The sequence below is a fragment of the Onychostruthus taczanowskii genome, unplaced genomic scaffold, assembly GCF_017590055.1.
Source record: "Onychostruthus taczanowskii isolate IOZ18803 unplaced genomic scaffold, ASM1759005v1 scaffold15, whole genome shotgun sequence".
Classification (NCBI taxonomy): domain Eukaryota; kingdom Metazoa; phylum Chordata; class Aves; order Passeriformes; family Passeridae; genus Onychostruthus; species Onychostruthus taczanowskii.
This window is the reverse complement of record NW_024498685.1, coordinates 888,565-960,653: the sequence shown is the minus strand read 5'-3', so window position 1 is coordinate 960,653 and position 72,089 is coordinate 888,565. Positions and strand designations below refer to the sequence as shown.

At 39.5% G+C, this 72,089-nt stretch overlaps 1 long non-coding RNA gene across 3 annotated transcripts; it reads left to right on the top strand.

Moving 5' to 3' along the window:
- The first annotated feature begins 50,127 nt into the window (after window positions 1–50,127).
- Window positions 50,128–63,314, top strand: LOC121332858. Of its 3 annotated transcripts, XR_005952209.1 has the most exons (5): window positions 50,128–50,293; window positions 57,926–58,009; window positions 60,881–60,987; window positions 61,599–61,794; window positions 63,089–63,314. It is a non-coding gene; the product is annotated as an uncharacterized LOC121332858 (long non-coding RNA). The 3 variants fall into 3 exon arrangements; XR_005952207.1 differs by lacking the exon at window positions 50,128–50,293 and having other exon boundaries at window positions 57,893–58,009; XR_005952208.1 differs by lacking the exon at window positions 50,128–50,293 and having other exon boundaries at window positions 57,893–58,009; window positions 61,594–61,794.
- The last annotated feature ends 8,775 nt before the right edge of the window (window positions 63,315–72,089 follow it).

Sequence of the window (72,089 nt, the reverse complement as noted above, 5' to 3'; positions counted from 1 at the left end):
GCAATTCATATTAAAGGTCACTAAGTTTTTGTTTAATAGAAACTTATCTTTATGTAACTGCTGAAGTAGGGAAAAAGCAGAGCAAAATCTCTCCAAATCTCTGATTCTTACATCCAGTGTTTATCAGTCTTGCTGATGTGTGACAAGTGGTTTGGTTTCTTGAACAAAAAGACCCCTTTGTAAATGAAACTGTTTCCACAAGAGCTAAAGATCCTTTTGTATTTTTGGTTGTGATTTTTTTTTCAAGTAAGGAAAAGTTGATTGAATTTGTCACATTATCTACATACTCTTTCTGGCACTGATAGAACATTGCTGAGCTATTAAAACATGTGTGACCAGAGCCCAGTCATGACTTGGCTGGCACTGACTTCAGTGGAGCAGCAGCACAAGCAGCTCTGCTGCTCTACCTGTGTTCTGTCCCTTGTCTGTTTGGGAATTTTGGCCACTGCATGGCATGAGGTGGAAGAAAAGCACTGGCGTGCTGAGGAACAGTGTGTGCAGGGGCAACGATTGTGCTGGGAATTGCTGAATCTGATATTGCCCCCAAAAGAAATAATAGTCAAGCTACAGCCTCAACTCATGTATGCAAAGAGGGTTTAGTTTTGGTGGTGGAGTGGTCAGAACCATTTATCCTGCAGCAGGTAAACAGTGTTTATGCTCTTGCCTCTGTTAACATAAAGAGATGCAGAAATGCTCCTGCTGCTGAAGGCTGGATAAATTATTATGCTGGCTGATGAGGAGGTTTGTACTCCAATTCCAGTGGTAAAATGGGAAAATCAGTTTAGCTTCATCTTAGACCTATTAACTTCCACCACAGTTGGACTGAATATCTTTCAGGGGCACTTAAGAATATTTGTGTTCTATAAAATGGCACAAGTAATGGATTTTCTGAAGGTATAATACATTGGTTTGAGGCTTTCAGTGCCTTATGACAGTCTTCTACATAAAGCATTCATAAAATAAAATCTGGTGTAATTCATTTCCCACATCTTACCAATAGCGTGAAACCACAGTCATTCAAAATGCAAAATATTTCTTATAGCACACACAATTCCCACTTTGTCCCATGATTTAGATCACCCTTCTTTCTAACTATAACAACTATCCATCACTCTGAATTATTTCTTGTTAATGATGTGTTTGTTTCTTTGATTTAAGGGTTTAATGTCAATATATGTTACAGTCACTGTTTATCTCAGGCTTCCTAATCACCAAAACAGCCACCACATTGTCTGATCAAGTAAATCCCATTTTGACCTTTTTTTCCCCTGAGGGAATGCATTTTCAATTAAATTGTTCTTTTAAAATGATGGACTATATTATTGTGGCTTATCATTCTCTCTAGCATAAAATAGTTTCTAGCAGTCCTCAGATAACCAGTTTGGCATCTCTTCTTCATTCAGCCTAAAGCAGAGTTTTCAGCACCAGTTTGTTCTTAATAATGTCACTGGACATGAGGCTAAAGGCAGAAAAGCTGGGCATTTGTCTGTGTAGTGTGCAAGTCTCCCAAAACAAAGATTCTGCAACTTGAAAATAGCTCTTCTGTTCATTTTATGGTCTCCCTGCACCTCCCAAATTCAGATCTGCTCTGGCACTGCAGGGCTGACCCTCTGAAAAATGTCACAGTTAACTGCTTTTTCACTGAGCTTGTCTGCAGGGAAAAACAGCGCTGCTGAAAATCTCCAGCCATTCAGCGATGTGTGTATGTGATCTGCATCCTCTGTTCTGGCACATAACTATGGAGCACACCAAGGGGAACTCTTTTTCATGTTAAGCAGAGAGGAAGGAGGTTGGTGGCGCTTCTGGGATCCTTAGTGAGCACTTGTAGCAATGTCTCCATATTCAGCATGGGAGTCAGCAGCTTTATAAGTGGGACCAGTACAGAGAGAATGTGTGGATTTTTTGGCATGTCTAAAGCTAATTTGACCTGAAACTTGCTTGGGTATTTGTAGCAGCCCATTCATCACAATCTGTAATGCTTACAAAGGTGACACATCAACATCTGGTGTACTGGTGGTGATACCCCCAGTTTTTGTGGTTAAATTGCTTTTAGTGCCTGTTTTGCTACCATAAAAATGATTTGGACAGGTCAGAGTGAAATGCAGTTGAGAACTACTTTCTCATATAACATGGAAAAAATTATCTCCCACAATTCACTTATGAAATTTGCTTTAAATGTACTTATTCCTGCATTAGCTGCATCCTGAAAACAGATGGAAAAAGCCAAGGTATGTGAAACTGTTACCATTTTGCCTATAGGTCTGCTCAGTCAGGATAGAAGCATAAAGAGAAACACAGGGCCCATGTTCCTTACAGTAGAGTGTCTAGACCTCAACTTCCTACCATAGCTGACCAGCATTCATTGGATAATCCATAATTCAGAAATCAAATTATTTGCGCATTTAATAGCTAGCAAAGCACTTGGTAATTTGTGTCTTGCTACATTTTATTTGCCCTATATAGGAATTACCTTAACAAGAGTGAGCTTGCAAGGCTTTTTTCCCACTCTCATAGACATCAGGGGATGGTGAGGCAGGTATAAAAGGGTATAACTGTGCAGCCCCCTGCTTAGAGTGGCCAGAGACTTCTCTTTGGCAGAGAGGCAAGAACATCTCTAGTTGTCATTTCCAGGCAGCAAACTCTTCTCCCTGTGCAGTTTTCCGCATTAAAAGCACACGGGTCAGTTATTCAGTGAGCATTTGTCTCTGAATACTAATATGAGAGGTGTCTTCACTCTTCTCTACTATTTTTCCCCATCTGCTTTTAAGTTTTTACTTTCATGAAAGTATTGTGCAGGAAAAACCCTCTGCACATTTCTGTCCTGTCTCCTCATCACTCACCACCTCTAGAGTTCTGCCCTGTACAGATCCCATCCTGACTCTGCCAAGTTATCTGCACTACAGCCCCTCACTGCTTCCCTGCCATGGTAATTTTTTATTCTTATGACCACCTCCACTTAATTTCAGCTGACCTGGGTTACATACCTTTGGTGGAAAATGTAACTTTTAAAAAATTACAAAATTGTTGTTCTGTCTTTGGCAAAGGCTCAGTAAATTATATCAGTTTTCCTCTGTCTCCAGTTCAAATTCAGCCTTCACTTACCATCCTCACCAAATAAAACAGATTTTCCTGGGTGTCTTCTCCCTAAAAGCCATAGAGAGGATTGTGAGCCTGTGGATCACCCAGGCAGATTGGAACACCATTCATAAATGGCATCTCCAAGGAGGTGCTGGGAGAAACCTGCATCCCTGGGGTCATTCAGAGCTGTTCTCCCAGCTTTTCCCCAAAATTTTGCAGTGTACCTCCTTTGGACTAGACTTTGGGGTCCCAGTGATCATGTCCTGTGTCTGCTCAGCTCCAGGAGAAGCGATAGTGCAGTACTTTCCATCTGTGCCCCTTTGTGTCCCCTCTTCCTTCACCCCTCTGGGAAGGGACCCATGTACTGAAGAGCTGTTCTGCTTCCTTGCTCCCTAGGAATGAATCCTAGCTGCCGTTGGCATCTGTGTGATACTACTCCCTGCAATGGTTACTGGTTGAAAAAACAAACAAACAAAAAAAATAGATATTGTAGGTAAGGGAAGGGTTGAATCCCTTTGGCCTCTATCCAGCCTGTGCTCATTTACAGTTCAGCCCATCTGCCAGGGTCATTCTGATTAAGCTTTCCAGAGACATCTCCATCTGGACTCAGTTTAGGCATGAGAACCATTGCTGAGTACTGTCTTCTGCATGGTAATCACAGTCTCCATGATAACATTCTTCAATTGATACAAGTGGGATCTTGATTTTTGTTTTGTGGTGGGTTTCTTTGGTGTGGGTATGTGTTTTGGCTGCTTGGTTATTAGGTTTGGTTGTTTTCACTTGAGGTTTTTTGTGGTTTTGTTTGGTTGGTTTTTGTTTGGGTTTGGGGATGTCGGGTTTTTATTTTCGGGGGCTTTTTGTTTGGGATTTTGTGGGAGTTGGTTGGGTTGTTTGCTTGTTTGGGTTTCGTTGGGATTTTTTTAGTTTGGTTTAAAGTTTTTTATTACACCTCAAATATTGATATTTATTGATTATAAGTAGACAAGTTCTTTGAAATTAGAACAGACCTAACAACTTTATGTCCATTGTCAGAGTTGCCCAGGGCAGCTCTTACTATATGGATGCTGTGGTTCATGCTCACCAGAGCTCTACAAGTCTGCCTGGATCTGTTCTTCTTACACTAAACGTGAATGTTTTGTGCACAGTCAGCAAAGCTAGTGTTATACCAGAAATTGAAGTCCTTTGTGACTATACTATATATACAAACTGTATTTATACTAACCAAAAAATCAGGAGACGCACTACTGTAATTTTGTTACAATAAGTAATAACAATCCTTTCTTGCCTTTATAGCATATTGTTCTATAAGGTACATGCAGGACATTGAGATGGAAACACTATACAGTTTTTATTTTTTCCTCTCTCTGTAAGTCTTTGTTATTAACTATCAAAATTTTAATAACTGATCTATAGGATAAGTTTCTACTTTTTTTACAGTTCTGTAAGAGATGTCAGTTATTAATTTGTTGATCTGGTAGGAATTGATATGTTTGTATTTCACAATTATTAGGACTTCTGTGGTGATGGTCAGGTCATTGCTTTCCAGTTATGAATTCCAAGGGTATTGGATTCACATTTCAGGTTCAGTTCTAATTTATTTTCTGGTATTTTGCAGAAGTTCAGGACTGGATTAAAAAATTTCTATGGTCGCTAATAACTCAGCTGTCTGAAGATAACAGCATTCATTGCCCACAATTTCACTTTCACAGGAATCCAAGATGGAATCTGAATTCCTGAGATTTCTGAAAGATCTCATAAAAGCTCCCTTGTTTGCCTAGCTTGGGAAAGATTTACTGATAATTTAATTCCCTTTGCTGAAACTTCATAGCTTACAGCTACTCTTTCCCGCAGAAGTTTCAGTAGCATTGCAGAACCAGAGATCACACACTGACAAGTGCACCTTGACTTGCTGCAGTTGCAGGCACTGCCATTGTGAGAAATGGTTACTCACTTTTCACAGTTTTAAAAGGTTTATTAAACCTTATCAAAAATACAGCAGGAGACTGAATAGAGAAAAAAGGTTACAGGGCCGGGAGCAAAGGATTTTCCCCGCCACATGCTCTCTATCATATAATGGAGGTTTTGCCTTTTAACTATTTAACCCCTCCCAAAGTTCTGTCCATCGACCCCTTCTTTGCTGTCCAGTGGTAAAGATCTCTTCCTCAAATCCTGATTGGATATCAGATATCGCCATAGTGACAAGCCTACCCTTCCAGATGTCCCAGCCCCAGCTGTCTCTTGATAACCATGCAAAGGGGTAAAACATAACTATAAATCTATAAAACTTTTCTTAACCTGTATACATTACATTTGTCTATTGATTGTGAGAGTCAATCATTGCATTACTCATCTATCACACCATGGTGAAGAAGTGACGAAGTGATGCCAGACAAGATGCCAGCCCTGCTTACACAAGACTGGCCCCCTTTTCTCCCTTCTATCCCTCTATTATACCGAGCATATTTTTCTACAAACCATCTTGCATCCTCCCTTCTTCCACGTCCAGTTCTTTTGTTAAAAATACTTTTATAAATCACTGGCATGCTCTTCCCCTCTGTTCCGTAATGGGTTTCATGCTTTCACAGGTGGTATCCCACCCCTGCCTAGTGCAGGGTGTCCTCCTGGCCACCGGGGTTGAGGTTCCCTTGAAGCAGCCCCGAGAGGGACCCGAGTGGGGGCTTCTCTTTCTGTTATTAGGTTACCAAGGTGCTCCTTTTGTGTTCATGGAAATGAGCCTGACCTAACACCTAGCACAGTTTAAAGGCTTTATTAATTGTTGTGACAGGTTGAGATGCCTCTTTGGAGGCATTGAATTGTGCAGTAGCTTCATAGCAATTAGCATGTTCCTCTGGACTACAGTATCTGAATTCACCTTAACTATTCTTTTTCTGTTGTAAACCAGTTTTACATTATTTGAGAAAGTGTTTCCTCAGCTGGGTGCTTGCTAGCTCAAAGCAGCGGGATTTGCCTGTAGTACTGCAAACTCTGTGGCATAATGTAGTCTTAGTCTTGATTTGCTGTTACAAGAGATTTTTTGTGGAAAAAAAAAAAAAAAACAAAAAAAAAAACACAAAAAAAAACCCAAAAACCCAAAAAACCCACCAAAAAACAAAACAAAAACAAACCCCCCCCCCAAAAAAACCCACAAAACCACCAAAAATAAAAAAAAAAAAACAAAAAAACCCAAACAAACAAACAAACAAAAAAAACCCCCAAAAAAACAAAAAAACAAACCACCCCAAAACAAAACAAAAACCCAAAAAACTTGCTGAAAGGTAAAATATGTAAATGTTGGTTTTGTCTGTTAAAATTTTAGATAATGAATCTTCCCTTCCTGGCTGAAGTGTTGCACCTTGCATTTACTCATATAATTAACAAGCATAACAGAAAAGTTCAGCAGTAATTAGGTAAGTAATGAAGCAGTTGTTCAGAAAGGGTTGCAATTAAAGCCAAACTAGATACTTTACTTGATTTCACAGCCTGCTTACCAATTTGTGGAGAAGAAGCCTGAAGGCAGAATTTCTCATCAACTGAGAATGGCATCAGCCATCTGGTAGAACCACAGTCCCTTTACTGGCAAAACCAGGGATTTTTCTGTCCATCTTCATTACTGGAACACTTTGTACTACCCCTCTGCATGTGGCATCTTTTACTTACTCAGCATTTCATGAGTCCTTTGGGTATTTTTTAAGGTACTTGTTTTTATTTCAGCAAAAGATATATTCTGCCTTGCAGTAAAACACTGTTATGCCATGTAGAGCCAGGTGACTTCTTGGAAATTTCTCTCTTGCTCTTCATCAGGGTTGTTGCTGTCCTATTATTTCAAAACAGTGACATCAAAAAATGTGGGCTTTTTGCATATGCTGAAGAGTTTTTGATGGTATTGATCCGTGGCATTTTGTCCTCTTCAGATTTTGGCAATGACCTGTAGTCAACTGAGACCAGACCTGAGCTTGTAGGTGAAGAATACTCCTTCAGTTTATGTGCTCAGGTGACACCAGACTGGCACCAGGACTTTCTGAAGATATGTGACTCATGGCTCTACCATCATTGTTAGGAAAGGCATTGACTTGCTTGTTCTTTTCTCCAGAGCTTCACAGCTATTGCTTACACTTCAAGTTTGCAATGAGTTTGTACATTATTCTGAAATAATTGGCTTTGCTGAGATCAGAAAAGTGCTAACAGATATGCAAGCCAAACCCATATTGTGACATTTTTAATTTTTTGAGTTGGCCATCTGAGAAAAGCAGTTTTACCTAATCATATCAGTAAATCTCTCAGCCTTAATTTTTTTTTTAAATTTCTTTTTACTTTAGAGGACGCTACCAGAGACTAAGTGCAAGAAATTTACCTAGTTGCTATGTGAAAGAGGACAAATTTTTTTGTGTCTTCTGGTTTATACCTTTTAAACTTTTAGCAGTAGGCATGTGAAATATGATTGAGGCTTTTTCCTTCTTGGCAAATACATAAAGTTTAAAATCAAAATGCAGAACAACTGGACTGGATAGCATCTCAGGAAAGTTTTCTACAGAATCTGACTTCCCACAATAAATTTCTTCAGTCTAATAGTGATTAGGTGCACCCTGCAGTCGTTAAAGCTTGAGGAACCCTCTTGTTTGTGCTGTATTTTTGGATAATTTCAGTTGTCTAGTCTCAGGTTTGAAAAGCTTACAAAAATGCTTTCTTGATGGGCTAAGTAAGACTTCAGTTGGCCTCAGTCAGCTCAATAGATTTGAAAAATCTCTTTTTGTTTAAGCTGTTTCTTACAACACCGCTCAGTTTCTGACAATCCAAGACTGATGTACAGAATATACAGGAAATAAATAATGAGAAATCCTGCAAGGGTACTTGAATTTGATACAAAAAAAATATTTTTCTGTGATATAGGATGGTTTGCCAAACTGCAGGCTGCAGACACAACATTTCCAAGTTTGAAAGATGGGTATCTACAAATCTGTATCTATCCTGCAGTAGAAATGCAGACTTCCCTTAGGTAATAAAACAGAAACAATTATTATATTGATTGCCGTCATCCTAGACTTAACAACATATAGCTACCAAAACCCAGTAGCTTCTGCAATGACTTCTACTGATGAAGGTATAATTGCCTTTCCATAATGAATAGTACAGCATTATCTTCATGCAGGAGGTTGCAAAGTGGGTAAGACAGCCCTCCTCCCCATGCTGACAGACTGACAGAATTCTTCCTCTAATTCTGACGGGGCAGATGTCTTTGCTACTGACCAGAAAAACAGCTCTGGTACTGTGAAGGTGGAGGAGCTAGTGTGGGTAGTGGTTGACTTGTTTTTCCCTTTCATTGAGAAGAGACACAAGCACACTCAGGATGGAACTAATCAGAGAATTTATTTTCTCATATTATCTCTGTGCAAAGTGGAGCTACAGCCCAGTGCATGAAGGAGCCTGACAACAGGGTGAGATGCCCATCAGATGCCAGGGCCACGGCTATATATATTTGGTCTCCTTAGACAAATCTCTTACTGTGCTGTTGTCCATATGTGGTGTTCTCAGCCAGTGTGAGCCTGCTTGGGCTAGGCCTTCAGGTCATGCTGCCCCTGAGGTTGGAAGTTCCTAGTCCCAGGTAGTGTTTGCTGTCCCAAGCAAGTCATGCAGCTGTTAGTGCCTTGCATTTCCTATGTGACTCTGCAGACTAATGCAATTCTTGCTCTTTACCCCCTAAATGGCCATTTTTAAGGTTTGTTGTGCTGCATTAATTGCTAATATCTTTCTGTCCTGTGGAGTAACTGCACTGCTGCTCTTATTTTCTACTGTGAATCATGCTGAAAGTATCTCCTTGGGAAGAAGTCAGTAGAAAGTCTCCTGCACAGACTTAGCTTCGCAGTGTCAAGAATCTGTCTTAATTTCTGCTAAAAAAAAAAAAAATTAAGTAAGTGTCATGAAGGGAAGCTACCAGTGTCTTAATTTCTGCTAAAAAAAAAAAAAAATTAAATAAGTGTCATGAAGGGAAGCTACCAATGAAGAAAGAAAACAAAAACTAAAATTTATTTCCGCACGTCTGTAAGCTGCTCTGTGAGCATGCAGAGGTTAGCCATGACTGCTGGCAACTTGACCCCAACTTTCCAGAGGGTCATCACTGTGGTTTGTAGTAGGTCATGTGACAAATTTCTCCCTTCGTCCAGACTTGCAGGACACTTTCCACATCTGTGGTCTCAAGCTGGTGAAAATGTGCTGGTAAGATCGTGGAGAGAGGTAATCTTCTCAGTGGGTAGCCCTCTATGCACAGAGACATCAAATGAGTCAGTAGAGTGCTAAAAATAACCAATGGTGATGTCTGAAGATCTTGGAAAGTAGGTCAATGATACTCACATGTAAGAATTATGGATGCTGCTGACAAGGATCAAGGGAAATCTTCACAGATACTGAAGTGCAAGGGACAGTGTGTAGCAGATCATAGTGGTTTATCCAATGATTCTTGTTTGTAGTAAAGGCGAGTCACATGTGGACTTAACCTTAAGCATGTTCTGAAGTATTTTGTTAAAAGAAGTCTGGCTTCTTTTCAACAGTGTGGGTTTTTCCTCTCTCCTCTTTTCCTGGAGCAGAAATAGGAAGAAATACAATCTCTTGGTAGATCTTCTTTATTTAGCACAGAGGAATGCAGAGCAATGAAGAGAAGCAAAATTTTTTGTTGAAGTGAGCCGTTCAGGTCATAGTCTCTACTACCTCCCTTGTGCTTAATTTTATTTTGCAGTGTGTTGTCTAGATTTGTATCTTGTGGAATAAGCATGGCCTTTTTGTGGGAAATGTATTAGCAGAGAAAAAGTAAAAACAGAAAAACTTTTTAAAGATATCTCACTTGGTTAATCTGCTTTCTGTCTAAAAGATGTTCAATTGAAAAGTAAATCAGTTTGGTGTTGTGATGTACAGATAATAATTTCTTGTGTCTGCTCTTGGTCTTCTTCATTGCCTGTGGCAAGAGGAGCCCAAATAGAAAAAGGCAATTTTTGGATGTTTTACTTGCCACTCATTTAACATGAGTTGATGGCTGTTTGGGTTATTAATTCTTTTGTATAAATAGATGAGAAATTGCATCTCATTGCAAGAAAGCTTAAAACCCCACATAAATGTAGTTTTCATTTGTAAAAGACAATCTAATGAAAGAAAGAAATAAAACTAAGAAAATATTAAGTAAACATCATGAAAAAAATCAGAACCAGGTGAAGATAATTGAATGACATGCAATATAAAAGTCATTTTGCATATAACATAACAATGTGGATAAATCTATGAGAAAGTCACAACAGAAGATAAATACATATACTCAGATTTTTCATATTTTTCTAAAAGAAACATGTTTTAATGAATAATTGAAAGCTAGTTCTTTAGGATTTGTCCACTAAGAGAGACAATACTTCAAAAACATTCAGTTGTTTATTTAATAACTGAAACAATTCAGGTTAAGAATCAGGAAAATTGTTCACATATAATGAAATATTTAAATAACTTAGGAGCAAAGGGCTCAGTCCTGTATTTGTTTAGCTTTAAAATATATATAATGCCATTGAGATCATCACCTTAAATAAAACCACTGAGGAGAACTCAAAATGAAAAGTAGCATAAGCTCATAAAAATAGAGTAAATAAACAGAAGAAAAAGCACACAAGCTTGTCAAATTGAGAAGGAAGAAAATCAACTTATAGTCAATGTGAATGAGCTAATGGATAAAGCAGAATTATTGTTTAGAAAAAAAGATTTACTAAAGAGTTTACTGCAATAATATGACATATCTGAACCCTCTGAATCATTGGTGGACACAGAACAAATATTTACTATAAATTACTGCTGTTCAAGAGAAATTATCTCCAGGTAAAACTGCTTCCAGAAACATGTGAGGTAGGAAGGAAAAAGTAATGTACAAATCCTGTTTAGACACTGTTGATATATATGTGCATATTTAAAATGAAAGTACCTGTGTACTCATAATCATACGCTCTTTTAGGGAGCATATAAAGTACCTGTGAAAATCTGTCTTTATTTTGCTTAGTTTTGTGATTGTTCTAAGCCAGCCATTGAGATGATTGAGTTTTACCTGAGATGTGAATATATATTTGATCTTAGAACCAAGCTGGATGAATAAGCATTTGTACATACTTGTGTAGGTCAATTTTAATCAAACATATCTGAGTTGCTTCAAGTGTTCTTTCTTTCATCAGTTCCTCAGTGTGACAGTGAAATCAAACTTACAGGATGGAGCTTGGGTTTGTGCACCTAGTATGTAGTGTGAGGTTAATTGTGGCTGCACAATACGCAATTTCATTTGATTTTATTTAGAGATTACATCTCTGAGGAGAATAGCAAGTTTGATATGAGAATTACATTCAAGGTCCGAGTTATATTATTTAAGTATCACTGTAGGTTTAAATTAGCATGTTGTCTCTTTTCTAGTATTTAGCTCAGGTTTTTTTACCAACTTGGAGTCCTTAGTTGTTATTTTAAGAAAAGAGGAAATTATGGAAAAAGAGAAGAGGAAATGAGCTCTGTCTGGTCATTCAACCCAAAAGCAGATTATGGCTCGTAAAGAATAGTATGTCTTTCACCCTTTTGTCGTTTATTTTTGCAGGGTGGGGGTGGTGTTTTTGTGTTTGTTTTTGTCAAATTTCATGGGTCCCAGTCTAGAAATTTCAAAGAGGCTGTGCATTTCACATCGTCCTAAACTGTGATGATAAATCAGTGCAAGGAGAAGCATGTCAACCACCAAGTTAATAGTTGCCAGAGATTTGAATGTATTTTATGTTGGAAGTGACAGGAATGCCACAGCTTAAAAGCCTTCTGTATGGCAAAGAGGCATTTCCTATGTGAAGTGATAATCAAATTCTAGTCCCAGATCATGGAGCAACCATCTCAAAAACAGGATTAAAATAAAACTTTTTTTTCTGTAAAAGAGACTAAATCCATGGCGTTAAATTCAACATACAAAGTTTATCCTTGTAAAATGAACAGTAACGACAATGAAAGCAATCTGTAGTATGCAATTAATCACTGAAGGGTTTTCCTCAAGCTTTGTGATAAAGCCTAATTGCCTAAAATTTCCACCGTTTTATGGAACCATAATGACTGAAAAGTGGATATAGGGGATTTAATGATATTCAGGACGGCAGAAAATTTTTTTTGAGGTTTAAAATGTTCAGTGAAAAACAACATGTAAAGCTTTATTTGTTGTTAAAAAGTGCATTCGGTTGGAGTTGTCTACTCTGTGCAGCCTTCCTATAACCCCTTAAGCCATACTGTTGGGATAATGCTGAAGTTCTTACAGAAGTGGGAACATATTTTAATAATAAAAATGTTATTTTATTGCTGAAAATATTTTTAAACATAATCTGTTACATTAATCAAAATAATTTGGTAATTTGGTATAGGAAAAGATTGGAATCTACTTTCCAGTGCTTGAGGCTAGACTAGATTAAATTTAGTCAAAACAAAAATAATTTATTTGTGTATATGAAAATGAATGTAAAAGCTTTCAATCAAACTAACTTTGAGTCTTGAATGTGGAAAGCAAAGTCAGACAAGAAGTAACACTAATTGCTGGGTGCTATGAGCAGAGTTGAGAACAAATGTGGTTCCAGAGCAGCTGCATTCATTTTGTTACCAGGATATTTTTAAAGTATTTTTAATTAGCATGACCAGGGTATGGGGACCTGTAGCAAATATTAATGACCTTGGAAGGGTGAGGGCCAGCACCTCATGGCCATGGTGACAAGGCTTAGCAGGGTGTCTGGGCAGGTGCTGAGGCATCCATGGGTGAGGTGAGAGATGCCTGGGCAGGCAGAGCTCTGGGCTGGGCAGGGGAGTTTCCACAGCACAGGCACAGCCTTAGGCAAGGACCAAGGCATAGGATGAAAGCCCATCCTGAGGTTTCTTTCAGTTTAGCTGTTTCCACTCAGTCTGATCCAAGACTACAGGTGCCTTGTACCAGGGATTGCCTAAGGGAAGTGGTGACAAGGTCTGTTGGTGGCCCAAGGGCCACTGTAGCCTATATGGGGATGTCTGAGTGTGGGGTCATCCAGAAACAAAAAAAGTGAAGAATTCATAAGAGATGTACTGAGAGCACCTCAATTAGCAGGTCAAGATCCCAACCCAGCTGTAAGGTTTTGTCAGGGACACCCCAATTAAGAAAACAAAGGTCAGTCAAAAAACAAGGCCAGTCTGCAGCCATGAAGAGATATAATGGGAAGATTTAAAACACTTGGGATAAGGCACCCCTCTAAGGAGAAGGAGCAGTGAGGAAATAATATTGATTCGCAGAGGTGAGACACAGAGAAGAGAGGGAGAATCACAATTGCTATTCCTGAAGGGGACATATATCCAAAAATAACTTGTGAAGAGCCCTGAAGAGGTGATGAGGATTTGATAACTGTACACCTTGTCCTCCTACACAGCAAGTAATCATGGCCAGATACCTTGAAGACATGTGATGCCGTGCTCAAATGCCAAACTTGGGCCTGTGCATCTTAGTCCTTGCAGATACAACAGTGTCAGTGGATGAAATCTGTTCTGCTTTGAAATACACTTGCCCTCTGCCTCCTCCAATACAGTGTGGAATTGAGATTTACTACATTGATACCCTTGTGTTGCAGCATTACTCATGTTCCTTCAGCTGTGTGAATGGAAAAGGTGATGTTTGCAGAGCTTTCAGACACGATGGGTGCTTTGTGTTTGTGCTGGGATTTAACTCCAGCCAGTAGCTGAGCCCCACACATCCACTTGCTCACTGGCCCCATTGTGGGATGAGAATCAGACGAGTGAGCAAAACAATGGGCCAAAATAAAGAGACTTTAATAGATAAAGCAAAGTAAAACAAGGAATTCATTCACCACTTCCCATGGGCAGGCAGATGTTCAGCTACCTCCAGTAAAGCAGGGCTACACTATCCAGGCAAAACCAGGACAGTTTGAAAACATATGAAAACTGCAGATTTAGAAAAATCTGCAATTAATTTTCACTCTGGCATGGCTAGGCCATAAAAGCAAAGAGAGGACAGCAGAAATTTCCACCTGTTTTAGTCACCCGAATTATATTACCTGTCTTCAATGGTAGTGGAAGTGATAATTGATAATTGAGAAGTTCATCTTCAAAACGTTTTGGACAGTGATAACAAAATTAATATTAGAAGCTAGTTCCAAGGTAGGCTTTTGGGGCTTTTTACTCCCAAGAAAATACATCAAAAACATCAATCCATCTGAGCTGGAAAATTATGCATAAAAGTAAGAAAACAAGCTAATACATTCTAGCAATCTAGAAGTTAAACTGCCTTACCTGAGTCTTGGTCCTGATTTGGAAACTGTGTATATTCTCCCATTCATGTAGTCCTAGGAAGCAAGCGTCTTATCCGTGGAGATACAAAAGAGTGTCCTTAACTGAGCTCTTCATATAATCTTCTGCGAAACAGCCAGCTTTTAATCAAACTTGCTTAGGAAGGAATATTTCTGACAAAACTCTGAAAGCTTTGAGCCTCATCTAAGCTCTGCAAATTTCAGGAACTGATCGCACTGTCCTAAGTCAATGGAATTTAAACAAACCCTGAATGTTGCTCAGGTGCCATAGGACAGCCCCATGCTCTGAACAAAGAAATATTTATCCCAATAGAGAGTAGCAAGTACTGTTTTTCTGCAAAGCAAGGAAAATGGAGACAAAGTCTTTGTAACATAAATCTTCACCCTTTGTGATTGTGGGATTCAGATTCTATATGGAGCATATTCCATAACCTCAGCAACTGCCACACAGATTATATAAATATTCTTCTTCAATTAATGGAAGGAGTACTGCAATAAAGGACACAAAGAAAGCCACGTATTCAAAAATGCTAAACCCAAAACCATGTACTTGTGTAGAAGGAAAATTTTGCCACACCCTTAGAGGGAAACTACTGAGATTCTCTAATTCTACTTTGATGCAGAATTTCCTTATCTTCTTGGCATACTTTACAGATGCAAGAACAAAATATGATGATGAAGTAAGTTAATTATCTTTAAATTGTAGTGTGCAGTGTCATGATGTTATGGTAGGAGTGTGATGCAGGGTTGTGTTTTATATCTGTTTGTCATCACATTAAATTGGCTGAGTTGGGAATTGCAGTAAGGGCATTAGCATTCACAACCATTACTGCCTTGAACACTGTCCAGCCTTTTCACCTCCCTCTCTCTCTCCCCACTCATTCAGGAATTCTGCTTTTGCTTTTTTGAATGCAAAATAGATTCTATCAGATTTCCTCCCCTCTCCTGACTGCCTTTGCTAGGAACTGCTGTAGAGAGGAAAACTGCCTTTAAGTTCTCCACCTTCTTTCAGACTTGTCATTATGAGCGACCAGTTGTTTTTTGCACCTTTGAGTTTTGTTCATTTTCTATATTGGTGAGCTGTAAAAGCCCTTACAAACAACAAAAGTTTGAGCACTTCAATTTTCACTTATTATTTGCATATGTTGGAGAATCTGGGCACTCAATCTTAAAAATTAATAATTTTACTTTCACAAATGCTAATAAGGATGAGAAAAGTCAGGGGTTTCAACACATCTAGAATTGGTCTAACAAAAAAAATTTGGGTTGGGAAATTTTTAAGTAACATGTTTCAACCTTTCTGAATATTTTTGTAATATATGTATCGAACTTGTTTTCCATTTCAAGCATGGATTTTATCCTCATTTTCCAGTGGTAGTGAAATAGAATGGATAGAAAACCCACCCTGAGGTTGGTAGATGTCTGAATTGGACTTACTAGAAGCTGAGTGAGCCTTGAGTTGCACAGAGACTAATGGAAGGAACCTTTTGGTTTCATCCAGCTCTACCTCCTGCCAATGGCATGATGAGCTGGGTCAGCTTGTCATGATATTGTCCTGTTGGTCCCTAAGCTCAAAGACATTGACTTTGCAGTTTCTCTGAGTAACTTAGCCAACAGGTGACCACATCTGATGGGGAAAAGTGTTTGTTAAAATCCAACTGGAATATCTCTTGTTACAACCTGTGTCTGTTGCCTGTAGCACTGTTTTGCCTCTTGTGTTTTGATGTGTATGTCCAGGCAGGTTTCTCTGCCTGCTCTGCAGACTACCATCAGTTTATTGAAAACAGCTATAAGATCTCTCCTCAGATCTTATAGATCAGATCTTATAGATAGATCTCTGTTTTCCTCCTCTTATGGCTGAACAAGCCCATTGTCTCACTTCTTACACTTGTGTGAGCCAGCACTCCAGTGCTCCAATGTTACCGGTCTTCTCCTGGTCTCATTCCAGTTTGACAATGTCTGTCTTCTACTGGAGATTCCAAAACAGGACATGGTACTCCACTTGTAGTCTAATGAGTGCCAAATAGAAGAGAAGGAGGATAAAATTATTTAAGATGCTGGGTCAAGTCTTGCTAATGCAGCTTGGTACCTGGTTATTGATCTCAATCTTGAGGGCTCATAGCTAAACCGCAATGGCCATATGTGCCAGAGAAGACAAAAAGATGGTCAGGGTGACTAAAACCTGTCAGTGCCACTGGGGACTGACAGTTGTGTACCATCCTACATAGACTTCAAAAGTTGGCCTGAGTAAACCTGATGATTTGCCATTGGTCCAGACCCACTGCTAGCTGCCAAAAATTAAGGTATCATTTCTAGGTGCTTCAAATAGGTGGATTGAATCACTCCTCCATAATGTTTTTATCTGTGTGCAGAGACCAGGGGAGAGAGACACAAAGTTAAGTTTTGCTTTTAGGCAGCTAAATTCAGATGAGCTGACAATTCACATAGGATCACACCATCAGATGGTACTTTTGCACCCTTGGATTAGAAAACAAATGTTTACACTGTTTCACTTCAATGCAGAAATTTCTTCCTCAGCTTCAAACCTCAAGGTCATATTTTCAGACTGACTCGTTGCAAATCATGGTTGTGTTTTGTCTGTGTTAGGGCATGGTAGAGTTTTTCTCATTCACTGATGTGGTTTCCTGTGCTTTGGATAGGCTTTTAGAAGTCTCAGCAGTTATTCTTCAGGGGTTTTCCAGCTGAATCTATGTGAAACATGGCTTGCTACTGTACCAAAAAATGCTCAGTTTTGAATGAGGTTTTGCAACTATTAAATACTGGTAATGGGAGTGTGCCTAGGATGCTGGAGGCTCTAATCAGGGCTATCCAGCATCTACCTAACTTGCTTTTGGATGTATGGTTTGAAAACCACTGGTGAAAGAAAAGCTTGCTGAAAAGCACAACTTGTTAAGCAAGGCTAGATGGCAGGGTTGAAGGAGAAGGAATTTAATCTTCTGGAGTACTTTGGCATTGTTTTTGTCCTGAAAGCAAATCCAGGAGACTCTGAGTTTAGCTGAAATTGAAGAATCAGGGCTAAGACAGTCTTACATCATGCACATGATCTGTAAAGTCAAAACAGTCTTAAGCTTGAAGTGATGCATCAGACTATGGAGAAAGAAAAGGACTCTTTCCACAGGTATCTCTTCAATGTTTTGCTTATAAACATCTTCACTGTTACCCTGGGCTTCAAAATCTCAGATTTCCTTAGCAGTTTTCTTTCTCAGCTGTTGACTTTACTACTGTAAAACTACTTCTCTGTTTTCATGAAGTGCTGAAAAGACAATTTAATTAGCAGATCAGGAATTGCTCTAGAAGCGCCAGCAAATGAGACTCTAACCATAACCACCTGTGACAGACAGCGATTGTACTTGATTCCATTAACAGCTATTATGAAGTTTGGGAAAGAAGGGAATGGTATGACAGATGGTTAACAACTTTGTGGAGGGTGTTGATGTGGATGAGTTTCTTCCTAAACTTTGTAGAGAAGGGGGGCCACTGTCACAAAATCACTCTGAGGCTGCAGGGTGCTGGCAGTCCTCACCAGTGTCCTGCTGCTGGTGAAGGACATTTCTGTTGTGCAAACACCATGAGTGGCTGGCACCAGCCCTGATCCCTCTGATTTCCAGAAGAGCACAGCTTTCCTTTCTGGAGAACCTGGGAATGGCATCACACCAGCCAGCACAGAGAGTTGTAAGACTTACTACACCCAAGTCTAGTTGCTTTCTAGCTCTCTTGAAATCACATTTAACAGAAGTAAAGATGAAAGCAAATGTAAATGAGAATTTGTTTACATAGCACAAATGTCAGTGATGCAATTACAATGAATTTAGAGACAGAACTAAGAAGAAAACTCTTCTTTTATCCACCCATACTTTAATGAACTTTAAGAGGAATTTCTCTGTGCAGGGGAAAAAAACGTTTAACCTAATTTGTTGCCTGGGATCATTTCTGGATATAATGTTTACACCTAATTTATTCTCTGTGGCTTCATTTAAATGTAGTTTAATCAAAATGCTGATTTCAATCTTTTCCCAAGGGTTTGTCTCACATCTGCCATCTCATTTTCAGAAATACTTAGTTTCATGTAGCCATGCCCAAAACCCATATCTTCTTCCTAGATGACAAACTGATTCTCCTAGTAGACTTTCTTCACCATAAAGAAACCCCAAATTTACTTTAAGCAAAATACTCTTGTTGGCTTGATACAGTTGTATTCACAGCTCAAGGTAAAAAACTTTTTTCATGCTGAAAATCACATTTGCATCAATGCTAAAGTTTGCCTCCAACTCTGCAAGCCTATTTCAGATAAACTGGTACAGACAGTTGTGTGTACATGCAGCACATTTAGTGCTTGTTTTTGACTGGTGTGGCTGTCAGCCATGTGGTGTGGCAATGCATTATTTCCCTGCCCTTGGGAGACCTATCATATGATTTAATAAATATTCAGATTTAAGTACAACATTCCAGCAAACACAGTGTTTCCCAGAGACCACCAGAAAGAGATTAATATAAAGAGTGATTTAGTTGTTTTGAGGTTGGTGGGTTTTTTGTGTGTGTTTTGTTTTTTTATTCTTTCCTCCTTTTTTTTTTTTTTAATTTTTTTTTTTTTTATTCCCCCTGATTACACAATTTTCATGGAAATAAACTCATTGTTAGTTTAGCATTAATCTGTTCCTGGTACTTACTGTTTATTTGCTTCAGAAACTCAGTCACAATATTTTATTTGCAAACTTAATTATCTCCATAGCAACTAATTGTGATTTATTAATAATAATACTAGTAGTAATTGAAACAGAAAGATAGGAGAAGCATACTATATACCAAACATGCTGATAAAATAATTTCCAAATAAAACATATTTCAAATTATTTTTAGGAAACAATGGGTGAACTTTAGGCAGCAACTGTATAGGGAGATGGGAGCTTTTCTAGACTCCTCCTGTACAACAAAATGTGTTTAGATATTTGTACAAAATCTGTGTTATGCAGCGACTGATCCAAAACTCATTGAAAATTTTGATTTCGGGAGTTTTGGGATTAAGCCCTTGTTTAAGTAATTTCTGAATATATTGTCAAGCAATCTTTCAGATTTTGCATCTTTCATGTGAGAACAATTAAATTGAAAATAAACTAATTAGAATTTAGTCTGCTGTTGCAGTGAGGATCAGGAAACGAAGGATTAAGATCAAGGATTGTGTTTCACTGTGGAATTTATTCAATAGTCCTAAACTCACCGAGGAACTGATTTCTTTCCCACATTGAATAATCAGCCTTTAGTAATTTAAAGAATTTACCCCTAGAGCCCACAAATCCAGGCTCACACATTTTCTTTAGAGAGGAAGAAGGCAGAGCTAACCAGGATTGGATTTTTACACGTAAATCCCAGGGATTACAGGAGCCCTTCCTGTCTCTGTGCTTTACACCACTCTCTCAAGTAAGCCTACAGAGTGGGGCAGAAAGCCTAGAAAACATTTCAACAGTCACCTTGAAATGTTTTTTCCTGCTTATGTCTTGGTTGTGGGCTAGAACACAAGTCTTCTGGGGCCCCTGTAGAGGAAAATATGGAGTTCCTGAGAACACAGACATGCCAGAAAGGCTATGATAAATCTGCCCCTGAGTTTGCAGGTCTTGTCTGCTCAAGAAGGCTGCTGCTCTGATGCAGCCCCTTCTCCCATGGGGCACTCAGCAGGCTTTTTTAGCAGCAATAGGGCAAAGCATGTGGGACTGCTGCTATGCAGTGCTCCCAATGTGAAAGGCTTGCTCTGCCTCACCTTGAGGAGTCACCACTGTGGCATCTGGCAGGGCCATGCTAGCACTGAGATCCCTGACACTTGTATGGGGTAAAAGATTTCAAACAAGCAAAAACGCCAAAGCCAAGCAAAATACCCCAAGCGGAATTAGTGACATTTGTAGCAGTGAATACCCATGCAAGTGACTGAGCAATAAGATCCTACAATAAATATTTACTCCATATAGAAATATATATCTATATCATATCCTCTTCTCACAGCTTGCCCCAAGAAGTCCCATGGATCTTTTGTGTTATGACAAGGTCAAAGACTCAACCAAGTGGCAGAACGTGGCTTCATTTCCAGGCTGCTATTTTAACACACTGGAGAGGGAACCTGTCCAGAGATTAGGTTGCCAGCCTTGAACTTGGAAAATTGGATTCAGTTTTCTCTTCTGCAGCTGATTACTTATAAGACCTGAGAGAAATATTTTTGTGTCAGATTCTTCAAGGTATAATGCCCATTTGTTTTCCATGGAAATTGGTTAAGGTTAGATCCTAAGTACCTTGACGTTCTCTGCACATGTCAGAATAGAATTAAATTCCTGGTCATGATGAACTAAGACGGTCCTCAGCTTCATCTTCCATGAATTTTAAGAAAGGAATATTTATTTTTCTTGTGTACCTTCTGTCTAGGAAAGAACTGAAATTGTTCCTTTGCCTTGTGCTGAATCAATCACAGGAAATAAATAATGGTGTCACACTGCCTCTTAAAGGACCTTTGGTACTTTATTTCATCTTACAGACATGAGCAGTTTTTGGGCAAGTGACAGATTGATACAGACTGGTCAGCATAGGATCCAGGCACCTAAAAGGACAGCACAGTCCAACAGTAGCAAATAAAACAAGTCAGTTCTCAGAGTTCATTTTTGTAAGAATTTTCAGCATCAAGCTAATAGAAGCTGCTAATAGCAGACAGGCAGTTGTTCTGATGAAGAAATCCTGATTTAACCATTTTCCTTCTATTAACCTTAATGCTCTTCGTGTTCAGAATTGATGGGACTCTGGCCTTCAAGGGGTGCTGTAGGACACTCAGTTACACCTTTTGTCTGCAAGACTGTGAATAGAGAGAGAAATGAGTAGACCACAGGACTCATCATGATGCGATAAAAATCTGTACAAAAAAGAAAAATGCATCTGTGCAGACTTTACCAGACTGCCTTAACATTGTACACGTTCAATATTCAGAATTAGTCTGTGAATAATTTATGCAAACATATTCCAGTGGTACAACTGTTTCAGTGGGTATTTGCTATTTTGGGACTTGTGGCTGGTCAGGTATTTCCATGTGAAAATTACCAGTTTCTGCATGCATGATTCTTACACGTGGCTCTTTAGGTGAATATATTTAACTATTTGCTGAGCTTTCCCTGTGTGCAAATAAATTTCACTTTCAGCAGAATACAGGGAAAAAAAAAGAGAGAGAACTAAAGGCAAGCAGAGATAAGGGATTGCAAATATTGGAGGGAGAACATAAATACCAATGCAATGAAACTCTACAGAAATTTTCAGTGTTATGATGCTCCAGTTGTAAAAACTGCATTTCCAAGCGTTTAGGAGTCTACCTGTTATAAATGAAAAATTAAAAATAGCCAATTTTATTAAAAATATGAATAATAAAATTTATTTCGCGGCCGTAATACAGTCTCGACAGCCACCAACCAAAACGGACAGCATATCACCCCCAGAAGGTGATGCGGGTGAACATGAGAAATGACCTCGCTAGCACCAAATCCACCCCGTCCACACTGGCTGCTTCAAGGCAGCAGTTCTTATACAGTTTATTTCACCCGTGGCAGAATGTCTTTGTTTCTTTCTGAGTTCTTCATATTCAAGTTGGTTTCTTCTCTGGCTTGGGCTGCACAAAGCCTCCATCTGGGAATAGAATAATACGCTTCCCCGATTCCCGGAACCTGGCATTCAGATGGAAGGTGTTGATGGCCCTGGTCATCTCAGATAGGCATCTTGTCTGGGCCATCATTGCTTGGGCATCACTGGGTGTAGTAGGTTCTTGTGAATGCCCATCTCCTGTGTAGCTGGAGTTTCCTTCGAATGCAAATGTGGTGGTGCCTCCCTGCCCATCTGCCTCGGTTTCGCCATCCTGGGGAAGAATTTCTCCCCCACCCTTGTACACCAGTAGCTTATTTTATAAATATATATTTCGATACACTTTTTATTCCCACGAATTACTACCCATATCTATAACATACCCCTAAAAGCTATACCCCAGATCAATTTAGGTAGTGCCTGGAGGGGTCCCTGGAGCCTTCGGCAGCTCTGAATCGTAAACTTATGGGACAGTTAGGGTGAAAGGGATATTTAAGGATCATTTCATCCAACCGTCTGCAATGAGCAGGAACATCTTCATCTAGACCAGGCTGCTCAGAACCCCCTCCAGTCTGGCCTTGCATGTTTTCAAGGAGCAGCCCAGCAAGACTGGGTCTCTTGCCCTTGCCAGCCCAAGAAGCAGAAAGCCATGGTGTGAAGTCCAAACTCTGGGTCTCTGCACTACAGCACAGAGCCCACTTGGCTGCAGAGATGAAAATAATGATCGTTTACTGTGATTTATGGAAACTTGTGAAAAATATATTGATTTTTCCTGCTTCCTTCCTCTCCATATATTATTCCGTCCTTGCTCTTGTTTAGATGTATCCATCTTGGGAAGAAAAAATACTCCCAAAATACCAACACATCATATGGGCATAGCTTCTCATTTCTGTGCTCTATCGTGTCCAGTTGCCATTCCAACAGCTTGGAGACTTCTGTGGTGCAATTCTTTGCCATGCAGCATGCAGACAACAAAGCTCCCGGTGCTCAGGGAGTGGTGTGCAGGGCTGCACAGGAAGGAAAGGGGCATTAATAAAGCCAGGGAATTTTCAGTTTTTCCTGGATGTGAATTTAGCTATGTTCTCTCCTGCTGAGTGAATGATAATGAGGCAATCGATCATAAACAGGTGCAACGAGGAGCTGCTCTGGGCACAGCAAAGCTTCGCACTCCGGCACCCTGCTCGGCGTCTGAATCTTGGTATCATCCAGAAGGAGTGACAGAATAATAATTCTCATCTCATGTTAAGGTAGAAACTTGTTAAATTCAGAAGCTTCTGGAATTAATGCCTTTTTTTCCCGTTGGTTCTTTGCATTTGCCGAGCTTCATTTCAGGAATTCCTCGAGCAAGAAAATGCCCCTTTAAGAATTATTTGTGTAATTAATTATTTATTCATTATCTGAAGCTTTAATTGCATTTATAAACCTTTAAATACTTAGAGGTTTTGTAGATTTCTAAATTTTTTTTTATATTCTGTATTTTAAATTAATTTTTTAAAATTGATTGTGTCTACCTTTATTCTAACCAGGTACTGTGGTCTTTACCACCTTGCTTTGGAAAGCTAGAGTAGAAAAGCCACACATGCACGTGTGCACAGCTCTTTATAATCCTGCTTTATTTAACCCATGAACAAAAAGATAACACTTGATGGATAGTTTCAGTAGAGAAGCATTCCTTCTCCACAGAAGGGGAGAGAGGATCTGCTGTGGATAAATATTGGTTAGGCACAATGCTGTTACTCCTGGGGTGAGGGGATGGCACAGTGCAAGGCACCTCCTCTCACCCTCCACTTCCTGCAATCACCATCTTGCAGAGGTTTTTTTTTTTCTATTCCTCCTTTTTTTTAATTCTTTTTTTTTCTCTACATATGAGATGGTTTATATCTGTTCAATATAAGTTCTTTGTTCCCTTTTTTTACAGCTTCTTTGTTGCACCCTGAAGCAAACCCTGCCCAGCTCTCAGGTTGCAGTCCTTCACTGACCATTCTCAACAATTCATATTTGTGCTTTTCCCTCTGAAGTCATCCTCTGCCTGCACTTTCAAGGCCTTTTCTGTCACTCTATGAGCATATTCTCAGGGATCCCCTGTGACATCCTGTCTAAGAATACCTAAAAAGAAAAGACACAATGCCTCATATTCATTTGTGTCTCAATCCAGGAAACTTCTGCTCAGCTTTAAATATATGCTGAAACAATTTTTCCAGTATTTGATTAATATATTTTAAGTTGTCACTGGAATGACATCTTTTCCTCTTCCTCTTTGAAAGGATTTTATCTGATCTTTTCACTGTTCTTTGTGCCTAGAAACTTCCATAGGAAGCTCTGCTGAGAAACATATGTACATATGACTCAAAAACCATCTGCTTCTCTGTCACCTGAAAGACTTTGCACAGAAAGCTAATGCATAATTTATCAGAGACTTTTTTTTTTTTTTTTGGTCACATTTGGAAGTGCTTTTTTACCTTGGCTTTATAAAGGGGAAGATGCTTTTCCTGGACCAAAAATCTTAAAATCTTAGTACCACAGATAGCAATTTACATTCTTGGCTTGGGCAGCATCTGCTCTGTACCTGGCACAGTCATGTCCCTCTGTAGCTCCAGCAGTGCAACCCCAAGCCTACAGGTTTCATCTACTTTTATTGGATGCAGTCTTTAGAAGTCTGATCTGCCTGATACAAGTAACTAGTGGCATGAATGGGAATATTACTCACCTTAATAACTATTTTCAAGGCTTCTGTAAGGAAGTTTAAATGCAGCCCATTGCTGTATCACTGGGGCTCCACACAGCATGCAGCCAGGTGAGGAAGCAGGTCCCTGGGGTGAAGGATGCTGTCCTGCATAGATAGCATCACTGCCCTTGCAGTGACATCCTGTAAGCTATGTGGAGAAAATACTGTGGGCAAAATGTACCTGGGAGACAAAAAACTGCTTGCAGGTAGAGGATGCAGAAGTAATTTAGGCTTGACAAGCGTGCTGTCTAAAGAGAGGGTCTCCAGACTTGGTTCTCATTCTATTTCACTCATGACAACGTTGGGAATTGATGCTAGTTCTGGTGATAAGGTTCTTAAGACTTTATATTCATTACCAAAGAATACAAGTGTCTTTTAAAATGGATATTCAGGTATTATATTCTCTGAACAAGTGCAGTTGTCTTTCAGTACCATATCAAGGATGTTGACTGTGACTGCTCAGATTCAAAAGAGAAAAGTTCAGTAGATATAACAATAGTTTTATATTCCTTATTTAGGATTTGTTGAAAAGCAGCTGCTGAGGGTACCAGACCACAGTGGGTGAATCTGAGATATAGCTTTGACTGTAGAGTTTTGACTTGTGCTTCAGCTGTAAACCTGAAATACACAAAGTGAAAACCTCACCTGTTGTTTGTGCCACATGCTGAATAGTAACTTGAAAAAATATCATGTTTTTAAATCTGAACTTGTTCTTTTGGGAACTGCTTACAGTAGTGTGGGAATAGATGTGAGCATGCCACTGCATGCATATTACCTAGCTTTGTGTAATATCTTTTAGGAACTTGTTTGAGGCAATGCCTGCATTGCCTTTGCTGTTTGACAGTGGTATTTCTGCTTTATTACTGCCTTACTATATATCACATGGAGAATTTTTATAAAATATAACTAAACATAAATTGTACCATTATATATTTGAAAGTTATCCTGCCACCATGCTAAATATGAAAAAGCAAATGTTTCCCTCTTAAGTTCTCTTTCTCCTTGTTATATCTTTGGACCTTTCTAGTAAACTGTAGCATAGTAATTTGAGGTTCACCAGACTATTAAATGTTGTTCTAAATCACTTTATCTCCTCCTACATGGTCTTAAACAAGTTTTTATATCATTGTCAAGGTTCTTGGCTGTCATGTGTGCTGTTGAATGTGCTAATAACCACTGAAAATATCACTCCTTGTTATTCTACTTACAGTTTTCATGACAGTACAAAAATTACACTCTTAAGCTCTTGCATGCATATCAAAGTGCTTGTCTCCCTGTCTTTACTTTGTCATATCACTCCTTGTTATTCTACTTACAGTTTTCATGACAGTACAAAAATTACACTCTTAAGCTCTTGCATGCATATCATGTCTCCCTGTCTTTACTTTGTTATTTCTGTTATTCCTCCATTACCAACAAATTCTCTTGTTTACTGTTCTGTCAGGAAGACTATTTCTGTTTTGGCTGTATAACACAGTGTCTTGTTTTTTCATGAAACCGTTAACCAGCGGGTTTGAGGGGGCACTAGCCAAAAGGGGTCTCTTTTATTGATGTTTACATTGTTTAATAATTTCACATAAGATAGAGGTGTTCTGTGATAGATCCATAGCAAAAAGTGTAAAAGGGGCATGAAACAACCCTTCACCTGGCAGCCCTCAATCCCCCAAGCCCCAGACATGCCATTGAGATATAGGGACACTGCTGATACTGGAAACTGAGTGCTGTGAGGACTCCTCCTGCATTTACTGTTCTGTTAGCTACAGTTTGTTATTCCTCTGTCTCCATATGTTTCCTGGTGAAGATGTTATGTTGTTTTGAGGTTTTTTTCCACTGAGGAATGAGCTCTAAAAATTTAGTTTTGCCAAATATGTGTGAAAGGAATTGAAACATACTGCTTTTCCTGATGCTGGCAGCAGTTCAGTGATCCCAGTAGTGGCCTCAGTGGTGGCAGAAACGGCCACAGGAGCTGCAGGAATGGGAGAACAGAGCAGCAGGAGGCTGTGCCTGTCTCATGAGCCATCACATCTTGCCTACCGGAGGACATTCAGCATTACAAGTGAGAGCACACAAAAATTTAAAGGACTTTACAGCTAAATTGGCTTATGTCTTTTGAAATGAAGAATGTAACACACAGCCCCAATAAATAACCTGTGAAGGTCAAGACAATACCTGTGCTAGTAAAAGGCAGCCACTGTTTGTCAGTGAAGTCCATTTTTAAAAAAGTTTTGGAAAGCACCTGTCTGCCTCAGCAGCAGTATATCACTGGTGTGTTTGGCCAGAAACCTAGGGAGAAAAAGCAAAGGACAGAGGGAGACATCCTTCACCACCTTTGGGCTCCAAACATATACTCCTATTCCAGAATCCATCACATGTATCATTGCATCGTTCCTTTTGTGTTTCCTTCAGCAGTCAGCAAGCATAAGACAGCACACAGCTGCTTTGGATTAATCTGACGCTTTAGCATCTTAATTTTGGCTACTTTCAAATGATGTTACCTTGGCATGGTTTCATTCAATGACTCTAATAGATCCAGGCAAATGCAGTTTTGGGATTTTTTTTTATTCAGAAGCCAAACCGAAAAAACAGGAAAAAATGTCTTAAGTCAGAATTTTCTGAAGTTTTCTTTGGCAGAATGAAACCAAAAACATATTATGCCAAAACCCTGAATGAACCAAAATATTTCATTCCCCCAAAATTGAATGTTTGTATTCTGATTACTTGTGCCTTTTTTTAACTGAATGATACTTTGAACAAAAAAGTCACAAAATTTTACTTGCAAATGGTTGGAATGGAAATATTTACCATCTTCAGAAATCTATAACTTAAGCTTTTTTTCAGCCAAGGATTTAGATGAATTCAACCTACATTTACTCATTGCTTCAATATTTTATTTTGCCTTTGTGTTGAATGATTGTGGGAAAATATCCCCCAGAACTTTACTTCTTGCTACTGAATTGATTCTTAAATTTTCTTCCTGCCCTTTCATTGAGATATTCTCCTATTTTTACATGGTTTCTTTTGATTTTGCTTGTTTATGATGAAGAACATTTCAGTTTTGTTTCTTAATGATCTGAAAATTCCTGTCATTTGGTGTGTGAAACTGTTAAGGCTCTTCATCAGCTGTGCCTTTGCCTTCCCCTGCTTATTCTGTAATACAGTTATAGGCTAACGAGGAGTAATGTAAATCCTGCCTGTGCCTTTTTAGAGCAGATGTTGCTGTCAATACACTTTCTTCCTAGATTTGCTTTGATTTTTCTTTTCTTTTTTTTTTTTTTTCCCCAAACAGGGACATTCAGTTAAAACACAAGTGTAAAACTGTTCAAGGAGAGAGGAATAAAAGGTTCATATTTAGCTTGGCATCTTGACTCTTTAAACACCTCTTGCCTTGAGGATGCTTGGCTCTGCTAGGGAAGCCTACAGTCCTTCAGGCCAGAGTCCCTCTCTGCCCAGAAATGTTCATGTTCCTGTTTGTTTGCTCCTTGGCCCAGAAAACGGGTAATCTGGGCTTTTCCCAAAGTATATGTACTTGTGGCATAGGCCACTGTAGTGCGTCCAGAGCATTTGTTTTATTATTTTATTATAGAAATAAGAATTCTCAGCAAGAATTTCCAGTGAACTTCTCTACAAAGCTGGAATCTGGGTTTATATCAAAGTTCTGCACAACTGATATTCTTCCATCCATTTAACTTTAGTCTTCTGCATGTGTTAAAAGTGATATTATTTTTGAAGGATGAATGTTGTTTCAAAGGCTCATAATCAGTCCTTCAAACTTTGAAAACATCACCCTTTTGAAAGAGGTTTTCTAAGTCTGCTTTGTCTGCAAAAGTGAGTTTTAAATATCCCCATAAAACCTCTTCATTTCCTGTGCCATGTGACTGAAAACATACTGTTAAGTTTGTTGGGAATTTGAGGTTTGAAAATACTGCTGCATTTATATATAAATAGGCTTGGAAATAATGATTTTAAGGACTTTATTTACATGACCAAAAATAATCAAGATCTGATTGTGTGAGAACTATAGGATAAAATGTCAGTAGTACTTTAACAAGCAAACTAATCAACCGGTCCTTCTACCGCCTAGAACTGATGAAATAAAGAGATGCTTATTAATTCTGCTTGTAAATGCTTGGGAGCCATGAAAATTCTCACTGGTGAGAGCCAGATGGGTCCCTCGATAGTGAGATTCTTTTATAGGTTCATTGCTCATTTCTGTGGCTAATGCTTTCCTCCTGATGAGGAGATTGTCCCTACTGATCCTATTTCTGGTTGCACTGTTCTTCTCAGAGGCAACAGGAATACAAATCACGGCTGGCACCTCCTTCTGATGGCTGCACTGGCCACTGAGACTTGAGGCCACCTCCAAACTGTTGCTGCTGCTGGGGATGAAACCTCATGCTGGACTGAGGATCTTGACTTGTGTCTGCTGTCTGGGCCCTTCCTGGCAGCTCAGCAGAAGAGAAAAGGGGCTAGGATAGGTTGACCTGTTGTCACCAAAACTGCAGGAAAAAACAAAAACTTTCCAACAACCTTTTTAGTGTTAGAGAATCAAGGCATTACTTTATTCTGGCCAGGATGTGCAACAGAAATAATATCATCCGCACATTGTCCAGGTTGTGAAGAGAAAATCATTCCATCACGCATGACTCTTTACTAGATTTTTCACATACTTATGCAGTCAAAACCCAGAAAAAGTCTTTGGTTCAATGTTCATTGTCCCCAAGTTATGCAGTTCTTAGTATTTGGTTTCCTATTAGTTATTGACCCCTTCACCTTCTGTGTTAATGCCTCATTCTTCCTTCTCTTACCTGTCTTTTCCCCAGCCAGGTGTCTCCAGCCATGCCAGGGGTGATGTTTAGAGTTGATGTTCATTAATAATCATTATCTTTTTCGCATCTTCTGTGTTACTTCCAGTCTGTTGAGATGTTAAGCTCATCAGGCCTTGAATGGTGAAACAGTCCTTTGAAAAGAAGCTTCAATTCCTTTCCCCCGGGCAAACGTGAACAAAGCCCCTGACTAAAGTTATATAAATTAATTTCAAACTTTGTATAATTTCCAACACCATGTGTGGACCTCTCTGAACTTGATTGCTGGGCTTTTTGGTTGGATGAAATCTTCCTCTGAGGCTTAACAAACCTAAGGTTTGCCTCATCTCTAACACATTTTAGATATACTTACATCCTTTATGACTTTTCATATTTGTGGGTTTTGTGGCAATTTCCTTCCATCTGAGTTTATGTCCAGCATAAATATGTCAGCATGCCTCATGCAGAGCTCAGTCTGGCGAGATTGGCAGATTTACCTCTTGTAGATACTTTTACTGAACAACCTGTTGCAGGAGTCTCAGGCATCTTTAAAGCCCAATTTCCCAAGGATTCTTTGAACTTTTTATTCAAAGTCATTATTTTGCACTTCCAACAGCACCACACGCATCCTGAGCTGAGCGTGGCCTGTGTCTGTGTGTGCTGACCTGCTGCAAGGCCCAGGGAAGTTGCAGACCTCTCTGCTTGCTTTCTGCAGCCAAAATGCTTTCAGTGGTTAAGCTGCAAGGAGGAGCCTTTCAGAAATGAGAAAAGGCAGATTTTGGGTTACTGCCATCCCTTCAAAGGGAGGGATTTCAAGCCTGTGTGTCCCCAATGGGTTAGAGCACTCCAAAATGTGCACTGGAGCTACAGTGTGGAGCTCTCCCAGCCTGTGCAATTGCCCTTAGGAAGAAACCCCATAGAGAAGCAGAGACTGTGGGAATCAGGTCAGCCTGATGAGCAGCAAAAGCCTGTCCAGGGATACAAACAGCCATATGGGACAGGCTAGCTGAGCCCCCTGGCTATGCAGACTTCATTGCTTGTCAGCACTGGTGAACCCTGCCCTGGACTTCAACCAGGACTGGATGTCAACCAGAACAAATCCATAGCTGGAAAGTGACAGATCCTGAACCGGGGAGCTCAGGAGCAGCAATGTAAGGAGGGAGGCAGGAGTGTAATTACAAGTCTGCAGGACTCAGGGAAAGTGCCAGCTGGATGCTGGGGCACTTTCATGGGAACGACAGTGAGTTCTCTTCCTTATAACCAAGGATGCTGAGATGAATTTTGCTTCTCTTTTGGTTAGAAGGACCAAAACAGTGCCCTGACCAATGTTTGACATGAATAACTGAGGATTACATGAAATTTGAAAATGCTTTGGGCAGTAGGCAATTTTGGAAACTGAGATTTTGACAAGGAGTGCATGCAGATTAGAGGTAAAATCAGATAGAACCATGGCCTGGGCTTTCACTGGTCAGTAAATTCTGGCCCCTGTGGTGACAGAGACCCCCTATGGAGTAAGGGGTCCCAGCTGAGTTTATGGCAGGGGTTTTGTGTTGCCTGGGGTGTGTGGCTCTTCTACTACACATTTTAGAATCCTCTCTTTGAGGGTAAGATTGCCAGTAATATATGTTGGAGGTAGTAGACAGTTGTTAGACAAATTGCTCTGCGATTTTATGGTGACATGAGACTTCTCTCAAAGAACATAAATTGAGACTAATTTTCTCTGGTGAGGAATGGGGTCAGTCCCAACAGATGCTCAAGTCTTGACACCTATTTGGGAAAAGTATCCTTTGATTTTTGGCTGCTAGCTACTTATAGGGGTGAGTATAATGTTAAAAACTGCAACAGGAAAAGAATATTCCAGCCCAAATGAAAACGTAGTAACTCAGAGCTAGAGATGCCTACTGAGTGACTTTTTTTTACCAAGAAGGTAACATTTGCTGTTGACTTGGTGTTTTGAACAGACAAAAATAGCCATACTTTGCTAGATAGGATATTTAGTAGCAGAACCTCAATAAAGATGCTGCTAAATTAGGGAAGATATTGTATTATTCTGTGGAGTAGGAAATACTACATGAGAAGCGTAAGAAGACAAGTGTTGGCCAGCCTCTGCTGTGGTGGTGCTGGGAAACCTGAAGGTCCCATCTTTGTGCTGCTCCAGGAGCATGGCATCTAACATCCTATCTAACCAGGAGCATGCATCCATGGTCAGCAGGTTGCGTTTGGGTTGTCCCTTCTGTTTGTTTTAAACAAGAGTCTGCACTACAACAAATTGCTTCCAGAGGTGGAGCATCGCTATAGGATAATGATAGTATGCACATTTGTGTGTGTGGGTGTGAATTTGCACAATTTACTTCTTGTCCATCCAAGATAAAGTTTATTAACAGCTCTAGAGAGGGAGCTGTTTCTGCTCTCTCTTCAGTGTCTGTTCATGTCTGCCTTATCCTGTCAGTGACTATTTGCTTCTGCTACCCACCAGAAGTAGACCTGGGATAGGATGTGACAGACCTTCTGTTTAGTTTTCTGTTGCCACATTTCTTTGGCTCCATTCATATGCATTCAGGCAGCATGTCTGCAAACAGTGTGGTTGTCATCCCCAGTGCCTCCTGTAAACCACTGCCACTGTGCCACAGCTCCCAGTACCACATTGGCTGCTACTTTCTTGGCTGCCTCACTTCACCAGCCCTGATAACACTCTTCTTCCACCCCAAGGCAGAGTGGGAGCATAGCAGACCATCAGTATTCCAGCCACGGATCCATGGGTGTGGCTGTTGGTACTGGTGTGCCTGGCCAGGGTCTCCCTCTTACCCTGCCTGCATTGCTTAGGGATACCGGAAGCTTTGAGGGCCAGGATCATCATCTCCTCTGGCAACACAGGACCTACAGTGTTGGTCCACTCCTGAGAACTGTCACAAGGAATGTCATAATGAACCAGGGATACAGATACAGCATTAAAAGGAAAATGATCCTATCCTGGCCTCTAACCTTCTCTGGTAGCTCTCAGGGACTCCTTGGTGTGAGAGAAGTCAGTTCCATGACAGAATACTAGTGGCACAGATTCCAGTTCTGTTTCCTCCCCTTTTTTTACTGTCAGAAGAATTCACTGAATTAGCTCAAACTCAGGGTATTTTTCTCAAGCATTTTACAGGGAATTAGTAATACTCACAGGCTATATTCCTAGAGAAAGACCATACAATAATCTACAAATTCTTGGCCTGAGACTATGCTTGTAAATAAATCACAGAGGAAGAACTGAGTCTCCTTTAAAAAGTGCTCCCAGTGTGTTGCAATGTAATTATTGTGATCACTAAGGGAAGCAGTTACAGACAAAAGGCTGGGAAAGAGGTTAATCGAGATGGTTCACCCTAGTCTAATCATATAGAGCACAAACTGATATAATTAAATAGAGTCTCCACAAGCAGCTGTGCTGTATAGGTTTTGATGTCTCTAGAAAAGCATGATAGAAGTTTTGTAATGTCACATAGGAAACCATATAGGGAAACTTAGACTAGAAATTATTCGATTACAGGCTTTGATGGCAGATGTGTAGTAGAAAACAAAATATCTAGTCCAGTCTGGTTTTAAAATAACTTTATTTGGGGTCTGTAATTATTTTGTTTCAAGGGTATTTAATGTAATCAAAATAATGAATGTGTGCATCTTTCTGGTTGCAGAGGTGACCAAAATAGTGAATACAGCTTCCCAGGCTCACCTGTCTGTCTAGCTGTGGGCAAACTTTCATGTGTATCAGGATTCAGCTGTTGGGGTTTCTGTAATTATTTACTTTTTCACAGTAAGTTAAAGTTAATTAATTCAAATTTTCATTAACTCTTCTGTGCTGTAATAGACCAAGTCATACTGAAATAAAATGAACTTTTGAGGACAGCTGTCATGGTCTGTTTGGGTATTTCAGATTTACAGTACTCTGTAAATTAAGCTTTATTTTATAAGCTCATTGAGAAAGAAAGGAAGAAACACAACCAACAAGGGCTCAATTGCCTTTGCACAGAGTAGTCTGCCATGTGAATTCACTAATTCATCACATAAGTTGTGAGGTTTCTAATTCATAACTTGTAATTGACAACTTGTAACATGCACCAATGTGCAGAATAGTTACCTAAGTGGGTGGGGAGATGCTCATCCTTCCCACTCTGTCACTGCACAGGTATCCCTGGTACCACACCGGAACCACAGCAGCCACAGCGCAACTGCTCTTGGGTCAGCTTCCAAACCTTTTTGCTTAAACAGACCTTTTTATATCTTCCAGCACAGAAGTTTTGTCTGTGTCATTTCCATGATTTAGCAGATTCTGATGAAACTGCCAGATGATCACCATGCCAAGACAGTGGCTGCAGGAGACAGCAATCTGCAGGTGATAATGGCTAGGTAATGGCCCTTTATCTCTTCCTGTCCCTCCTACCCCGCCTCTTAGATAGTCTTCCCTTGAACTAAGGACACAGGTCCAGATATACATCAGGCATGAACTGTGTAAGCTGAAAAAACTGACCTTATTGCTCTCTTCAAACACCTGAAAGGAAATTGTGGTGATTTGGGGATTGGCCTTTTCCCCCAGGTAGCAAATGAAAAGAGGAAAAGGCCTTAAGTTGCGCCAGGGGAGGTTTAGATTGATTGTTAGGAAGAAAGTTCTTCACCAGAAGGGTTGACAAGTGCTGGAAAGGCTGTCCAGGTGAAAGTAGAGAATAACAATCCTTGGAGGTATTTAATAGATGTGTAGACCTGGCACTTAGGGATATGGTTTGGTGGTGGACTTGGCAGTGTTATGTTGAGGATTGGGCTTGATGATCTTAGAGGCCTATTCAACCTAAATTATTCTAAGAGTGGATTAAACTTTGCCAGGAGCTGTCAGGTTGGTGAGTCTCCAAACTCTCAAAAAGCTATCAGCTGGGTTTCATATGGTTTTGGAATCAAAGAGGATAATTCCCTCTCTTGCAGCCAGACCACAGTTCTGTCAAGGACAATAATAGCCACCATTTCACAATACCTGGTCAGACAAAAGTCCGTTTTGAAGTCACTGTTACTGTAACCACATGCAGGATTGACTGACTTTTTCACTTCAGGTCTGAATATCAGGAGCAGGTTTGGGGATTTATATGCATTTATTATACACAGAAGCTAGTTGATGGCTATGTTGTGTTGATTTACTGCTCTAAAGCTATTCCTATTATTTTATCACATTACAGATAAATTGCTGCTAAATATGTGTATACTTACTATTTGATCAGCTGTCACCTAGTGCTTACACTTTATTGACCATTTCATAAGATTGGACCTTCTCCTGAATGTACTGCCGAGGGCCTCTTAGTGCTTACATCTAAAATATCATGTCCTGGTGACCCTGAGGAAGGACCACAAAGATCACAGAAAGATCACAAAATCATTGAATTGTTTATGTTGGAAAAGACCTTTAAGATTATCAAGTCCAACCATAAGCCTAACACTGCCGAATCCACCACTAAACTATGCTCTTAAGGACGTGGTGGTGAACTCCATGAACTCCGTGTTTGCATTGTGTAGCTTCAGCCTTCTTCGATTGCCAGTGGTGAGGGCAGAAGAAGCACTTTAGCCTTCAGTATTTTGCCACACAATTTTCTGCTGCTCTTTTCTACCCTCTGTGCCAGCATAGTTATTTGAGCAATGAACCAGATGAGGGACTTGATTGGGCTGGAAAATTGTTGCAGTAGAGATGGATGCAACACGACACATGAAGTTCATGTAGCAATAGCCAATTTTTATTGAGTGCAGTTCCGAAATATGACTTTAAATAGTTACCAAAAGTCTGCGTGGTTAGTCCTGATTGGCTGAATTAGTTGTCACCTGGCTAACTGGCCAATAGCTGTCCGTGTCCCCAATGGCCTAGAATGGTTGAGTTATATAACCACTAGTTATATAATTAGTTATATGTTAGTTATATAATAATAATTAGGATTATTTATAACTGTGAGGCCTCCAGGCCAACTGTTAGCCACCACAGAAAATATTTAAGGAGTGTTGAGCCTAATGGGCAAATGTGCCCTCAGACTGTTAGACAAATGCTACAGCTGTACTGTGCAATGTCTTTGGCCATGATTATCACTTTCACTGGCGTCCCCTTGCACTGCTGAAGTGAAGCAGAGGAAACAAACCTGTCCTTTGTTATTTATTTTACTGTTGTTTTCTACTTGTTTACGATGGCATGGACCTGTTTTACAACAAATGATCAGCTTTTAGATACAGAAAATAACCTAATTCTCTGGGAATGTTGACTGTGACCAAGTATTATATTTGTAGCTAGCCATGCAGTGAAGCAGTTTATTTTGCCTGGAAATAATCAGGTTGCTGTGTCTGATTGTAACCTGTTCCGAAGTAATTTAACAGAGCCCAAACTAAAAGTTCACCTGTAAGGAGGGCAGAGTATGTATACAGGAAAATACAACTACAGTATTACAGTATATGTATTCCCATGTAAGCAGAGTTTTCAGCCCTGATGGCATAAGGCTGTAAGCCAGGTTTTTATTTGCAGTGCTGTGTGGAAATGAAATAGTTTGAATCTCTTTTCAATGCCTACCTCTGACACAATGATCCTATATGGATTGCTTCTTGTTAAAAGTGCTTTGAATATTAAAATGCTACTTACGCTGATGTCACAACTTTCTTTTAACACATAAGAAATTCTCACTATGTGAATGACAGTTGTTAATGCTTTCTAGTGTTACAGTTACCTGCAAAATATTTTAGTGCTTGATCATAAATCGAGCACTAAACAAGCATAAAACAAGGATGACTACAACATTGTGAAACATTTAAAGGTGTGTCTATAGTTACATGCAACAGGAGTTTGTAAAGTCATTAACAGGCGAGGGTGGAGCGACTGTTTGTAAGTGTTGCCACATTTCTCTTCATAGAGAAAAGCAAGGCACAGTTCTTCCCAAGAATATTTCTGGGTTTCACATTCTCTGAACCTCAGAGAAAGGGAAAACACAATTCTTATCACTTGCTGTGCCTGTGTTGTACCAAAGTAGAATGCAACATGGAGATTGTTTAGCCAGAGTGAGGATGTTTTGTCTCCTTGGCCTACTAGGGCCAAGAGTGTGTGTGTGTGCCGGACTGTCACGGCAGTCATGGGTTTGAGGGCAGTGCTGTGCAGAGTGAGTGCATGGCAGATTCAGTCTAGATGTATGTAATATAGTATAATAAAGTAATTAATTAACCTTCTGACAAGACAGAGTCAGATGCATCATTCTCTTCCCTTCGCCTGGGGCGCCCTTGCAGTAATAGTAAAGACTCTGGAGGCTTTGATATTTAGAATCCCCTCCCCAACCTATGAAGTTTAGCTGGTGCCTCAGTGGATTGATGACCTACAACTTTGCAGGCATCTGGGAGCGGAGATGAATGTCATCTTTCTGCAGAAGTAGAGGCAATTGACACAGCTTATCAGTGATTACAGAGGATCAAATAAAGGGCCAGGGAGTGATGTTGGATGGGTGAGATCATATTTTGAAATCTGCGTAGCATTCCTTGAGCAATGCTCAGATGCTGGCTTGCAGCTGTGTCCCTGCACAGGAGCCAGAGACATATGCCCATGCCCACCCAAAACCCTTCACCATGTGCTGGTTCTTCTCCATGATCCAGCCTGGGGCTCAAATCAAATACGATTTCTGCAAGGAAATCACACTTGTGAGCATGTGTTGCTGCTTAGCCAGTGCAGCTGATTTGCACATTGAGGCTTCACTTGGTGGGAGGGGAGCCATGGAGAGGCATCCAGCATCTAGAACTGTTATGCAAATCTTAAGTAATGGAGCAACCCTCGACAAGAGGCAGCATAAGAAGTAATTTTATTTTGTACAAACTAGGTATCACTCAGGCACGAGCATTCTTTTCTTAGTTTTACTCATTCTTTCCTATTGGGAAGCTTGAAGGTGTGTCTGCACCTGGTCTGTCCAAAATATTTGAGGCCACAAAGAATTAGGGAAGCTAGCTCTTTAGTTCTCATGGTGTCTTCTGGGTTGTTCTTCTTAATGGGAGCCATGTGGTTGGCTTCTGAATGTGTCTTTTACACCTTTTAAAAGTTGCCAGTGACTGTGAATCATTTGTCCCTCCTTTTGTCCAACCTCTGTGAGTCCTTAGGTAAAACTGCTGATTAACTCATTGTTCTTTTGTCTCTTTCTGGGTGTAGGCTGTTGAATTTAGGTTGTCCTTTGTTTTTCTCCATCTGGATGTTTCTATAAATAGAAACTTCAGATAGTTGTGAGGGAGACTTTATGACTTACTAATTTAGATACCATTAACACATGCTTTTCTTTCATCCCTTTTTCTTCCACTTCTTCCTGTTCTCCCACATCCACAGGTTTCTATTGCTCTATCCATACCAATGCTGATATATTTACTAAAGCTCATCACAGAGTTGTTTGCAGCTCTTCTACTAAACTTGGGATCTGAGGGGTCTGGCATGGCAGACGATTGAGAAATGTGCTTGATGATGTTTTCTATTGGAAAAATTTCCTGCTGGTTATGGCAGCAACTCTGGCTTGTTTCAGCTTCACAGGGAGCAATGAAATAGGAACTTCTAAAAGTAAAGGTGGCTTATGTGAATGTGCAGGATCATGATAAAAGAAGCTCAGTATACCTGTGTTCTGACTCTGGTTGCACAGTTGTCTTCTCTACTCAAACAGTAGGTTTGTGTGAAAAACACCAATCACTTGATTTAAAATTTTAAAAGTTTAATAGTAATAAAATAGTTATAAAAACATTAATAACAATTAGAGCAATAAGAATTTGGACAATCAGAGTTAGGACAATAAAGGACAATAAAAAGCAAAGGATTACAGATGTCCAGGTGTCTGGCACTCTGCCATAGAAACACATTTGCTAACAAAGGATTAACCCTTAAAAGCACTAGCCTGTTGCATATTCATATATCTCATACATGGTGCAAGCATTCCTTTCACACTAGGGATTTTTCTTTTTATTGTTAGCTTCCCCCCTTCATCTTGTAAATCAATCACCTTGATCCCTGAGAAGTCTGGGCTATTCTGAAAAGGAGGCAATAATTCTTCTCTTGAGATCTTGGTGTCTTGTTGCTGTTATCTCTGTGCGAAGACTTTCTTGATTCTCTTATCCATCCTTGAGCTAGTTACAAAAAGTATCTTACATCACACAGTTTCTATTTTAATATTATGCTATAGCCTAAAAGCTATATTTACCACACTACTTAAAAGAGATTAATACAGCATAACTTTCTAACATAATGCATATAGTATTCATTTTAATATTTGTGAAGAGCCAATAAGATAATATGCATTTTCCACAGTTTGGAAAGGTGGTTGCTCACTTTCTCACCCCTCTGCCCAAGGGAATGCCTGGTCAGAGCTCAGGCTGCAGATGGCCCAGTGGGATAGACTTGCCCCCAAACAATCAAAGGTAGAGATTCACTGTCATGCCAAATGACATGGTATTCCTGAAGAGGAAGGGGTTCCAGCTTCACATAGGGATGAAAAAACAAAATGGTAAAGGGTCATTGCTTCTAGATGAGACTCACATAGGAATCCACCACAGACAAATGTGGGCTTTCCGAAAAAAAACCCAAAAAACCAAAAACAGTCTTTTATCATCTCACACTATTCTAAAACACAAAAATAAGAAAAATTACCTGATCCTGCAAAGAAGTTACAGATATTACTTAACGTTTGTGAAGCAATAAGTAGTATAGCAAAAAATTACATGGGTAATCCTATGAGAATGTTACTAATTGTGTATTCAGGCCAGAGTTTGAATAGGATATAGTAAATGAGGTATGAGGCCATGCACTTAGCAATAAGGACAAAACAGGCTAATGAATCACTGCTCATTAATGGTATGCCATCTATGTGCACAGAAAGGCTAAAGGTGCTATGTAAAAAGGTACATGTTATCCTGTAATTAAAGATTTTACAGTGCATGTAAGATTTACAAATTTAATTTATCTGGGAAATGTTCAATCAGGCATTTCCTATCCTCAGCAACACAACTTTGCAACCTTTACGCTTTTTGAATAGAGGCTTTTTACAGAATTCAGTAAAAAAAAATTAAATATTGTGTTTCCCCTGCTTGTTTTGCCACTGTTGGCACTGAGCTCCTTCTCCCATGCTGCTTTCACCATCTGGAACAGACTAAATGGCTTTCTGAGTTGCCTTAAATCCCATCACCAAATCCTGTCTTCTAGGCTATAATTCCTGTCCCTCTTTCACATAAGAGAACTCAGACACGTTTCTTGACTAAGCTGGTCTCTATTAAACTTAGAGCTCTGTCAGATCTTGCCTTTTTTTCTCTGTGTTTTTATACCACAGAGACATGAATCTATAAGATGCCAATACATCTGCCTACATGTATTAATATAAAATGAGATCAGTGATTTAGTATTCTGGAGTTTTCCATGTCAGATAAATCAGTTCAGAGAAGTGTTTAGTTCAGTCTAAATTTGGTTTTAGTGAAAAAGCAGCAAACTGACTACGTATGGAAACTCAGACTGACCGTTCTCTTTCTAAAGAAATCTGAATTTCAGTTTCCTTTTGAAGATAAAGGTAAATGAAAAGCAGAGAATCAGATTGCATCCAGAATTGGATATCATCCAATACGTTTCAGTTTGGTATCATAGTTGTATTATACAAGCAGTCAACAGGAAATAAATATCCAACAGTAAAATGGATATTAATCAAGTACTGATAACTAACTTTCCTCCATGCTCAGGTTATACCATTTCTTTATGTTTAGGTGGAGCTTGAGTGACTCTAGTCATACATACCTTTGTTACTGATTGGTGTAAAATTCTCTCGCTTTGCTTTTAAAGACACAGTTTAAAAAAAATAGAGCACGTGCCCAGTGAGGAGTGATTGTACCTTTGGGATGGAGGTGTGTGTTAATATTACAATTATATCATGAACCAAGTTCATCCAAGGAGACTGATTTCACCATAGAGTTCCCCTCCCTGTGAAGATTTCAACAGCACGTGGCCACAGTTTCTCCACACTGCTCCACCTTCCATTCCTTCTCCCTCAGCAGGTGCTCACAGTTGCAGATTGTGTGTTTGGGGAATCACTGTGGAATAGGTCTCTGAGCATGCCAGCCCCATTCCATCCAGGGAGCAGCCACTGTATTGTACCCTTTAATTTTTGTACTGTTATCACCTCTGTTAGGACGTGAATATGACTCCTCTGTTTCCTCCAATTGTATCCCCAGTCTTCTGTTCGAGGGGTCTCCAGTCATCTTTCCACACCTGTGGCACAACGATCTCTCCGACCAGCACATAAATATATGGCTTTCTGATACAGGGTAGAAATAACAAGTAGTGCAGGGGATGTTTTGACATGGGCATCCACAGAAAGTGGAGATGGCACTTGGCATCCTTTGATAATTTGTTTCTAATACATTTTTACTCTGAGTGTTCTAGTGTTCTGCTTCTTTACATCATTTATCCACCATTACTTTATAATATATACTAGGTTATTTTATTTTCCATTAAATTGAAAATATCAGGCATGTTGGTTCTTCTCCGTCGCTCTGAATCTGTCAAATTGCCTCCAATGTGATCTCTCCATGCTTTGGATAAGGCTGGTACAGAGATGCTATTATCTCCACCCTTCTCAGCCTCCATGGCTGGCAGAGATGACAGATCAAATGGTCGCATCCTGCGATTTTTCCTGGGACCACAGAACCAGTGATTGTCCAGACACTAAAAACTCTCCTAAATGTGAGATTCTCAGCCTAAAAAAATACATTCATTCACGTACTATGTGACTTCAAAATTCGTTTATATAGTATTCACTGTGTTCTGTGTTCTTTTAAAAATGAAATAACATTAAGACAGCATGCAGATGAAATTGAAAGAAATGAAACCAACCCTTCCCTGCTGACAAGCTAATTTCCAGTGCTTTAAGAATTACAGAGTAAAGTAAAATTATTTTATTGCCTTCTTTCATCATTATGCCACAGTACTAATTATGCTCCTGGTGTTCTAAAGTTTATAATGCTATTTCCTGCCACTGAGTTCCTATTTCTTTATTAAATTAATTATTTAAACATATGCTTCATGCTGCTAGTGAGGCCCTGGTAACAGACTGTCATCTTAGAATTACACCAGTGGGTAAATTTTCATCCACTGCGAAGATAGAAATGATGGAACAATGGCTGTATAGAATAAGAACCGTAGAAAAATTATTAATATTTTCAGAATGATCAGTATATGCTGCCACAGTGTGCATATGAAATAATCACATTTCAATATGGAAAACTGATGAAGTCTAGAGCATAAATAATAAAAGTTATGCAAACATATCTTTGCATGCATATGAGAGACTGGACTATGGAAGGCACTACACATCCTAAAGGATACTTGCTTTGTTGCAATCACTGCTCTGCATAGACTTCAGTAAGAACGACCTTTCATTTCAGACTCATTCCCAGCCGACTTCAGAAAGATCTAAGGAATTTCAATCAAGAAATGAGCATATTCCTGATCAAGATGGACCCATCTGCCACAGCTCTGATAGGCTTAACATGGAACAAAGGGTCATTGCTGTCTGGTCTGGGAAGTGTTAGCAAACTGCTTGCAGCATAGGCAAGCTTAATAATGACAACCAGCTTCAAGGTGCCTCCCAATCACTGCTAGAAAGAGATGCATGAAGTATGACTCTGTTCTTGTCGAGTATAGTAAAGTTATTGCCAGAGAGAATACACAATTGAAGGACTAACCACCAAGGAGAAACAGTCTTTCATGGGAATCATGCCTGTGCTACTAAAGGCAGTGCCTTATGGCAAATTCATCCGATGGCCAATTGCAATAGGACTTCAAAAACATTTTAATGTAGTCCTTAAAGCAATTTTGTGCCTTTTCCCATGGCTTCTAGAGGCCTTTTGGCCACTGGGGATTTCTGCACAGATGGCACCCTGTGGCACCCCTAGGACTGGAGCTACCAAAGGTGATGCAAAGGATTTGGCAATAACAGCGAAAAATAAATTAAAAATAGCAAAAAAAAAAAAAAAAAAAAAAAAAAAAAAAAAAAAAAAAAAAAAAAAAGCCAGCAAAGTGCTGGCTATTGAAATAAATAGGGCAGGAGATCTTTCTCCTTTTTAATGCCTTTATTAAAGAGATTCAGCTCAGGTGGGGAGAAATCGACAGGTTACACCCATGCCGCCGCTGCTCCCAAGAGTGGCACGGAGGAGGAGGATGATGCAGTTCTGTCCGCTGGTCTGCAGGCAGAGCTGGGGACTGCGTCCTCACGGGAGATTAGCAGATTCCTACTTTTCAGTCCAACACTTCGGGTCCCCTCCTTAGTGAACATCCTTTTAGGTCAGGGTGAGAAGCAAAAAGGATCCAAGCAGGCACTGGACTACGCGCCCATCCTTAGACATCACCTAGGTCCCCTAATTCTATGTTGGCTCGTTGTTTTTAGGGGTTTTCCTGGAAAACGGGAAGATTTGGAGCAGTGCATTTCTCATCTGCATACGTGGTCTCAGGCCACTCCTATTTTCCTGTTGCTGCTGTGTCCAGGTGTTGCTCCCGGGCAAGCATCAGGAGGACAATGGCTAAATCACCAACCATTGACGGGCAATTGAAGAAGAACTCTTAACAATGAAGCTAACTTAACAGCAATTGGTCTAACCGGTTTTAGCTCTGTAACCTTAAACAAAAATAGATAACTTTTTATTCATAACAGCTACAATGTATCTGAGGATGTGCTGGGGAAAAGCCCTTGGCCAGGTAGGAGTGGTGAGTTACTGCAGCTCCTTTGCTCTATTTGAGCAAAGAGAGGCAGGCTAGGGACCCGGGCTGGAAGTTAACAAATGCTGAGCCCATAGGAAACTCCAGCATTAAGACTAAGGCTCTGCTATTAAGGAACACATTTATGCCTGAATGAGGTCTTCAAACACAGGACGCCTGTCATCAGTGCACTCACCTGGCAAAATTAAGTGGTGTGGGTTCCAACTATACTTTCAGCAATTGTCACAGGCTTGGTTGCAGACACTGTCAGACATCACTCTGGAGTCTCTGTTTCCATGTCCATATTTTTCTCTCCATTCGCAGATTACAGGCACAACCCACAATAAAGCCATCGGAAATCACACCCCAATATTTGGGAACAGAAACTTAACCTGATCACTTGAAGCCAATGTAGCCTTTACATAAGATCTTTCAGCTATAATCAGGAAGTTGTTTATGTTTTTAATAAGTTGATTGTAGACAGTTTTATTTTTAAGGAAAAAAAACTTTGTTTTTCCTCTCAGTATTGACTGAAACAGTACTGTTATAAATGAAAAATGAAAAATAGCCAATTTTAATAAAAAAATTAAAATTTATTTCGCGACCGTAATACAGTCCCAACAGCCACCAATCAATTGGACAGCGTAGCACCCCCAGACGGTGATACGGGTGAACGTGAATTTGGCCTCTATCGCACCAAATTCCCCTTGTCCACACTGGCTGCTCCCAGGTTGTGGTTCTTATGCGTTTTAATTCGCCCGCGGCAGAGTCCCTTTGTCTTTTTAAGAAGTCTTCATATTGTTAGGAATGTAATTAGTAATTCGTGGAAATAAACGCTGTATGAAATATAAGGGTATAAAATAAACTGTGGAAGGGGGGGGGAAGAATCCCTTTTTCCTTCAGGTTGGGAATTCTTGGCCAGATGACCCACGGCAGATGGATATCACGGCATTTGCATCCAAAGAGGACTCCAGCTGCACCAAGGAGGAGCATTCAACAGCACCTACGCCCAAAGATGCCAGGTGCTGATGGCCCAGACAGATGCCTATCTGAGGGGGGGGCCAGGATCATCATCACCCTGAATCTGAATGCCAGATTCGGGGAACCAGAGAAGTGCATCGTTCTATTCCCGGATGAAGGCTTAGTGCAGCCCAAGCCAGAGAAAGAAACCATCATGAATATGAAGAACTCCGAAAGAAACAAAGACTTTCTGCCGCAGGCGAAATAAACTGTATAAGAACTGCTACCTCGAAGCAGTTGGTGTGGACGGGGAGGTCAAGGCACCAGTGAGGGGGTGCTTTCCTCTCGTTCACCCGTATCATCGACCGGGGGTGATACGCTGTCCGTTTTTGGTGGTGGCTGTCGGACTGTTATTACGGTCGCGAAATAAATTTTATTTTTCATATTTTTATTAAAATTGGCTGACTCGCAATTTTCATTTATAACAATATTCATGTTCGTTCTTTTCTTCGGTCCAGGCTGCACAAAGCCTTCATCCAGGAATTGAACAATGTGCTTCCCCGAATCCAGCATTCAGAAGGCAGGTGTTGATGGCTCTAGTTGTCTCTGATGTGTATCTGGTCCGGGCCATCATCTCCTGGGTGTCACTGGACACATGCCTTCGTGAATGCCCATCTCCGGTGTAGCCATCTGATGTGTATCTGGTCCGGGCCATCATCTCCTGGGTGTCACTGGACACATGCCTTTGTGAATGCCCATCTCCTGTGTAGCCGAATTCCCTTCGAATGCAAATGTCGCGGTGCCTCCTTGCCCATCTGCCGCGGTTTCACCATCCTGAGGAAAGATTTCTCCCCCCCTTTATGTACCAATAGTCTGTTTCATACACATATATATTTTATACATCTTTTATTTCCACAAATTACTAACCACATTTCTAACAAGTACATAAGTGAGGAAGATCATGGCAAGATCTTGTTTCAAGAGCTTTGTCTTTCCTGTCTTATTAATCTTCTTACGTGTTCAACCTTTCTGTGTGAAGACCACTAAGTTAGGTATATCATTATAGTGATTTTATAATGCAAGGAAGTGCTTAAGGCAAATTTAGATCATCAGAATAATTTCCCATTTTTCCTACATTTAAAGATATTTTGTATCTTATTTTCTGTCCTGTTGCTAATTATCCTAAAAGGGGCTTTGTAATAGAAAAGGATTTTTGTCACTGAACCAGTCATTTTTCTGGCACACTGCGCTGCCCGTAATGCGATTGCTTAAATAAAAATTGGTGCAACTTTAACATTGTAATAAATTCATTCATTTCTTTGTCTTTCATTTAATAATGTAAGACATAATAAACTCTCAGTAGATATCCCATAACTATTTCTACAGGATTTATGTTGTCATTTAATATTATTTCAAAGGACAAAACATAATTCTTGCCATTTTGCTCAGCTACTCATTTTGTAATTTTTTTGTTCTCCCACTATCACAGAAATGATCAAATTAACCATTTTAACAAGCATTTGCTAGTTGTGCCTACATACCATTCATTTAAATGACTTGTGAAATCAATCAAATAATGGGGCCTAGTCTTCTTTCCCTGAATAATGACTTCAAGGAAGATCCACCTCCCTCTCTGGGAAAAATGGATAGCTGGGAATGCTCAGGGGAATAAAAGGATTTAAAGCACTGCACATAAAAGGCTGAGTAGAGGAGTCTTTGAAAATGAATTCAGGCTTCAACAAAGCATGAGAAAGAAAAGGATACAGAGGGAGCGGCTTGGTATAGATATGAGCTGTGCATACAAAGAGGCTGCTGAGGAGATGCATAATACCCCAAGAGAATGAGCTGTAGGTGCTGGGCTGCAGGCTGAGGAAAACACATTTTGATGAGGGGCACAGGATGTGCAGAGGCTGGCTGTGGCTGATGGGTTAATGAAGACACCTCAAAAGGAAGCCAGTCTGGAAAATTAAACTAATTATCTCAAACAAAGTGTTTGCATTTCCACTAATATGCAATGAGCCTCTCTTCACAATCAAAAATTATGAAGATGAGAAAAAAAGATTAAGTCCATTTAATATTTTAAAAACTACAAGTCTTTTTCCTATATCCCATATTTAGGATTAATTGGCAATAAAAGGCACCTGATTTCTCATCAATCCAGAGTGATGAAAAGAATCGCAACATTACCTCACAGTCACACAACTGCTGTCTGAATTTTTTGCATTTGTAGCAAAGTCTCACTGGAGGATTCTCTTAGAGCAGGACTGAAGTAGGCTGTAGCATTTCTAGTGAGTGTTAATGTACACTTGTCCAGAAAGCAAGCAAACATGGAAATGATTAAGGAAGATGGTGAGTTATCTTCCTAGATTAGCATCCTTAGAGTTCAAAAGATTTTTTTAAAAATTTAAGCTATTTCTCAGTTTTTGTTGTTTCAATAAGCTGTTGGGTTAAACATGTAATTAAAAAGGAATGCACACATTAACATTGGTTAACATTTTTAATTGCATCAGAGCTAACAACTTCATGGAGAAATACTAGATCATCATCACTGCCTGACAAAATTCCAATAATGTATATTCAGCCACCCCCAATTATTGAAGTAACAGTTGAGTCACGAGACTTACTCATGGATATTTGGCATTACTCTCCTCTGAGACTACCTATTGGACCAGACCAGTCACTGGTCTGACCAAGTATTGTAGTGACAATGTTTTTCTAGGAGTGTTTGCAATGCTTTGTGAAGATCATGTTTGAGCAGTTCAATAGTGTTGATCTGGAAGAGCACAAAAATACCAGTGTCCTTCCATAATATTTGTTGAGACTCAAATGCTGCAGTGTTTTCTGGAATATAGGATACAAATTTTAAAATAAATGTAACAATTGGGACTATGCTGATTGTGACAGATAGGATAACCTGAGGTGAGTGAAGGACATCAAGGCCCTCTTCTGTAAGTTGGTGCCATACTTTGACCATCCTCAGATGAGATTTCAGAACCCAGAGCCATGTCCAAATGCCTGCCATCCTTTAGTCTTGCAGCCTCTGACCATTAATCCTTGGTCACTAATTCCTTTGAGGTGAGCAGGTACACCACAAGTCAAGAGGGTATGGAGATTTTGTCCTCAGTAGTGCTATGGGTGACATCTGAACTCTTCAACGCTTTGATCTCCAAGACTTATGACACAGAAGCCTTGATAAGATTCTTATCTTATTCTTGTACTTCCAGCCTACTGCAGTTACAACCGCACACATAAGGCTTTGCTCCACCTCTGAGTGCCACTGGGTTATCATGCCCCTTGAAAAACTCCTCTTTCTATCACGGTACACATTTTTTGGAAATGTAATTTCATTGGGGCTGCAGTCTGAAATTACCTGAGTGTTTTGGCAGGTGTAAGAGGGTGCTTCCAGTGTGGTAGCAGAGGTTGAAGTGTGGGGAAAAGAAAGATAACACAAAAAAGATGGGTTCAGCAGCAAAAGGCAGGGAAAATGAGAAAACAAAGGTTTTAGTTCTGAAATTCAGTCAACTGAGGACAAAGCAGGAGGGATAGACACTGCTAAATTGATTGAGGAAGGGCAGTTGGCAGTGAAGAGGAAGATATATGCAGTACCTGACTGTGCAGCTTCCTTCAGGTTTTACGGCCACTCTTGAGGGTCTGACTGCTTTGGGGAATGTCTGTACCTTAACTACATACTGGAGCTTTTTGTCATGGGAAGTCCACATGAGGATTTAGGACCAATTACTCCATTGAGTTGGAATGCTGTAGAGTTCTGGTTTCATGCAACAGGAATCTGCTTTATGCACAGCAACATCATTTTGAGTAACCAGTTAATATGTGGTTTTATGGGTACAGTCTAGGTATTTGCTTCAAAACTACCCTATTGCTATGAAGTAAATTACTAAAGTTAACAGAATGACTGTGCCTTATAAATTCATGAATATGTCTCTTCATGGCCGTGACCAAGAATTTTTTTTCCTTGAGGGTTTTATTGAAAGGCATATGATTAAAAAGAAATGTTATGATTACTGCTTATTGTTTCTGGCTTCCTGCAAAATGGAGAAAAACGAAAAAGAATATTTTGTTAACAGGACAGCTTTGCAATCATACAAAGAACTACATTCATACTTTGTTTTTCTGCCATGTTGTAAAAATTTCAACCCCAAATAAGTTTGTTTAGTAGCTGAAAAATGCATTGATTTGTAAGTGTAAATCTTTGAGCAATGTCATATGCTTTTTTTTTTTTTTTTTTTAAGACCAAATGAATTGAAAGATCTGCAGCCCTAAGGAAGTAAGGAAATAGTAACCACTGTGAAACTTGATTTCTGTATTTGCACCATAATAGTGAATTATTTGCATGTCCTTTGTCTAAAGATTAACTTTTGTTGATTTCCTAAACCCTGAAAAATAGTCTGAGCCCTCAAACTTGCAGTATCTGAAGCTCTGCAGAACCAACATGGATAGGCCATACCACCTTGAAAATAAACCCTTTTTTTAGCTTTCATGTGAGCAATTATGTTTCATGTAGTTGTATTGCTAAGTTTAGCTTGTGGTTGGGTATCAAACCATGGCCAGATGAGCAGATACAGCTGGAAACAGACTTCCTGCCCTTGTGTACCTGTGTCCTGTGCACCAGCTGTGATCTGGAAGCTGGGGAGCTGGTTGAGATGAGGGGCAGGGGTTTCAGCAGCAGTGGAGATCCACTCTTGTGCCTCTCTAGCTCCCAGACTAGCCTGAATCTCAGCATGCCTTAGCACACACAGTTCATTTCGTTTCTGTTGGGACCCTGTCCAAATGACACCCTTTGTTAATGAAATTTCATCTTCGTGGAGGCTTTAGATATCTTCTAGAGTAGATCTCCTTTTACATGCATCCTACTACTACTCATGTAGTAAAGCTAGCAGGGCAGGCTTGGGTTAGTTTAATATGTGATGCAGCTTTCAGGAAACCCCAGAATGTAGCAATGTCTTCCTCTGTTGGTAATAATGATGAAGGCAGTCTTAAATGCATGGTTTCGCTTGCCTGTTGATGATTGCACCTATTTGTTACCTCATTTGTGAAAAGCAGAGATCTGAAAGGTGAGTTAACACCCTTTTCTCCTCAGTGCAGAACCATTCTCTGTATTTGATTCTTCCCCAAGCCTATCTTATCAAAAAGCTCATAAAAATTCGTTAACTGTGAGTTCATTGTTAACGAATATTCTTTGATGCAGTGTTTCACTATGTTTTTAATGGTGAATCTGTAGTTGATCACACATTTTTTCCTAGTGAAGATAGGCTATAAAATCATATCTGGCAAAAGGAGTTTTCCTGTAACTTCTGCATTTTGTGGAAGATGATTTTCTGCACTTTTTTCTGAGAACCTCGAGCTGAGCAAGACCAATCAATAAATGCAACTGTAGCAGAGATCTGGACTGCAGAGAAATACCCTCACAATAAGAAACCTATAGAAGCTGTTGCAGCAAGATGAGATATGGTTTGCAGAAGCTCTGAATCTCAGTTATATTTATCCCACAAGCTGTGACCTGTGTGGCCATGCTCTGAAGAAGTGCAATCCCTAAGATGGACTGGTAAAGAACTTTGCTGTAATTTCACTGCAACATCAAAACACAAAAAATGTGTGTACAGATATGTCTCTGTCACTCCATTGCTTTATTGAACTAAAGTTGTGGCCCTTCAGCTTCTCTCAGCAGTTCTCTAAGCAGAAACATGGGATCCAAGAACAATTCTACCTAAGAAAGGCCTAGAGATGGAGGATTATTGAACTGCAGTGTGTGAGGTGGGGAGTGGCAGAAAGAAGCTCATTTTTGGTACAATTTGTCACTTCTCTTCCTCCATGAGTTAATGCCTTTCTCTGTTCATGCTTCACTGATTCTCTCTCCCACTAGGCTCAGATTCTGCCTCTCAGCAGCCAAGGAGTATAGGGAATAAATCCTGGATACAGACAACGGGCACTTAAGATCAGGCACCTCAGTCTGCAGGATGAACTGAGAAGCTGTATACCCTGGCTGAAGTCTGCCAAGGCTCAGAGGAGCACAGCAGCATGCTAAATCCTCCCTGCATTTCAGCATATCAACCTGGTAAGTGTCCAGCAAGGGTAAGTGTCCAACTGCAGTGCTGCTTTTGTGGTACACTATTACAGTGGCTTTACTATAGAACTCATCTCAAAACCAAACCAGTTTCCCAAGCTAATGCAGAACAAGGCCTTGAAGACAAATAATGATGATTTATATAGTGTATTTCTTTTTACCAGCAAATATGGGAAAAAAGCACATTGATCCCAGATTACAATGTTAGAGATGCATGAAGAACATCTGTCATTATGACAGAGTCATAAATCATCATGCTGAAGCCCTGACATGCCTTTTTTCATTGGCAAAGTAATTTTTAAAAATGGGATATAATTAAGTTGCTTAGAGCCACATATTATCTATTTTAAATCTATAATTTTTCTTATGTGAAAACTGTCAGGTGAAACACACTGGTTTGGTTTTGGTTTTAGATGAAGCCAGTAAAAAACCTGACCACTGTTCATCACAGCAAATCAGGATGCTGCTAGGAACTGTCCCATGTGAAGGAATTCTAAGGAAAATAAACCTGTAATTGAAACCATGCTGTAGGTGCACCAGCAAACCATCCTGACATGAAAGACAGATAAGTAGTAATAGGCCAGTATATCTGCATAGGAAATACTCCAGTGACTTGAATATCAAAAAGGCAATCCTACAAAGAGTGAAATCAAGGGCATATTGTGGAAGCATTGGCCTGCTTGGGCAATCCTGACCTTGATTAGCAGCTCTTCTCCCATGGGAAAGCACATACCAAAGGGTAGGTCTAGCCATAAATACCCATGCTTTGATGTACAGCCCAGAAAACTGGGCTGTGAATTTGTGTGGGATGAATGATAAGAGCTAGAAACATCAGCTCTACTTTTCTTGGTTTTGTAGTTACTTTCTCTCTCTTACTAGCTGGCTGTCTAATTGATCCTAAAACTCATACACAGAAGAAACATGTAAATACTCAAGTGAGTTTTATAAAGACAATCCTGCTTGATGACAAAGTGGTGGTCTGTTATTCTTAATCTCAAAGCATATAAGTGAGATGGGTAACAAAGCACTGGCATAAACATCTAGGGATAAAAGTAGAAAGAATGAGTTGCAAAATGAGTTACAACTTTCCTGGAGCATAAAATGGAAGAGAGATTCTATAAATACCAAGAAGTTAGAAGAAGATAAGGGCAGAAGCACAAATAACAGACACCCAGAGTTGAGGGAAAGGTTTTATTAATTTTGCTGCTTTCTTCACATGCACATAAGCATCAGTGGTAAGTACTTAACAATGCTATTTTTTTTAAACATAATGACATATGCCAGAGTAGGGAAAAAAACAAGTAAAAGAATGTTTGAATAAGTGAGATGTATGCAAGTCTCTAGTGCTGAAATTTACTTAATACCTACTGGGCTCTTGACTTATCTCTGAAAATTCCTGAAGGACTGGATAAGTCACCAGGGCCTACAGCAATTATGTACCCTAAGAAGGAAATACAGTCAGCATCATAGTTAAAATTTTTGGTAATTAGCAGAAATCTGGCATTACAACATACATTTTGCACATTCTTTTAAACCAAACACGCACTTGATTTAAAGCCTTGCTCTTCCTTAATTCTTCCCATCATGGCACCTGGGTTTTAAAAAAAGGAAAAGAAAAATTTAGTGAAAATTTTTTTTCTTAAATTTGGCATTTACGGCAGACTTAGATTTTGACACAATTAAGAAGTTGTTGGCTGTTTGCAGAGTTATAACCATTCCTGCTTTTAAAAATGGGAAAGGAAGAACCTAGGGAATTACAGAGTACTCTGCCTAACGTCACTACTGAAAAAGATAATGAGACAAATTACTGAGAAGTAAATTCATACACACCATGAGAAGGTGATAAGAAGCATCCAACATGAATTTGTCAAACTAATTTAAGTTCCTTCTTGAATAAGGTAACTGGTCCAAAAGATAAGGAAAAGCAGTTCAAATGTCTGTATGTAAGACCCAAGATGAATCTTGACCTGAGTAAGGTTTTTGATATCATCCTGTATGCTCATAAATTAACTGGGGAAAGCTGTTCCATTTGAAATCACTTCTAATTCAGTCCACTGTCAAAAGTAAACCTAATACATGGTGGTTGGTAGCTGCACGTGGGAATGTCTTGCACAGCTCCTAATGGATAGGCTTCTGTTGACATTTCAATGAAGATTTAGATGACAGAATTAGAAATAATTATATACCTATAAACCTGGTAGGTGACAATATGTAAAGATTAGAAGAATATGCTCAAGGACAGAATTAGAATTCAAAAATATCCTGGTAGGTTGTGAAATCCAAAATGAAAAATTTGAACAAAGGCGATCGCAGAGGGCTACATTTGGGAGGATGAAATCAAAAGCATAACCACAAAATGCCACTGCAGATAAAGATCTAGTGATTAATAAGGGCCATGAATGAGCCAACAGAGTGATGCTGTTGAGGAAAAGAGATACATGTAATTCTAGATTTTCTTGAATTGTCTGCTCATGACAGTGTACATAAGATGAGATAATTAGCATGCTCTTCCGGGCACTGGTGAGGTCTCAGCTAAAATACTGTTTTAGTCTGAGGCACCATAATTTCAGAAAGATGTAGATCAGCTGGAGGCAATCCAGAGATCAACAAAGATGAAACTGGAAAATTGGACACATAAAGCATGGTTGCAAATACTAGTTTTGTTATAATAATAATAATAATAATAATAATAATAATAATAATAATAATAATAAAGGTTATATGGTGTTCAACAGTTTTTGGGTACATCAAAGGCTATTACAAAGAGGGTAGTTTTATGGTTTTTGATGCCCACTAATAACACACAGAATGTCAACGAAACCTTTTTCAGCTATACTACAATAAATAAGACAGTAACCCATTCTAACCAGAAGAAAAGATTACTGCTGGAATATATTACCCAAGAAGATTGTAAATACCTGCCATTATTGATTTTAGATACAAATTAGAGAGACTGCCATCTGCACTTATCAAGACAGTTGTGGTCCTTCTTTGAAGCTAGGAGATGGCCCAGGTGCATGTTTTGTAGCAGGTGGCTGAAATCATTGGAACTGTGACAGAGCATACAAATTATTACAAGGTAATCCATAACATATTTTCAATAAGAAATCATTTGAAAATTCCATGTGTGGTTCTAAGCATATTCAATTGCTGTTATGGAATATTGCACAGGTTGCTCTTTAGTACCTTTTTTTAACATTTTTCCTTGATTTTGTGTTGTGGAGTTTTTGGTTTGTTTTTATTTTACCTCCGGAAGGCTTGGTACAGCTTTGATTAAAAATTTTGAGGAATAACAAACTACATAACCCCTTGAGATTCTATCCAAATCTGTACTTCTATGATTCATGTGCAAGCTATTGCATTTTTCTGAGCTGTTGAAGAGCTCTGCAAGCACAAGTTAATTATTAAACTCGTTCTTTTCCCAGGGCAGTAATGACCTAATCATTTATGATAGTGCTCAAATGAGGAATTAAACAAACATATCCAGAATAAACACAGATCAAATAATCTTTGCCAATGGAAAAGGACAAAATCTTGTTGTCATGCCAGTGGGTCTGCAAAAAACCAGCACAGATATAGACATCAGTAAAACTAACAAGTACAGGCTTCTCAGCCTGAGAGAAATTCTGTTTTAGTAGTTCTTTCTATTCAAAGTTTTAGGATGTTTTTCTGTTTTGGAAAATTGGAAGAATGGGAATGAGAAAAAAAAAATGTAAGTGTTTTGAAAAGGTTGGAAAGTTTTAAGGGCTTGAATTATAATTGAGCATTTCAACATTCAAAACCCAAAATGTTGCATGGTCATGGTGCATCACACGTGTATGTATATGTGTGTGTATATATATATATATATATCTTAGCTAGAGGAGCACAGAGGCCTCATATACACAAGAAAATGCCAACCAGAATTACTGTGCAAGTAAAATAGCATTCTGCAATATATTTTTTGTGTTAGCTCAAAATAAATCTCTTTAAAATCATACTCACAAAGGAAAACAGAGCAAAGCCACTTATTTTTCTATTTCATTTTTTTAATATTTAAAACTAAGTTTTTTTCAGAAAATATGCTTTTTGTTAGAAATTCAAACCCATATAAAACTTCTGACAAATTCTAGTCACTACTTAATATAAAAATAACTGGCTCAAAAATGTCTTCTAGAGAAATCTGTGATCATCAGAGTGGACTGTAGTGTTAATGAAAATATGACTGTAAACTGGAAGTGTTTTCAGTCACCATTGTTATTTTAATCTAGCAAAAAATCATCCTCAAAGATACGATCAGGGTTATGACTTCCCAGAAATTTATAAATATTTCATTTCAGTGTTTATAGGTATACTTCAGTGAATATCCACTGGTTCTTTTGTTCTTTTAAAACTGTACTGGACACTCAGACACCAGAATAAGGATTTCATATTGCACAAGAAGTTTCTCTCTTATAAGAAAACCACTGGAGCTCGTGAATTTTGCTGTGCAAATGGATAAATACTGACAGAATACATATGGCTTGCATCAGGTATATCATTAGACACCCCACCTGTGGATCCATGGCAGTAAAAAAACTTGCAGAATTTCAAAGACCCTGGTACAAAAATGTCAGGTGTCAAGGGCAGCCTTAATCCCACAGTACAGGGAGGGACAATTAGACAATGGGCGTTGGGGTAGATGACCTTTAAAGGTCTCTTCCAAACTGAGCTGTTCTGTGATCCTGTGACCCAAGAGGAGAGAACACAGCTGAGCTGAGCTTGCTCAGGGCAGCCCCAGCGAGGTGATTTCATTGCTGGGACCTGTAAATATGAAGGTGAACTCTTTGCTTTGCAGGCCAGGGTGTTGGTACAGCCCCATTGCACATGCCAACAGACTAAAGTGTCTTAAGCAGCTTAAATAGCTTTAAGCAGCTTTGAAGGCTTAGATACTGTAAGCTTATAAAGCAGTTTAAGCTGCTTAAACCACTCTGGGACTTTAACAAGGGCCCCACAATGCTGCTCCTAGCCTGGTGAGTGAAACAAAGCTGGCTGCAGCTCCCCCACCATGGGCTGGAAGGATGGAGCTGCAGGGCTGCCACAGATCCAGCAAGGGATCTGCTGATATTGACATGCTTTGTCAATGATGTTGTAAGAAATAATGCATCATATACTTTCTCCCCTTGGTTAACTCTTTGTTACTTTCTTTTCTCTTAACTACCTCACTTCCTCAGCCACTGCTGTACCTTTTTTTCCTATTTTCACCAATTTAGCTCAGGTTTTTTCAGTATCTCTTTTCTACGTAATTAATTCTTCTTAAGAGATCAGTGGGCTTTTCTTACTGCAGTGATACCTTTTATGAAGAAAACACATCTCAATTCAGCCTATTCAATTCACAGAGCTGGGGGTAACTGTTCATTCGTATCAGGCTGGTTTAACCTACATCTAAAATTTTTTTCTTAGAAGAAGGGCATGAGTTGATAGAAGCATTGTGGAAAAACCCAACCATGTAATCCCAGGAAGTACCAGTGGCAGCCATTAAGTTATCACCTACAAAATCAGGAAACCAGATGGGAGAGCATTGTTCAGAAGAAGGAATACAATGCACTGAATCTGCGTTGCAGTTTCTGGCATTTTGGATGTTTCATAAAGGATGGAGGAGGAGGAAGCCTGGGAAAAGCTGTCCAGAAAAATGGGTAAATTTATGTTCCTACACTGAATCTCTTAGGGCTGAAAGGCCTTTTTTCCCCAGTTTTTACTCCATCTGTCTGAATTTGGGGTATGCTGTGCAAACCACAAGTCATGCTGTTCCTACCAAAGGATGTGACACCCCCTCCCACTTATACAGAAGGCAGCAGCTGAGTGTAGGTTTGGTTTGGTTAATGACAATTCACTTTGAGCTCCCATGCTAATAACCAGGGCAGTGGTGATAATACACTGGAGCACTTGAGTCAGATGTGATATCCTTGCTGCAGAGTTCATAACAAGAGGATCCTCTCAGGCCTGCATCACCCCATTTTTCTTGTGTTTGAATTCCCTTTCCAGTTCCTTTACAAGGAACATTCTCCTGTTCCTTTTCATATCCATTTCCTGGGGCTGTATCCTAATTTCTCAGGTGTCCTCTCTCTTCTCGACTTCACTGGGCCCATATTTTTCACAGGTTTATGGAGTCCCATCAGAGGCACCTTTGTATATATCACACACTTCAATCACAATTTAGCTAAGAAATCTAACTATAAATCTTATCATAGTCAAACAATGTGTTTGAAAGACTTGAGAGTGTAGGCAGGAAGAGGGATAATGGTCAGCCCTACTTACTGATCTATTTTTTGCTGATTATCTACATTATGCATTCCTAAATGACGTTACCTATCACCATAGTGTGTATTGAACACACACCATGCTGAACATGACATATTATATAGCATCATTTAACACTTTCATTACGGCTTGATTTATAACCAAAGGTTATTTTTTCCAGTATCCTAAAAGCATGTTTGTCTCCGTTTTTATTGAACAAAATTATTTGTAGCATGATCTATTTTTTTCAAGTCATTAATGCATTTTAGTCTCTTCTCCCATTTAGCTACCTATCAATAATTACTTCCTTCAAAATGTGTTCAAAACCCCCACATATGATGTCAATAGGATTCACTAGCTTGGTGAGTGAATTATTTTTTTCTTAAATATTGGTTTGATATGCTCCCATCAGGTGACACCACTGGTAGTTAACAGATTTATTTGTAGTGCAGTATTGGAACCATGAGGACATGGTTTCCTTAAGTTCATGATTTGTGTCTACATCATCCTCTTGGTTCTCCCAGCTCCATCTCCAGCTCCAGCCAGTTTTGTAGGAAAAATGGCAGGACTACCTGTGGGTTTTCTGATCAGTAGATCAGTGTTAGCTGCTTGGTGTCAAGACAGTTCTCAGGCTGGAGAAATTGAGCCCCATTCCTTCAGCTTCAACAGTAATTTGAGTCTTGTTCTTCTCTAGGAAGCTGCTCATTTGCAGCAACAATTAATGAGAGGAATTGAGGAGTGTAAAGTTAATTGTGAGCAAGGAAAAGTCATCTTTTTTAGCCCTGAAAGCTATATGAAGTCATCTATTCACAACTCATGCATTTTCTTTGCCATCTATGCTATTACATCTGAGGAAACAAAGGTCCTACTCATGTTGCAAGAGAGTTTGGGTAGTTTCACAATTGAAGGATTTTTTTTAACATTTGTAAACCAGAAAATAGAAACCAGGCATCAGGTCATGTATACAGGCTGTGGTTTGGCAGACATTTACACTTATGTCCAAATTTCAATTGGAACTTCATTTCCCTTGACTTCCAGGAAACATCAGGGTGTGTTAAAATTAACTTGCTTTGAGATGACAGCAGCACTGCATGTTTGCATGGCTTGATAAACAACTGTGAGTGACCAGAAGTATTTTGTTGACTGCATTAAGTCTGGTGAGGTCACACATCTGTGCTGATCCATTCACCAGTGGAGAAGGAAAGTTTTCAGTGCTGCTGCTGAACTAAATCACCAAGTGCTGGCAGGCTGCTGGGGTCATGTTGCTGGGCAGATTATCAGGTATTGGCCAGTCACTGAGGGCGGCTCACACAGCAAAAATGTACAGGACAGCAGACTCACCCTTCCTTCCTTCCTTCCCCAAAGCGAAGATGACTGCCACCTTGATGAGTCTCTAGAATTACAGGTGACCTTGCTACAGGACAGCAAGGAGCTTCTATAAGCCAAATTGTAAGTTTTTCTCATTCTTCCATCTCCTTCAGAATTTTCTCTCAAATCTTGATGCTCCCACCACTGTTTAATTTTTCTAAGTATTGGCTGAAGTAAAACAATAACTTATTTCAACTTCAAAAAATAACTTTCATTTACATTTGTTCCTAGCCTTGTGGGGTTTTTTTGTTTTGTTTTGGTTTTTGGTTTTTTTTGGGGTTTTTTTTTTTGGTGGTTTTTTTTTGGGTTTTTTTTTTGTTTGTTTGTTTGTTTGTTTGTTTGTGGGTTTTTTTGCTTCTTTCCAGCTTTGGTGGCTAGCTTCAGGTAATAAATGACACAGAATATTGCCTGAATCTATTACATTTCTGTGAACACCAAATTCCTAGATTGCAAGACCAGCCCAATTCTTTGCTCTGCTGGAAGTCATCTTAAGAGGTAAATAGAGTTTAAGATTTTAGGAAGAAAGCCACAGTTCCCACTCTACCAATATTAATTTCATGCATTCCCACTTCCATTCTTCATTCTGCAATTGGGCTGTGCTTCCATCTCCACCCACATCCTGCCTTGACACATATCCTCGTGTGGATGACAGGGGCAGTGACAGGTAAGCCAGCCAGCATGCAGGCTGAGTCACTCCAGGAAGGCAGACTGTCATCTGGCAATTAGGATGGAGAAGAAGGAAGTGTGCCAACCAAACAGGTGATCTGAGCAATGCATGGCACCACACATGCCAAAACAGAGGTTGCACAATGTTGGCTATGACAGAGAACTGTGGAGAAGAACACAAGAATGCATTTCCAAAATGGCCTTCATAGTAGGAATTAAGAAATACCAAAACTCAGCCTATTTGTTTTCATGGATCACTTTCATAACAAAGATGAATATAGCAATCAAGAAATAGCGCAATGGTGTTGTATAACCTCCTCAGCATTTATATGGATGTCTTTTCCTCTGCATGGAGGCTCAAAAGCAGGATCACAAGCACAATTTATGAGTATGGAGCAATTATGCTATTTGTTGGATTATACACACAATAAATGGCTGTGAGTAATGTGCTATTAGCCTAAGCATTAATACCCTCACCACCTCTGATGCAGGTAACCACTGGATTTCTGCGGGTCAGGCAGATGGCAATCACACGGGGAAGTGCCAGACTCCATTGCTCCTTGCAATAGGGCGATCCTCAGTTTTGCTGAGTTGTTATATTCTATTTCTATATTTTTTTCAGAGTTTTAGAGTTATTTCAGTTGTTAATTTTTCCATGAGTCCACAAGTGACTGCTGCCAACTCAACAATTTCACTTCTGTTCTTGTTTCAGCTATTTTTTTATATATCTTTCTTGGTTTAAGTGCTTCTATTGTCACTTATAGGTTAGCAACCTTTTTTTAGTCAAGCAGCCTTGGAGTCACATAGCCTACCTAGGCCTTGTGTTAAAATAGTTTGAGTGTGAAAGATCTACCAATATGGTGGGAGACAGACTGATCTGTACTTGTTGTTTGATGTATTTTAAGCACCTTGCTGGCTTAAACATGTGGGTCTTGCCAGATGGCAAAAAGACTCAGAAATAGATACTGACACAAACACCCTCCAGGGTCAGATGTTCTATATAACTCATGGTATCAGTGACGGTCTTTGTAATGCCAAGCAGAAAAGTCTGGAAAGGATGGGCAGAACAAACCAGTTAAGCCCAAAAAGCAGTTGACCAGTTAAGCGTCATAAAGAAAACAAAAACTCAGAAATAAAAATTCTATAGTGCTGTGCGGTGATTGAAGGGACATGGACTATGCTATGCAAGCAAAGCCAGCTTATTACACTAATCACCAGTATTTATAGTTCTCTAATGTCCGTGCAAAATGTTCCACTAGGGCCCCTTTGCCTCTCTTCCCTTAGCAACCCAATCTTTTCAGTGATCAAGTCCTTGTTACATTCTTTTGCGCCAGCAATGTCCTTGTTACACCTTCTCTTGTCAGAGGGGTCAGAGTGACCAGACATGATGTCTTCACTTTTGTCCTTGCCTTGAGTTTATCTCTCCCATGGCTTCCACTGTACCAGGACCAGGAGGTCTGTGGTGCTACCCAGCTCAGCTCCTGTGGCTGTCTGATCTTCCACATTGCTGAGACAATGAAAAGTGTGCAATCACAGGAAGGAACGTGAGAGTAAACAAATCAGTGACAAGTAATGTCCTTTGTGAAGATGCAAAGGAAAGATGAACAGAGATGTATCAAATACCTAAAACTTGAAATTGAAACTCCTGCCCTGGTAGGAAACTGCAGATCTTGTTTACCAAGTTACAAAAATCTTGTTTGGGTAGTTTAAGCAGGAAGTGGGCTGATCAAATGCAAAGATAGGGAAATGTGTACAACAGATACAATATGGATTAGCAAAGCATTTTAAAGAAGTCACCAGCAGAAAGCTTGCCCTATTTTGACATGAGATTCTGTAACATGAGATGATGTGAATCTCTTTAAAAAGAGATTGCCGTTGGTGCGGTGATGACATCAAATAAGCAAGTTGCAGTCCAGTAAGTAGCAGCAAAAATGCATTGAAAGACATTTTCTTTGTAAAAGAGATGCTAAGAGACCATTATGTCACTGCAGAAGCAAAATTTAAAAAGTTGTTGAAAACAAACTAGGAAAAAATGCCAGATTTTTAGAAGAGAAAACATGGAGTTGTTAAAATATTAAAATGTGAGACTGGAAAAGTGTCTCTCTGCCCTATGCTATAGGGGAGGTCATTTGCAGTGGAATACTGTGCAAGACGATACAAAATTGGAGGAGAGCAGCCTCTGGACTCAGGCCCAGAAAAACAGATATTCATGCATAGGAGCGTCCTGAAAGAACACATGCAATGGCATGCTTCGCTCATCACCACATTCATTGATTGTTTTTTCAGGTTGCTTGACATGGGCCTCAGGAATGCCTTGTGGAACTTCAGCACTCAGCTCTTACTCTGTCATCACAGCCTTGCAGAGAGGGCTGGATGGCCATCTGGGAGTCCATGTAAGAGGCTGGTTCACTTTGAACACTGGTGTGAAACAAGGCTACACTTGCTTTCTGGGGCTGCTTGGCATTATCATACATAGCTACTGTGTAGGCAACATGAGCAGCAGCATTCTGTGGATATGTGCAGATTGCACATATCTTGGAAGCATAAAATGTGCTAGTAGCACTGCGTTACTGAGCCATAGAGTTGAAAAAACCTGTGAAAATACATAACCTAGCAAAAGAAGTAAGCCAGACAGGATTCAAAATCAGTTATCAAAGCAAACATCCTGAAACCTTAATAGCAAGCATCAAAGTCATGCTAGAAAACACAAATTCTGGGAAAGCAGAGCTTGCCAGTCCTGTCCATATCCCACTTCTGACTAATTAGGAAAGAACTGACAGTAAAAATAGGAGAATCTTCCACCACTTATTTCAGCATATGGAAATTCAAGCTATTCAGTTCCAGATTAAAAAAAAAAAAATTATAATTATTATTTACATGTAATTACAATGCTAAAATAGATCTTGGAAAACAGAGACACCAAAGATGCTGGGAAAACTAGATGCCTTAAGAAAAAGAAAGTGCCTATGAAAAAGTCTGAATGTTGGTCTCTGTCTCAGCACAGAGTTGAACTGCCCACCACCACCTCTCCTTCCACCACAGTCAGCAGGGAGCATAGGATATAATTGTTGTGCATCCTCTGAATGGCAGCCCCCAAGAATTCCCCCAGAGATGATCCAGTGTGTGTGAAGAAGACTCACCTGACAGGAATGATGGTAATCAATCCCAACTGTATGTGCTAGAAACAAGAAGGAATGATGGTAAGAAATGGAAGATGCTACCTTCCACAGCAAGATTAACATAGGGGCTGCAAAGGGGATCCAATATATTCTCTATAAGTGCTTTGTTTGCTCTGCAAAGCAAAACTTGCATTAGCTAGCTTGCCACTGGAGGTAATAGTTGTGAACCTTACCAAAGGGGAGAAAAATAATGCTCTTGCTCCAGAGATGCAAAGGATAGCTGCTGTATAGGAAAAAGCACTGTACCAAATACTTCAAGAAGCTGAAGTAAAACAATAGCTTATTTAAACTAAACTTATTTAAACAGGGAAACCCTCTTGCCAAGGCATCACTGTGTAATTGCTGCAGCCATGGTGGACTGGGGCGAAAGTCCACGTCAAAAAGATTTGGCAGGTGTGGGACTCAGGTCGTCATTCCAGTGGAAATTACTTGATCCCTGATTAAAGGGGCTTTGCCTTTCATGTATCTTCAAAGGTATCTAGAGCCTACTGGTGTCATTAGCAATGATGGTTTATTTTCATTACCTAGACTGAATATAAGATCTTTAATCAAACTATGTTGTATTAGAGACAGTTCTGCTGTTTAACCATAAATATTTGTTGTGCAATCTGGTGTTGATGTACAAGGTTAGTAGTAACTATAAAATAAGTAGTCCTTTTTTTATTTGCATTATCTGCCAAGTTGTTTTTGCATATTGAGTTTGAACTTAGATCCGAGTGTGCTTTTTGAGGTGATTTCTTGTAGAAATAAGGGGGCACATTGAATACATTCAGGATACATTGTTTCTGCTGTAATTCCCAGGCATTTATTTAGCCAAGTTTTGACACAAAAGCACTAAATCTATGCTTCTTTAGAAAAGTAAATCTCTACAGTCTGTTCCCAGCTTTCTTCTACATTTCTTATAATATCAAGCCCACACACAGCCCAGATTCCTCAATGGTAGCTGGTGAAATTTTTCCACCTTCTTGAGCTTTATATATTCCTATGTCCTGAGCAGCAGCCTGTGTCTGTGTTTTGAGTGCAGACTGCTTTTATTTTAGATACCTGCCTCCATAAAGGAGCATAAGTGTTTCTTACATGTCTTTATAAGGAGAATTTTTTCATTACTTTCACAGAGGTTTAACCTCATTTCCAAAATGAGGTTGTTCTTGTTCTCCAAGTTAAATAACTAAATACAGATATATATGTGAGTGTGTGTGTGTATAAAATGTTGGGAGTTTGTCCATCAAGATCCATATGTATTTATATGTATATAGTGGTTGAAGTAAAGAACTTTATTCAGAAGGGAGTCTTAAATGTGCGCCTTCTTTTCAAGCATCTACTGAAGAGAGGTTTCATGGATGTTTACACACTTTTCTGAATAGAGGTTCATCAAAGAAAAGGCTTCTTTTCTGGAATAAAAACCTTGACTGATTATCACTGCCTCGATCAGCTGCTGCTTGCAAGGCTGACAGCAGCAAGGGGATATAAACCATAGCTCACACTGGCCTCACCAGTAATAGAAGGACACATTGCATGTGCTCGTACAACATGTCTCTCAGGTGAGACCGTGTGCTTCAGTAATCTGCCTTTATGCAGTGGGAGCACCAAGATTAAGGTCATGGGTCCAAGAACACAGCTGTGATGAAGCAAATCTACATTGTGACATCCAAATTTGTTATATAATTAGGGCATTCAATAATAGACTGAAAGACATACTTAGACTGTGTTAGAATATTCTCTGATGTAAATGAGGTTGAGTTAATTCCCTAACAGGTCAGGCAGTGACAAGAGGTGGAGATGAGCTCCCAGCACTAACTGGGGACAAAATCAAGCAAGTGACATTCTTACCTGCCCTGCCCTGCCTCACCTCCTCCTGTGCCCTGGTCCTATGGCCATGAAAGCCAGTTCCAGACTGAGAGCCCCTGCCACAGAGAGTAAAGTCCACCTTTTGTTGTAATCTGCTAATAAATGATTTCTCCTTTGGGTTCTAGCTGCAGGTCTGCCCTTGTGCAGGGTATCGGCTGGGTACAGCAGCCACAAGCAGTGGGAACAGCTAAGACTCTTCAACAATTTTAGTCGTTTTCTTGGATTAATACTGGATTAATTTTGTCTCTGAAAACAATAAGTTTTGATAGGAGTCCTTGTTTCTCTAGGCTGATCTGGCTGGTTCAGGCATAGTTTACATAAACTGGAACATTGAGGCTTGTTTCAAAGAGAGAGGGAATGCAAGCCAAGACACAAATATGGGCCCCTATTTTTCTCTGAAAAATATTATTATGTTTCCATTTTCCTCTTAGGCAGCAATAAGCTACCCCTCTGAGTGAGCAAAGGGTCCTTTATATTTTGGTGATATTAGAGGAAATTTCCATGGCATTATTCCATAAGTCACTTCCAAAATATTCTAGATCTCACAAAGAGGTGGAAAGAGTCTGTGACCAGATTGCACAGTCTAGAAACAACAGAGATTAAATGCAAGGGCAGCAGGCACAATGTCCAAAACAGATAAATCAGGGTGACTGCATAGTTGCATTCTTGTTTTTCCACTGTTCCAACAGAGAGGGCAAAATAAGCCTGGATAGCAAATACATGAAAAAACACATACTGGAAGAAATATTTATGCTGTATTAGCATATCCTCTGCTCTAAATGAGTTTGGGCTAATTGTTTATCAGACCAAAATGGGATAAGCAGGGGAGATAAGCTCTTAATATCACATTAGGAGAAATTAATTAAGCAGAATAAACATAATTTATTTGATTCTTCTCTTTCCTGTTTCAGTTGCTTTACTTAGCAATCTCAGTGATGTTCTTTAACAAATTCTTTATTTATTTTCTTAAGCAGAAAAAAAAAAGAAAAATGAAAACAAGCTGGAAAGAGATGAATTTTATCCTGGTTCCTCATTCTCCTCAGCAGATGAACAAGTGCAGCATCAGCACAGATTTCTGCTACTTGAATTAATGGAGTGCCACTGCCAGTCACAGGTTGTCATCCTTTGAGTAAAGCCCTCCCAGAAAAGGATTGCTGATGGACACTGGTGAGAAACATGAACTGAGGATTTGCTTCTTGGCTGAGATGGCAATTGGATAGATGTATATTCCAGATGTAAGGTAACCTACTGTGTCTCCTCCAGCCTCTCGCCATCCTTGTCCTTTTTCTTTCCCCACTTCATCCCAGACCTCATCTTCTCCTACAGAAAGCCACAGTGGACCCCAGCTCCTGACTTCCCAATCTGATAAGCTCTTTGCTCACTCCCCAGTATGACACTCTTTGCTTCCAATCTACTTGGCTAGACTGCCCTAACTCCCCAATTCCTTCTTATAATCCTATTTCTCATCTAGACTAGTTTTCTGGTCTAATATCTCTGTCTGAGAAACTCTTCACAGTGCATTTGAATAACTCTGTTCTCTTGAATTTGAACATCAATGTTGCTGGGACCCAAGGAAGGCAGAACCCTGTTTTTCTTCTGTTGGCTAAACTCTTACAGCTCATGTCCATCCATAGCAAATGGGACCTCTTAAGAAAGTGTTCTGTTCTGAAATCAAAGTCATCTTTATTAAACATGCACCATGACTTTTCATATACCTGTCATTGACACAAAATCTGTCTTCTATCAGCTTTTAAGTCCTTACACCAAACTTGCAAGATGTAGGTTTTGTCACAGAAGACACCAGAATTTTTAACCACAGCACATTTTCCCCTACAGCCTATCAGACACGTCAGAGATGTCTGAGTTTTTTTACACTAGATCACCTTGAGAATGTGTGTCAAGTAAAAAGTCCTGAATTATACTGTTTCATATTGTTTAGACAGGACAGCAGTATTAATGCATTTAATCTTATAAAAAGCATTCTAATATCTTTAGTGACTACTATACAGACTTTTATTCCTTAGAGAAGATAAGGAATGTCCTTGCAAACAAGAAAAATTAGATCATGTTGTGCCAAGGTCTATGCTCTAAGTAGTTCAAGGTGACCAGTGTGCAGCTCTGGCTGTTACATAAAACAATTTGCAAAGATCAGTGAAAATTAAACACAAAATGACAGCTTCTTCAAGAAAACAAGACCCAGTGAAAAGCCCCAAGGACTATGCTGAAGTCATGTCCAGTAAAGGTAAAAAAAGTGAGACTAGACTCAGTAGTAGTCTAGCAGAGTAGTAGAGAGAAGACTCTCAGTCAGGTGTAAGAAGTATGACACTGATTATGTGGGTGATTATGATGAGATTTATTGCTCATACAGTATCTAAATATTGCCAGTATAATTTAAGCAGGTCTGAAGGGCTATAACACAGGGTCAACTGGAAACATGCAGGTTTGCAGAAAGCACAGTTGCAAAGCAGCAAAGCACCCATGGAGCTACATTAGGATTTTATCTCCACCTGTTACTCACCTGTCCAAACCTGAGTCTTCCCATCCTCAGGCTGGATGTACCCTGCAGGTGTCCCTGCAGGGGTGGAATCCACCTGGAAGCTGCCCTGCAGCCTCAGGAGGTCACTTTGCCATTTGGCCCAGTCTCCAGGAGCATTTTGTACCCTTTTGCAGGCCCATGTGTACCAAGGTCAATCACAACCTTCATCACTCCCCCACCTCTGGAATGCATTAATTATGCAAGCATCCAGACAGTTCCTCCTGCAATTCCCACAATTCCCACCTGGTGTTCTTATCTTAGGACAGATCATATTCCAAGACTGCATGGGAGAGGGGGTTGGTGTGTGTGGAGGACATACTCCAAGACCTGACTATTTTTTGTCACCATCATAGGGGCAAAATTGATACAGTAGAGTAAACTTTGCTAATGAGCAAAATCATGAGTGGTGGGCTATTCTGACTCTCTGGTGACCCAAATCTTGAGCTGCAAGGATGCTTACTTTGACTCAAACTGCAGAAAGATAGGTAGGCAGCAGATGCACAACACCCTCGTTTGTACTTTTCCCTCCCTCCCCTGTTCTTTCCTTTTTCACATGTGTTTCCCTTCGATTTCTGTTTGGGAAAAATCTGCTTGAGATACTAAAGCTGCCTTTTGGAGAGCTGCTGTGATGCTGTTAAGAAACATCCAAAAAGCTGTGTTAGAGACAGCAGTGCATTGCTGTAATTCCATGTTTCCATGTGACCCACAGACAATCTGTTGTCCTGAATTTTTCTAGCAATGAATTTGTTATTCAATGCCAACACCAGAGAGAGAGGCTGAGTTCCCTTCCACTGCAGCTCTTGAGCTGTCTTTGTCCCTCTCCCATATGGCCCTGTCTCTCCAGGGAAGGACTGGACACTCTCTGTCACCAGCTCCAGCAGAATTTCCAGCCCATCTCCGTGAACTGAATAACTCTTTTCTCAAATAGAAAACCCAATACTTTATCTTTCTTGCTATAGCTAAGCCTGTTAAACAACGGTGTTTTTCTCATATAGACTTGAAATGGTGAATGCAAATTGGAGTTTTAAAATTAAAGCCTGACTTTTCTGCATTCTAACTATTTTTATTCTTCTTTTTTCCCCTTACATTTTTCTATGTTTAACAAAGGGTTTAAAAGATTTCCTGTGATCCATATTGCCACAGGAATAAATGAGCATTTGAAACTTCAAACCCTATCCAAAGCTTGTTTAGCAATATAATTTTGTTATAGTGACACAGGATGTTTAATTCATTTGACCCTCTGGTTCTGTTTGCTTTACTGAAATTTGACTCAGCAAAGTTAAATCCCCTTCTATCATTCTGCAAGACAATTCATTTTATGTTTGCATACAAACCAATTCACTGCCAAAGCTGCATAATCAACTCCCACCCTAACATTCCAGTTAGTGCTTGCAGGGCTGAATGGAAAAAGAAATCGTGATGGTTGTATAGAAATGCACCTAATTTCTATGGGATGCTCAGTGAATATCAGAACAATAGATGGTGTATTAACTACTGTGCTTACCAACACTCTTATTCCTTGACATAGTTTCTATATTTATGTAAGGAGATGGCAGTCTACCGTCATTTTATTGTGCAAAATTCTTGAGTGGATACCATGAAGTAATCTTTTTTTTCCCAAATTTATTTTTACTTGATATTTGGGAAACTGTTCTGTAATGACAGGCTCTGGAGCAAAATCTAAAAGACAGGGCATCTTCTGTATTTGAAAGATTTCTCCATATGACTGCAAATAAGAAAATTATGGAAATATCTATTCTCTTTATAGTCCATATTGTTCAATCAACATGATTTTCTCTTCCCTCTTGCTATAATCATGTGCAGATTTTATTTTGTCTCTGGTTCATTTTTAATATTTATATCTACTTATTATCAAACAAAACAGAGCAATCAGTTGTTTAAGGATGTGCTGGAACAAATCATTACAGGAAATTTATTTCCACATTCAGGGTATGGAAGGCTAGCCAGGGATATCTCTTTCCACTTAAAAATGTTAAGTCCATTTGAAAAGAATTAGGGATTGGTCAAAAAGGATTTTCCTCTCCTGTTTTTTTTTTCCTTCTCCTCCCTTTTGTGTTAAACATTAGAATCCATGAAAAGCAGCCTATTACCATAAGCCATAAAGCAGTTCTTTCCCTGTTTCAGAGAAATCTGCTTGAAATGTGTGCAGCCTTTTTGATCTCCAGGCTCCTAGGCTGGGCAAACGGATGGAGTATTTCAACCTGAGCTATTATTTTCTTTTCCTCTTCTCCCCTTTGAGCTAAGCTATGCTCCCTGTGCAACCCAAGAGGAAGGACTTTTAACCCAGCACTGGCCCTGGCTGAGCAGATCACAGAAAGTTCTCAGTACTCTTCAGTCCCAGTGCCCCAGCTCTTATGGACCTCAAAGCATAGGTGCACATCTGCCTCATTTCCTTGCACTGCCTGATTGTATTTCCACCCTCTGCCAAGCTGGTGATGGCCACAGGACCTGAAGAGGGAAAGAGTGAAATACTGCTTTCACCAAGGTATATACGAGAGGTAATTGTTGGTTGCTTCTAAGTCTGAATCACTCGATTTTCAGTGGCTTGCAATATCACTAACACAGTTTCTTTTTTCAACTACCTTGTTAAATGGAAGAAACCCTTCTCTTTTATTTGAAACATTGGTTTTCTTCAGTTCCCTGTATTTCCTCTACAAGTCCTTAGGCATTTTCTTAATATAACTGTGTGCCTCAGCTACTGCACCTCGCAGGTAACCATATAAGAAGAGTGTGCTATATCTGACATGACTCCTGTGTGACTCTGATCTGACACAGCCCTATAATGCTATTGGGATGTGGTTGCTACCTAGCAGTCAGCACCGAGCTGGCACAACACTGGGGGGAAATCTTAGAGGCCGCAACAAGAGTGCAGCGACATTGGGAAAAAGGCAGTGAAGTGTGGCAAAATGTGAGTAAAGGAATGGAAAGGCTGAAATGGAATATTAACAGTAAATGCACTTGGGAAAAAAATATCAGCGGGTGAAGGCTCCTACTCTCTGCAGACACTGGAAATAGATAATGACAATGATAACATATAATTGTTTTTTTTCATTTATTATACAAAAGAATGTATGTAAGAAAAATGAGGTAGGAAAATGAAAGGAACAGGTTAACAAATGCACCTGAACTGTGAAAGGTATTGGACTGGCATCATTCCACTGGCAAGAGCAGGAATCATTAACTTGAGCTATTTAGCATTCATATCAGGGCAAAACTGTAGAAAACTACAGAATGGAAAAACTTCTGCACTGGTCTGTTGGATAACTATAAATAATTTAAAGCAACTTCTATCTTATCTTTTATAAATCAGTGGACAACTGATTATGCTGTTATGTAGTTTTATCACAGCTACATCCTTTTATCAGAAAATGGTGGGGGGTGTTAAGCTAATGTACATTTCTTTTACCACTCCTATTTTGGTTGTTCAATTTTTTTCTAGGGAAAGAGTTGTCATATTCATTGCTTGATACTGCTGCTATTCAGATCTGGTTTTACATTAATTCTTCTTGGTTTGTCACTCACCTGTTATTAATCAAGCAGAAACTAAGAAATAAAATTATGTACTTTGTAAAGGTGAATTAAGGTTTCAGTAACTGTGAAACTGTGGGTAGGAGCACTGTGACAGACTGTCAGGAACTCCAAGTTGGTCTAGTTCTAGCTACATTGGTGGAGTTATGCTGAACCATATTTCGTGAGAATCTGAATTTTAAGTATTCTTGCTATGTTCTTCATAATGCAGTAGAATCTCTGTAGGAATAATAACTTGGTAAAATTTTGCTTTGGTCAATATCTGAAATGAAAATTATGTCATTAGCTGTGAGCTGTCTCCCAGGGCAAAAATACACCCAGTTATTACTTGATACCAGGAAAAAAAAAATTGCAATATTGTCCTTATTTTCATCTTTTACTAGATTATGATAATGGCAAATTATAAATTACTTCCAAGTTCCAACTTCATTTTAACATTTAGGATATCTGTCTGCTGCACATTTAATATTATTTCCAATTACAACAATATGTGAGATACCTCAGTATTTGAGGTTCCTCACAACAGGCCCACAGGACAGGAAAATGCAATTTCTGTGCAAATACAAGCACAGCTATAGACTGTTTTCCCCAGGGAAGTAGGTGATTGATACATGTGTATATATATATATAAAATATAGATATGTCTGTTATATACATGTGTGTGTGTGCGTATCTATAAACTCAATCCAGTTGTGTTTAAGTCCAGAATATGTCTCTGATGCATAAACCATAATCCTTGATCCTATATCCTGAAATGTCAAATGATACCTTCAAAAATATATTAAAATTCATTATACTCTAGACATGTTGCTAAAATATTCCTTTGGGGTATGACTTGTTTGAATAGAAGTACAAGAAATAAATTAGGCAGCTATTTACTTACATATTGCCCACAATTCTATAGATTTATGAGGAAAACAAGTTTGGAGTGCTGCATTGCACAACTTTGTAACACTGCAGTTAGATTTTCCCTTGTATTTACAGACTGGCTTATTTTGAAATCTGTTCAAGCACTGGAAAATCATAGATATGCAGCTCCATAGATCTGGAGGTCAGGTTCCTGTGACTGTAATACATATCTTCTTTTGGCAAAGCTCTCCAATTTAGGGTCAAACTCTGCTTGCTTTTCTCCTGTTTGATTTCGGATGGAAATACACGAGTGAAGGAACAGGTTTTGTCAGAATATTGTACGGCTACATGGTGCTGACTCCTCCAAACATGAGCAAAAATATGTACTAAGGTTGTAATCTAAGAGGGGCGGAATATGACAGTGTTTGATAGAAATATTTCTAGAGGTCTATCAGCACCTTCATGATTTCACAGGAAATCTAACTAAAATATGCCTGATATATGGCTCTTTATCCCGCCTAACCAGAACTTCTGAAGGCTCATAGTTGAAGCCTCATTTTGACTCCTCTGTTAATATCAGAAATTTTAAATAAAACAAATCAACTGTTGTAAAAGCTGGTATCAGATTTAACACCTTCAATTTCTGGTCATAAATGCAATTAAGAATCACCCTTTTATATTAAATCCAAAAGAGAGCATGACTGAGAAGCTGGAAAGTGGGCATCATGGTATCATCAATGCTCTATAACTCTCTTGTAATGGGACACTGTAGAGCTGCCACTGGCGTAGTCATTGATTTTTTGAAGATTTTCTTTCCTCCAGCCAACCAAAGCATGATAACGCCCTCCCCCACCAAAAAACTGGAACACACAGCAGTGCTGTGTTCAGGGCACGACTGAACATTTGAGCAGCTGACGTGGCACCACTTCATCCCTGGCACTGCTGCCAAAAGGGTTGTGTATCACATCATAACCCCAGGAAGGAATTTCTGTACAGCTGGAAATTGCATGTGGAAAAGCAAAGGCAAAGCTTACCTATTGCCCCCAGATATTACCCAAAAATACTTTTAAAAGGAAATGCTCTTAGATGTTCAGCATTTGCCTAGATCCATAAATGTCTTGAGGTAACCAAGAGCAAAATCTGTGGGGTTTAGATATTATCTATCCAAAGTTCTTACATATAATTTACTCCTTTTAATTTCATTATAATACCCTAAGAATTAACACCATAAATAGCTCCATTAACATGTAATCCCCTGAGAATTAATACCAAAAATAGTGACGGCAGAATGAACAAACTGGAGAGAAGCTTGGGATATCTCATCCCTTATGTCTTGGGGCTGAAATGAGTCATATTGCCATGTCTCCTATGGCAAAGAAGACTTTCATAGCTAAGAGGCCAGGTTAGACCCTTGACATTTCTGTGCAGCAGTCTTGAGGTCTGTCCAGATACAGATGGTTGAAGGGCTCAGAAGGTGTTATTCCAAGTAACACAGTCCTGTGTCTATCCACTGTGGCTTTTAACCAAGATTGTG